Below are 72,089 nucleotides of genomic sequence, written 5' to 3' on the forward strand. Positions count from 1 at the left end.
TGTTTCCCAACTTAGTTTATTTTGGCATCTTCTGGAGGAATAGAAAAAAGTGCACGGCAAAATCCTGGTAAGTTTTCTTTTTCTAAAACATAAAACATACTTAAAATTCATTTATCTAGGGCATGCTATGCCTAAATTTTTTTACAGATGCGCAGGTTTGTCTGTACTCAGAGTAAATTTTGAGGTGAAAATACGGCCATTTTAGCCATAGGGTCCACATGAACCTTAACATATCGTAAATAAGTATTCAGCCGCCATGTTAATTTGCTGAAATCCATAAATATGCAAATAGAAAATAAAACTTCACTTACCTGAGTGCTTTATTTAATGCAATATCAACCGACCGAACAGTTATGTCAGAGCTTGTTCTGTTTTTGAAACAGCTTTAAAACAGCAAAATCGAGAGATAGTGTTTGCATATAGGGTACGCTACATGTGGATTTACGTGGCAAGTAAATTTGTAAACGACATGAACGTGTATATCTCGTATATTGTGTATAGATATATCGATAATTGTATCACACGGTTGTTTACAAAGCGAAAGAAGCACGTCATATTAAAACATTTAATTCATCATAAAACAAAATTCGTTATGGGAATCAAATCCAATTTGATTAATTTAAAACTACGAAACGATGGTAACTGGGGGTAAGTCGATACAGCATTGTACAATGTTGATGACATCGTAAATGTCAGTCTACTGCAACAACTTGCTCCGCTTACACTAAAGACATTTCAACAATTCAAATTCGTTTGAAGGTCTTGATAGGAAGCTGCATTCTACTTACACGAAAAGCTATATTCAACAAATATAACGCATTTTGGTACTGTCTAGAATCGAATACTTTAAAAGCTTTAATACTATCAAACCAGTTTTGATCTCAAACTGTTATTCTGATTTAAACAGCCTTTGAAAGACTGATAAACACATCATTTAGTAATCTCTAGTTAGTCGGTCAATTTTCTGACTTATGCACTGAAGTAAATTCTGTCCTGTTCAAATAATTAGCTTGCAGTCAATTAATATCCGTAATTGTTTATCAAGAACATTTTGAAATGTCTGAAAAGCTACTCAACAGTGCTGTGAATTGACTGCCAGCAACAGTCTGAACAGTACTTAACTTACCGGAGTAGATAAGTTTGAAAATTTAATTAAAGTCTGAACATGACTTCATCCCTCATTATAAAGGCTTTGTAGATATTTAGATGATGGTAAGATCAAAATGACAGTTAAAGACTGATATTCCTTTGCTAGTTTATAAACCAAGTAAACATATTAAAACATATCTGCATTAGATTTTGAATGTTTTTAACTATGTTTCACTCAAAAACCATTATAAAGTTTTAGGAATGCCATACTTCTTATCCTGCTTCGACTAATAAAACTTTAAAAGACACAGATACGGCTACATATTCATCTTTGAGAAACACTTCAGACCCTTGAAATTAATACAGTGGTATCTTTCATTTGGACAGAAAATAATACGTCCAGCAAACAAGAAGCTTGTGTATCGTTCTGAGACTCAAACGTCACCGAAATGATAAACTACATTTGGTGATTCGCGAATACATTGTTTGCTCCTATTACTAGTAGAATTTAATAACCTAAGGATCAGGGCTCTTAGTCATTACTTCAAGAACAATACTTGTGCTCGAAATTCAGTATTTCGATTGGTTGAATTCTAAAGATGAGCACGATAATCACACTTGAAAATGTCATTACCGAGAACATGGTAAAACATTTATGAGAGAACTTCTCTTTATATTCAGATTTTCAAAGATTGGTCGGCTCGTAGTCGAAGTAGTGAGTTCAATTAGGGGAATCGACATGTCTTTGTTTTGCAGACTGTTTCGTTGTACACTAGCCACTGAAAATCTGGTTTAACTTTTAGGTTTAGTACACAGCATGATTAATAATCTTTTAACACACTGAATACAGAGTTCCTAATGTATGAGCCTTCACCTTATCATTATTCGATATTAAAAATTTTATAGATTATCGTTGGTTATCTCAACGAGAAAAGCAATCGAGTTCAGATAACCAATTATAATCTGTTTATCGCTATTTTACCTGTGACGACGTTGTTAATTTCATGTCAATTTCATTCGCAACGCCTCGTGGTTTCTTAGTTTCTAGCGACAATTTTCCATTTAACTATTTGATTTTTCCTGTGGTACAAGTTCCCAATATTGATATCTATGCATTATGAAAATCGGTTCTTTGTTGTTTGTTTTATCTTGCAGGAGAAAAGTTTTAAATCAGGGTAGCGTTGAGGATTTACACGCATAATAAGTTAGATTCAACTATTTGAGTTTGATGACCTGAAAGAAACTTGGAATACAGAAAAGATTATGTGAGTAAAAATAATGTTTGTCTGCCTATTCCTTAACAATGAAATGGACAAGCACCTAATTTTAAAAATAATTATGCCATAGGTAAAGTATTGCTATTTAACACCGTGGGTAATATTACTTGCTAGCCTTTAATTTTGTCAATTTAGGCTAGACCTCACCTTTTTCAATTTGCCTTGGACATTCGTATTTTTCTTCTAATTATTTAATTTTTCAACACAAAGTGTTTTTTAAAAGAAAAAGATGTTAGAATATATGTATATACATGTATACTATGTTTGCTTTTTTCATGAGGCTTTTGAATTGAGTACAAAACTTAGACCAAGTTTAAACGTCAGCTTAAAGACTTTCACTTTATTCAGTTATAAAGATCTTAAACTATAGAGGATTGTTTGTGAGACAACTGATTATAGACTAAGATTGAAAAGATTGATATAAAAGTCCCCAGTGTGATCGAAATTTAAATCAATTTAAAAGAGAAAACATTTATCCCCATTAACACTTCAACACTAGAAATAAAACATATGACAGAAAGCAAGCAGCCACAACCACTGTATTACAAAATAATGGTGTGGAAAACCTTTGTATACGGAGGAACTATGTATCAAACTAAATGATAAATTGAATCGGCTTGTATCATCAATTTGGTGCCTCATGAAATATAAACTTACAACGACACGAAGAACTGAACTCAGAGTACAAAAGCAAAGTAAGTACCATTTCATCTTCAGAACGATATGCAATTATTATTCATATCTAGAACAATTTTAATTGTATATAATTGTTGGTGAACCATACACATGAAAGCTGTATACTGTCTGAAAATCATCAGAAAGTATCTTTATAAACGTCTGCACATGATCTGAAAATCATTTTAACCTCTTATGAAATTGTTTGAGTATTATTTGAACATGATGGAAACTCTTTTTCTGAAGAATAGCTGACTCTTGATTGGAAACTACTAGAAATGTAAAAAAATGCTTAAAATAATTATGAAACATTCTAAATCATGTCTGAAAAATGTCAGAGCTTAACTTGAACATGTAATGAACCTTTTCGTAACAATTTTCTAGCTATACCACGAGAAAATCTGACCGTTTCAACAATATTGCTTGAACAGAATCATAGTTTTGTTGAACTTTTGTTAAATTTCTGGATTGTGCTATTTGTTACGAAAAAGTCCAAAGAGTGCTCAAGAAAATTTCAGTAGTGTGTTTTTGAATTTAACATCATGTTCAAATAAGTTTTAGGTAAATATTTTCTTGAAAAAACGCATGGAAAGTAATTTAAGCATTCCCCAAAAGGCAAACGAAATTATAGTTTGTGTATTGGCAGACGTCCCGAAATACATATATTTATACGCTGTTAGACATTTATATCTATATACATATATAAATACCATCAGTTTACAGGTAAGTGAAATTTTCTTATACTGCTTTTCAATAGAATTTATAGTACACACGTATCCTACATATCTTACAAGTTCAGATTTATTCTAATTTTATATTCATTTGAAAGCAACTAAAATAGAACTGACGGACTAAACAAAACAGGGAACTTCAATTAACATGATTAATGTTCGTTCGTTGCCATTTTTATCAACACATAACTTCTTCTAAGTTCTATATGCTGACATATATGCTATAATTAATTTAACTGCACGATGGATTCACGTTACAAACCATATTCATCACAAACAAAGCTGTTTTGTCGTTTAATCATAATTGTTTTGCTTCGTCTTTCCACTGAGAACGATTTTAATTTCGTCATCATATCTATCGTATGATCTTGTAGCGCATGTGTCTATGCGTTAAGTGTTATATATGGATCATATAAACTGCTCCAATATACATAACAAAATGTAAGAATGATTGAATTGAATGCCAGTACTGCAAAAGTCAAAAAGTCTGAAAAGACCAGGGTTTTTTTTTCTGAATTTGCATGAATTTTTACTCGACATTCTTTATTTGTCTGATTTAAAAAAACATCTTATCATAGATTGAATTTGTCTGATAAGTTTCTTGATCTTTTGACAAGTGTCTTGACAGTATGAACATGGTCTCAAATTTTGCCGAAACTTCCTGTAGCATCTGCTAAGAGTCTGGATTAGTCTCGACTAATTCTTGACTGTCTTAGATTTGTCTTGGTCAGTTTTGACATATTCCTGACATTCTTAATAATGTATGAATATGTCCGGACATATTCTTGACAGTCTTAAATATGTCTTGACACTATCTCAACAGTATAAATGTCGCCTAAAATGTGTAGAGACTCATTCTGCACTGTTTATGACTTTCTATTGCTGTTATATACTCCTTTTTATTATGGCTAAACTAAACTTCGAAGAATCAAGGATTAATTCTGATAGTAAGATATCTTTTAGGTGCAACTAAAAATGAAATACCCTGAATAACTCCCATGTAGTTTAATTTTGATTTTTTTTTAAACGCTTAATTAATTGTTTTCAATTGGATTATACGTCAAACAGAATTTAGATTTTTGCGGTTCGTAAAACTGCCAGTCATTTGCTTTCCTAAAATAGGTGACTTGAGGCAGTTCTTAAATGTAACCCTACAATTCATATTTTGCGTTTGTGTGGTTTAAAAAAGGGGGCTTTCGTTTAGGTCAAAGAATAATTTATTTGTTCCCATCTTGAATTAAAAAAACCTTATTCATTTTTTAGAACAACCAAAAACATTTTTATTCAAAAATTGAGTGTTGAATTTCATAATTTTGTTATCAAAAATAAATATTTGCGATAACGCCCTCCTGAAAAGTGAAGATGTTTAGAATTTCTATAGAAATCATTGATGGGACCCATTATAAATACAGTTTTTTTTATTATTCCAAGGGTAGATAATAATTTTCTTTTAATCTTTGGGAAATTATTCTGTTAAAATAATAAACTTCATAACCTTGATGAAGAAAATCTATTTTATTTCATTTAAGGATGTATTCTTCTGACTTTTCAGTCTCGTTCAGTCTCGTTGAAATCTCGTTCTTGAATTATTTCCAAAACATGTGATATAAGTGGAAAATATCAATGAATTTAAAAAAACTAACTATAATCAAACATAACTTTGTGAAGAAATTGTGTATTTACAATGAATGGTTTTGAGTAATCCAGTTTTCAAATTTTACGACCAATCAAGTCAGTATTTTTAGCCAAAATTTTGAGAAAATGGGTTAGGGATACAAAAAATGATTTTACAAGAATCATGTACATCCCATATCATTTTGGTCTTTTCAAATTTCCTAGATATGTATTTTTTCAATCATTTATTACAAAAAAAAAATTGAAATAATATTCATTTTGTTCTAAAAACTGAGAAAAATCACAAAATTCAAAATTGACAGCATGGTAAATTTTACACAAAAAAGCATCAAAATATGATGAAACTTTCTTATATTAACACCTACATTTTTTTTTAAAGTAAAATTTATTCAGATTGATCCACTATATATTTATAGAAAGTAGAAAAAAGTACAAAATATAGGTACAAATCGATGAAAAATGGGGCAATCATCAAAATTCGGTATTTTCAAAGGGCCGTAGCAAAAAAAGAAGTGCACCACCATATGACTTTTCTTCACCAATTACTTTGTTACAGTCATCAATCCTATTCCTATCTTATTTTTTAGACATAATTTTGCAAATATGACGTCATATTTGTGCTGTTTCAGAAATTCAAATGTCTGCATGACGTAATATTGTGCCTTTTCACCATTTCGTTCGTATGTGACGTCATTGTTTACTTTTTGCGTTCAGGCCTGGTTTGTCACTAAGTCGGGCGTGTCTTTTTTCTGTGTTGGTCTTCAATGTATTATGTATTCGGGTTTTATTTTCTATAATTAGTTAAGACGTCAGTTTTATCATGTATATCTTTTATATTCATTTGATAAAATTGACTGTTTGCAATAGCATAAATTGTTCCATGTAATAAGGATATTCTTATCACAAGCAGAAAACCCTAGCCGTATTTGGCACAACCTTTTTCAACTTTTGATCCTCAGAGGTTTACAACTTTGTACCCCAACCTTTTTTTGACTTTCCAACTTTTATATCTGGGCGTCACTTGATAATTCTTGTTTGGACGAGGCGCGTTTTTGACGTTATGAATTTTAAACCTGATGCCTTTTGTTATCTATTATTCATGTGTTTCTTTGCCTAATACGTTCTCCTATTTATTTGTATTGTATATTTAATGTTATATTTATATTTAACAATGCCATCAAAGTGCCAGGTTTGGCATGCCACAAAACCAGGTTCAACCAACCATTTCTTTAAAAATGTCCTGAACCAAGTCAGGAAAATGGCCATTGTTATATCATAGTTTGTTTCTGTGTGTGTAACATTTTTACGTTGTGTTTCCGTTGTGTCGTTTGTTTTCCCCTATATTCTAGTGTGAATTCACATTACTATAAGACGTGTCACGGTACTTTTCTATCCCAAATTCATGTATTTGGTTTTGATGTTGTATTGGTTATTCTCATCGGATTTTGTTTAATGCTTAGTCCGTTGCTGTGTGTGTTACATTTTAATGTTGTGTTTCACTCAGTTTTAGTTTGTTACACCGATTTTTTTTGTCCATAGATTTATGAGTTTTGAACAGCGGTATACTACTGTTGCCTTTATTTATAAACCCCAAAATCAGGTTAAGAAAAAAGTTTAATTCTAGAAATTTTTGGCTCTTCAGAGGTGTACATCCTAAAAATTTGAAATGATGATTTTCATCTATCAACTAACTTTTTAAATTGTAGTGGCATGGTCGGTCAACTGATAATATAAAAAAGAAGATGTGATATTATTGCCAATGAGACAACTATCCACAAAAGACCAAAATGACACAGACATTAACAACTATAGGTCACCGTACGGCCTTCAACAATGAACAAAGCCCATACCACATAGTCAGCTATAAAAGGCCCCGATAAGACAATGATTAGTTGTATGGCTGATTACAGGTAAAGCAGTAATTTTCCATATGACAGTTGCGTGTACCCTGGGGTGTAGAATACCTTAATTTTATGGGGAACATCCTGTCCACGTGTAATACTTAATATATATTCCAACAGATAACATTACACAAATTGTTAAATCAAGGATTTGTATAGTATATACCATTCTACAAATCATTGGACGAATTACGATACTATCAGACTTTGCTATTTATAAAAACTTCATTTTGGTACAATAATTATTTATCAAATTAACATTGAATATTATGAATGTAGAATGAAATAAGTCTACAGTAAGACTGATTTGAATCATTTAGTAATTATTTATAAGATTTAGGAATCAATATTTGTAGTTATTTAAAAACCCACATTTAAATTGTTTTATATCACATACCCATATTTGTATTGTTAATACTTTAGATTTCAAAGCCATATGTGTATTTGTAAAAAGATTCATATACCCAAATTTTAGATTATTTTACATGCTCAACTTTTATTTTTGTTGTAAAAGAGGGACAAACGATACTAGAGGGACAGTCAAACTCATAAATTGAAAATGAACTGCCAACGCTATGGCTAAAAATGAAAAAGACAAACAATACGACACATGACACAACATAGAAAACTAAAGAATAAGCAACACGAATCCTACCAAAAACACAGATACTCAGGAAAGGTAAGCAGATTCTGCTTCACATGTGGCACCCGTCGTGTTGCTCATATTATAACAAATCCGGCAGATAGTCTAATTCGGTAAGTCACATTCATCAAAGAGAATGGGATTGTAGCAAGTGTAATTTGCAGAAACAACAATATATTCTATAAAGAGAAATAAAGAATAAAGTTATATCATGAATATTGGTCATGATTTGTAAAACTCAGAAATGTCAAGTAATTTTAAGACATAAATCAAAATGTGGAGAATATGTCAAGCTATACTGAGAATAGATGAGAATGTCGAGAATATGTCGAGAAATTTCAAGACAGTATTCAAATGTCACGAATTTGTCAAGAAATTTTAAGACCATACTCAGAATTTCGAGAATATGATTTTTTACTTATCATCTAATTATGTTCATCTTAACATAAAAAACACATTTGCAAAGTTTTAAATTTATATTCCTTCTAATAACGGAGAAAATCAAGTATTTGTAACTTTTTTGGTTGAATTCTCGAGTGGGTCGTGACGTATTAGCCCGATTTATTGAATTCTGGGAAAAAATAAAATCTGTTTAACTCTTATAGCTTATCGACAATATACGTAATTAAAAGCGCACAGCTGACGAATGGTCGAAGTTATTAACCACAATATAAGAATGAACGAAAATGAATATGCATATACCGTTTTGTATTGATTGAATTAAACTCCTATAAAATTATCTCTAGTAAATGTTTTTGAATAAATTTAATTAATTATTGTTGAGATTTTATTCATAAAATATTTATTGAACATTTTTACTGATATTGAACTGAAAATATTTCAGTTCTATTTACCGTTATTGTTTTGATAATCATTTCAATGCAACTAATGTGTGAGCAGAGTGTGTATATTATTTTGTAAAGGTCACTGTATATTTCTCGGCTTGAGGTCAATTCGTTTACCTTGTAGCTATTTAGCCGCAGGTGTGAGTTCAAGCGTACACAGGTATAAATGTTGTTATTTGGAAAGGATAAACAGAAAGGATTAGAAAGAGTATGCTATCACGATGTTAATACACTAAGATTTAATACACGATGAGAATAAAGATACAATAATTAAATTGTGTAAATTAATTGAAAATAAAATTCAGATTCGTAATTCCGAAAGTGTATAAAAATAAAAGGAAACAATGTTTGATTACTTTCTTGGCGGCAATTGGCGTAAAGATTCAAATATGAAGCAAAAAATAGTAGTTTTAATCTTTTATAAAAACTAAATGCAATATTACCCAATTTGATATACCATTGTACATCTGTTTGATATCATTGACTTTACCGGAATTTCTTAACTTGTATTCAAATCTGGCTGTGTTTAAATGCTAATAAAACTATTGCAATTTTAAAGTTTTTAATTGACAAAAAAATACAACATACAACATGCATGATTTTTTTTTAGTTTCTTTTTAACATTTTATTCTTACATAATTAAATTCATTTGACAATCATTTACACGAACTTTTTGTGAAAAGAATATCAATTATCTAAGCTAAGGCATTATTTCTTTTGAGGATTTTTGAGGATTTTTTTAAAAATTCTATGATAATATTTGTGCAATGTTGAACATGATAGCCGTCATTAATCCAAATAAGTAATACAGTAGTTGTAATAAAAGTTATATTTTAGTCATGCATAACTGATATTGACGAATTTATAATAGTTCGTCCATACATCGTTGTTCTTGAAACAATCATTATTAGTATACATGTAAGTTTCCTGACGTATAAGAGCCATTGAGGATGAGCTCCAGAGAAATCAGACTAGTGACGTTTCGTTCGTTTGTTTGTTGGGAAAGGAGAGGAAATGCAACCGCTTGTACAGATAAACGACAGAATTACCATACAAGCATTTATAGTCAACACAATCAGAAAGAGTTCCCATCGTTAGACGGGGAATATGAAGGCTTCCAAGAATGAACAAGTGACATGTCTAACTCTGAACAGTTAGAAAACAGACTATCGACATCGACCGCTTGTTCTTAATATTTGAAACTGTATGCATATATATACGTATACGTTTATGATATATATATAGTGATGAGTTTTTGCGTCTGACAAAAACTAAATTCCTTCATGGTTATATCTTGCCATACGTTTATATTGGTTTGTAAGGTGATTACTCACAATCGTTATTTGAAAATCCTGTTTGTGAGATGTAGATTCATTTCAATACAGAAATTTCGTCTATATATTTCACAAGTGTATAACACGGAGAAGCTCTGAAGGTCCATTACTCCCATTTTGTTTGGGTGTGAGCCATCGATGTTTACAGCAATATCACAGAATAAGATGATGATGGTAGAAAGAACTATGGGCGTCATGTGGCAAATATTACATGCATATCGGACAATGAGTTGTCAATCTGTATGAAAAGATTTCCAATACAACCATATTATTGAGAAGGAATGTTTACATGCTATACTCTCGTACTAGTATTACAGGGTTCTTGTGGCGTTCACCTTAGACACACAACTTTTTAACGATGTTTAAAAAAAAGACAGAACCAATTTAATGTCATATTTCCCTATTTTTTTTAAATATAACTAAAAGTCTTTTATCTGACAAGAATACCCCTATTTAGCGAACAAGTAATTTATTCTTTTTTCTGTTATTGAATACCAAGAAAGAAAATAAATCCCGAAATTAATTTGAAACTTTGATACTCAAAAGTTTCCCAGCAAAATATTCACATTCCCTGGGGATAATTATAGTGTTCGTCCAGTGGCATATATAACAATTGTGATGACGAATTACTTCCTTTGTTCGAGAACAATCTTATTGAAATATAAATCTGTGATTTTACTAGGTCCACAGCTTCAATGAACCAAAGCAAAAGTTATACATCGACCTGTATTTAAATCAAATTGGTTCTCTTCTTCATCTGATATACAATAGTCTATCGACATTCGATGATTACATACTGTTGGCATACGTGGACTAGTCTATTTACAACACTTTTACCCCTATTTATTCAAAATATATGTTTTTTTCTTATGTTCAATGTATACATGTATATATTTTAAATTGCGCTATAGTTCCGTAACTTTCTATCCAGTCGTATAAACGAATCGTCGGCAAGTGCGTACATTTTTTAAATCAATATTTCTGGTCTGTTCCAATCTGTCCTTCACTATTGACAATGACTATATACATGATATATTACATTTTCCCATATTCACCCTTGAAAAAAATATTTAAATAGATTTTAATTTCATCAAATCTTATTTTTTGGGTATTATTTATATGTTTATGAATTATATTCTTTACACCAGAAATGTTATTTATAAACAAGCATATGAGTTTAGTAATGACAAGTAAGACAGAGTTGTATATTATTCATCTGATAGTTCAAAATGGAAAGTTATAAGTTATAAGTTATCAGCCGTGTACACTGATCAATACCTGCAGAAGTGAAACGATTTCATGAACTTGCAAACCCGACATGAAATCGCTTGAATACCCCGACGTGTCACCTCACACCCCTCACAATACCTTTGGAAGTAATACCTTTAGCCATGCTGGTGATCAGATGAGGGAAGATCAAAATATATTTGTTTATTACTTTAAAGAATTATGAACAAATTAGATTTTCGAAAACAATTTTCACGGAACACTTATTTATGATTTCAACTTTGACTTTTCACCTAATTCCAATATCAACAGTTTAAAAACAACAGACCATGGTAATTTAAAAAAAGTAAGAATATTTTTCGTATCAAGTTAGTTAGTCGGATAAAACAACCGTACGATTGACAAGATATCGACACGCAATTACGACTACATCGGTTACTGTAGTTTTAATATCTATGAATTTGAGCATTTTTATACAGAATGAACATAATATCAATTTTTGATTTTTTGCGAAGTTTCCCTTTAATATATTTATTTAAGAAAAATTAAGAAACAAGTCATACTTTTGGAGAATGTCGAGTAAAAATTTATGCAAATTAAGACAATTTTTTTTTTTTTTTTTTTTTTTTTTTTTTTTTTTTTTTTAGACTTTTAGACTTTTGTAGCGCAGAAATCAATATTTGATGAGAATGAATATACAGTGTAGAGTGCCAAATTGTATATCTTTCGATACAAAATAATCACCTCACCAAACATGTACCCAATTGACGTATAGACAATCGTACACATGTATCCAACATGCCAATTCATTACAAGAAACATAGTACCAATACATAAAGGAAGCATTCAAGCAATCATAACTGTCAAAACAGAAAAAAAACTCGACGGCAATGACGTTCTTATTAAGGAGCTGTAAATGTTGAACCAAAAAGCACTTAGTTGCGATACTTTTATATTTGATTTCTCATCGACAGTCAGATTAATTTTTCTCTAATATATGAGTGTATAAGATATATAAAATACTAAATTCTAGTAGTAACTGGAGTACGAGTGATAATTGTCGTAAAAACATAACAATAAATTTGTATACATATTCATCCACTTAATCGTCTATGACTTAAAGTAAATCAAAACCAAAAGTCCAAACATCACAATTAAATCCAAACTCTTCTATGACGTGCTTCTTTCGCTTTTGTGAATAAACCCTTGCTCTAAATCCAATAAAATTTGTTTGCACATGCGTACATTGACTACTGCACAATAATGTACTTTATCAAATTGGAATGCATTTACATGGGTAGGCATTATATTTCATTAACTTAAAATACTTCCAAACTATTAAATGATGCACATGTTGTTTTTATTCATTTATTATGACTGTAATGTGTTGTAATTCGAAATTGAGATATTGAACCTAGATATGACAACCGTTCATGCTGGCTGTTCAAAACTCCTCCCTTAGAAAAATCACATTGCCAATCGTTTGCTTCTTATTAAGCAAAAAAGTGAAAATCATGGGAGAGCCTACACAAACGCTATACACATTACTATCCATTATCATTTGATTGTGTTCATGTGATCACGTGGTTATTTAAACTTTACAGATTGCACGTACTTTTTGCAATCTGGTCAATAGATTTAGGATATATTTAGTTCTGTAAAAAATGTTTCATTGTATGTATTCTACTCATTTCACTTCCATGTTAATTGTAAATTTATGTGTATTTGTCGCTCCTGTTACGCAGGAAATCTACGTCTGAGTGTATTTTGAATAAACAGTCAAATACACATCGGACATATAAATTACCTTAATTGTCATAATCAGAATCGAATTAATTGATTCAAGTTATACTTTATTGTAGTTTTAACATGGGTATGCATTATATTCGTCTTATTTGAGTCCTCACTATCGCTCGGGCAAAAATAATCACGAATATAATGCCTACCCATGTTAAAACTACAATTAAGTATAGCTTGAATCAATTATTTCTTAAATCAAAATAAAAAATCTATAAGAATTCCAAAGATCAACTTTCAATAAAATTCTTATAAAAAAGAAGACATACATCATATAATTGATGCAACAAACCTGCAATAATCTTAGGCACTTAACTTGACTATACAAAAATACATCACCATATGATATCTTCCATTAGAAATATTTAATTTACACAAATCAGATAGACCACTCAATAAATATAACCAAAGCTATGACAGTGTACGTTGACAATCATAGATAATTTATAGACACAGAAGTAAATGAACTTAAAACTGACTGTGAAACAATTGGTCTTAAACTAACATAGCTGGAATGCATAACTCTTTAAAAGCTGCATTCTGTAGACCAGAACCAGATACAGAAATATCATAACAAACCCTATAACTATGACTCAGTAGAATAAACCAACTGTACCACACTCCTATCATGATAAGCGTCGACTCCAGCATGTCATAAACTATGTATATCAGGAGCACCACATCACAACACACTGCCAGAACCACTATCACACATACATCTACTAGATAATAAATACACAAAATAGAAAAGAAAGAATATAAGACTTATCGTAGTAAATAATCCAGCAACCATCAACGAAACTGATGAGCTACCAAGACGTTGACTAAGTGACAATGCCATTTTCTATACAGACGCAGTCACTTGACTACATAAAGTACACATTGACAAAATTATTAAATATGAAGATGCTTTCTACATGTAGAAAAATATAGACCTGCAAAACAAACTTAGAAAGCTAATAATTATAGTAAACAAAAAGGCCAAAGTACCAGAACAAAAATCCACGAACCCAACAAAGAATAGGGAAATGCTTATTGTACATACATATAAAAAAATTACTTGGCCTAACAACAAACGTTCCTGACAAAAGATATAATAATCAATCTAAACTAAAGAATCTCTTCTATATAAAATCGATATGAACTTGAATGCGAAAATGATATGATAAAAAGGTGAGTCTACATCCAGTTACAACATCACTCACCATTAATTATCGCTTAAAGTAATTTTAATATAATATTAATCCACACAAAGCAAGAGACACATTGTTCTAGTTGTTCATGTCTGACGTTTTATTATACTTTTGAAATGACAGACTATTTTTTTTGTCCACAGGGACAATACATACACAAGTATGATACCAACTAGCAAACATATCCACAATGTTTAGGGGGATTTTCCAGCAGTTCTTGTTTCGGATTCTGGATCTACAATTCGCATGCAGTATGTTATCTTTTAATGTTCACCCTCCCTACTGACATCAATATTGGTACATTTTGAAACTTGTCGGGTACAGAAAATCATCAGTTTGTAAAAAGTATCGAAAAGACGTTTTTCGTTAGTTTAAAAAACTATTTTTTATACAATTTTTATATCTTTGGAAAAAACTTTTTCAAATCGTATTATGTTACGTCACTCTTGATTTTTTAGTGAGCTTTTATCATGTTAACTCGTATCAATTGATATTTTTTATATGGTCATAATTATAAATTAACTGTTTACAAAAATTTACAAATACTAAGGCGTTTCTACCTCAGGAATAGATTGCTTAAGCTGTATTTGGCAAAACGTCATGACATTTTTGGTCCTAAATGCTGCTTAACTTTGTACTGTAGTTGGTCTTTTTAACATTTTTTTATTCGAGTGTTACTGATGGCTATTAAAACATGAGTTCTAAATGGTAAAGTTGAAATGACCCCTTCGAAAAATTTTACGGACGACATAATCAGTTGGTTGACCGTTATGGAATAACCGTTTCACAGATGATTTTGGATATGTTCCTGATGTCGTAACTACAATACCCTTCACTTTTCACGAATATGACCTACATATTTAGATTATTTACCAGATTTGTAATAACATAAGCAACACGGCGGTTGCCACATGTGGAGCAGGATCTGCTTACCCTTCAGGAGCACCTGCGATCACCCCAAGTCATGTTTAAAAATGTGTCTGATGACACTGCCTGCCAACCAACATGCCAGACATAGCTTAAAAAGAACATAAGGGGTAATGAATACAAATTTTCTATAGGCGTGCATGCATGCTGTGGAAAGTTCATGAAATATTACCTCAATTCATGAACATCGGTATCCGAATAGCTGAATCCGTTTTGTGTATACATCTCGCAGAGTTGAATTATTTTGTGTATACTTTACACATATAAAATCAATCTTAGTTTTTGATACGTTTTTCGTGAATAACAAACAACAGGTAAGCCTGAGTCTAATCGTTAGAGATACCAAATTCTTACAAACAGTTTTTCAATGAGCACATAATACTTTATCAACTCATTAGTTCGACCAAACTTTTAGGATAGAATATTAATTTCATTATTGAACAATTGTGATACGGAGTTGGCCTACTGTTGGTTCCTGCTGGCGTTATAAGCTCCTCGACGTTTTCATTAGGTTTTGCACTTCGAGCGTAACTAAAGAGATATCATTGTTCGAAATAAACATAATAAAACTCGTAATTTTTATGTTATCAGATTTATTGATTTATGGAGAAGCACTAGATGTATTGTTAAAATTGATTTTAAGAAAATAACCTTATTAATGTCGTTGTAGGATCTAAGATATAGAAATCAAAATCCTTAGTGGCAGCGACGATGGCATGAACTATTCATAAAAGCTTTATCTATCAGAAGCTAGAAGAGCTCGATTCTTCACACCTTGTATGCAGGTACCTTATGTTACGAAGTTTCCGTTGGTCGTCGGTCGATTAACCCTGACTTAATTTGAATTGGCCAGGGACTGCCCGAAAAACTCGACCTCAATTCAAGGATGACTGATTAATGTTAAAGTTTCTTTAAGTCCGTTTATCATTTACTATAAGCAGTTGGTCAACGTTATATGGTGTATGGAATGATTTTTAGGTGTTCATGTCCGACTGACAGGTTTCATTTGACCATGATCCCAATCTCAAAGTTCATTAGACAATGTTAAGTTTTTGTGGTTTGTTCTATTTCTCTGAATTAGTAATTTTAATGAAATGTTGCTGTTTTTGGTTATTATCTTGAATATTATTATAGATAGAGATAAACTGTAAACAGCATTAATGTTCAGCAAAGTAAGATTTCCAAATAAGTCAACATGTCAAAAAGGGTCAGTTGACCCCTTTAGGAGTAATTGCCCTTTATAGTCAATTTTTAACCATTTTTCGTAAATCTTAGTAATCTTTTAGAAAAATCGTCTTCTCTGAATCTACGGGGTCAAATTAAACCAAACTTTTTCATAATCAGCATTGGGGTATTTAGTTTAAAAAATGTGTCCAGTAACTCGGCCAACCAACCAAAATGGCCGCCATGGCTAAAAATAGAACAAAGGGGTAAAATGCAGTTTTTGGCTTATAACTCAAAAACCAAAGCATTCAGAGCAAATCTGACAGTAGTAAAATTGTTTATCAGGTAAAGATATATCTGCCCTGGAATTTTCAGATGAATTGGATAACCAATTGTTAGGTTGCTGCCCCTGAATTGGTAATTTTAAGGAAATTTTGTTTTTTTTGGTTATAACCTTGAATACTATAATAGATAGAGATAAACTGTAAACAGCAATAATGTACAGCAAAGTAAGATCTAAAAATAAGTCAACATGACCAAAATGGTCAATTGACCCCATAAAGAGTTATTGCCCTTTATAGTCAATTTTTAACAATTTTCATAAAATTTGTAGATTTTCACTAACATTTTCCACTGAAACTACTGGGCCAAGTTCATTATAGATAGAGATAATTGTAAGCAGCAAGAATGTTAAGTAAAGTAAGATCTAAAAACACATCACCATCACCAAAACACAATTTTGTCATGATTCCATCTGTGTCCTTTGTTGACCAAGGTGAGCGACACAGGCGCTTTAGAGCCTCTAGTTTATTAATATGTTACTAATCATACAAACACGTAGGATCATGGGTAGGAAAAAATGTAGAATCACAAACTTGTAACACAAAACCGAATAGAAGTAACAACAATTGGAATTTAAAGATGTGCATTTGATGATTATTGAATGAAAGTAATGCCTGCGTAAGCATAAATATTTAATAGTTGATTTTTTTTAGTTAAACGAAATTAAATGTGGAATTAAACCTCCAGCAATTCTAAATAAAAGAGTACGCTAGCGGTGAAAGGCGTGTTTAAATGTAAATTAACGTTTTGACATTTTTGGGTATGCATTTTATCTCCAGATTTCCGCTAGAAGTAAATGAATAAAAATGATTTAAACAAATACTGTTCAAACATATAAACTAAGCTATGGAGAGGCCCGAAATATAAAGTAATTTTGAAAAATTGTAGCCACTGTTGTATTTTTAAACATTGGACCTTCATACTTCCTATAACTAGATATGGACGTTGAAGTTTCTACTTTCTTTCTTTTTCCCCAGTATAAACCCTTGATTGTCAAAATTACACCTGTACGTAGAACTGGTTGATCAAATGATCACCCCTAGCTTTTGGTGGGGTTCGTGTTGCTTATTCTTTAGTTTTCTATGTTGTATCATGTGTACTATTGTTTATAGATATAGGAAGATGTGGTGTGAGTGCAAATGAGACAACTCTCCATCTAAATAACAATTTATAAAAGTAAACCATCATATTGTTTGTCTGTTTGTCTTTTTCATTTTTAGCCATGGTTTTGTCAGTTTATTTTCGATTTATGAGTTTGATTGTCCCTCTGATATCTTTCGTCCCTCTTTTGTAATACTTTGTTTGCCAATAAACTGCCTTAAGGTAGATACCCACCTAACATATACCATGCCAATTGCTATCCCATATCTGATTATATAGTTCGCAGTAATTTAGTGATAGACAATAACATTTAACATTTAAGGCTGATTTTTTTTTTAAAAAATAGTCTAACTTTTTCTGCACATCAACAACAAGAGAATAAGCCAATTCCTTCTTGCTAAAAAATAACCTCTGTGCAGCAGATATTTCTTTCTGAAATAATTTTTATTAATCTGATACTTGATTATCACTCAGACTCGTCTAATTCTAATCACTCAGTGTTTCTTAATTTCCTTAACCATTTTCAACTTTCCATTTTCCTCTAAGCACCTCTTCCTCAACATTTTAACACGCAGTAGTCACCCAAGGATTGAATGAACTGCTTTTTGTATAGATGTTGCATGTCAAACATACTGGCTTGTAAGGGGATATATTTTGTCCGAAAGAAAAATACGTGCAAACCACCTCGAATAGAGTTTTGTCTGTATATAGTAGTGTGCTTTTACAATGCTAATAATAAGAATATGCTTATATTTAACATAGTTATTATAGTGTATCTTCATTAGGTTTTTTTTACCTATCATTGTAAAGACCTATTGATTTTGTTCTGATTATTTTGCTTTCTTCCGCCGAAGTTATTTCTTGCGCTGTATTTTTAGTTTAAAGAGATGTCGCTTAGTTTCTTCATGATATCATACAGTCTATAAGCTTTTGAAACGGACCCTGTTTAACCGAACTCTTTTCTTTGTAAGAGTTATCTCCCTAAACACTGTTTTTTTCTTGTTATTTGATCTCCTTCGCAACCGCAAAAGAAAGCGATAAAAATTTATTTTTTAAAGTTGCTCGTTATAACCTCAGGATGTTACGTTTTATTTTGACCAAAGCGTTACGAAGAATCCATATGAGAGTTATTTCCCCTTTTGTATTTGATATTAGTGAAATATATTTGAAACTGGAAAACCATAAGTGATAAATGCCTAGGGTTTTTTGATTTGAGGCCCTTGGTCCTTGGTTCATAAAAATGAAAATGAAGTCAAGGTCACATTCAAGTTTTTGATTTTGGCTATTCATCACTAATTTTCTGAAATCTTATAAAATATCGACCAAATACTTTTTTTTAGAATTGTTAGTTGCGACATGTCGTAACATGTAAATTTTATTTGAAAGGGTACGGAGACATTTAATGGGAGATTTCTCCCCTTTTATATTAAAATTACATGTATGGGGATATAACTCATTTATTATATATAATCAAGAGCTATTGTCTTCTGATTTGTTTCGTGACCTTGAAATATGGGCCAAGGTCAAAGGTTGATTAAACGTTCTATATTATGACCTTTTCTTTTACCTCATAATCATTCGTAAATATAGCTCAACATGCAGACTTCTAATACGTTCAGATATTTCACATCCAATTTTTTATCGAAATATTCTTTATAAAGCATAAAGGTGTCAGTATTCACCTCAGAAACTTACAAAACCTTTGAATAGACTTATTAAGAAGGGATATAGTTACGATACTGTTGTCAAGTCATTAAAGATTGCATATTTTGGCGTTGATAGTGAGTCACTAATAAGGTCTTTGCATCGGAACTAAACACATTTATTCTAAAAACAGTTGTTGGCATGACACGGGTTATGTTCTTCTCATATATGTTATGATGGTATGATACTAAACCCCTAACGGGAAGGATTGTGCCTGATGTTCATATGATGGAATCATAATCTTTCAGTCAGTTTAATTGGGGTCTGGAGCTGGCATGTCAGTTAACTGCTAGTAGTCTGTTGTTATTTATGTATTATTGTCATTTTGTTTATTTTCTTTGCTTACATCTTCTGACATCAGACTCGGACTTCTGTTGAACTGAATTTTAATGTGCGTATTGTTATGCGTTTACTTTTCTACATTGGTTAGAGGTATAGGGTGAGGGTTGAGATCTCACAAACATGTTTAACCCCGCCGCATTTTTGCGCCTGTCCCAAGTCAGGAGCCTCTGGCCTTTGTTAGTCTTGTATTATTTTAATTTTAGTTACTTGTGTACAATTTGGAAATTTGTATGGCGTTCATTATCACTGAACTAGTATAAATTTGTTTAAGGGCCAGCTGAAGGATGCCTCCGGGTGCGGAAATTTCTCGCTACATTGAAGACCTGTTGGTGACCTTCTGCTGTTGTTTTTTCTATGGTCGGGTTGTTGTTTCTTTGACACATTCCCCATTTCCATTCCCAATTTTATGATAAAGCCATTGTACTTTTAGCATAAAGTTGCAAGCCATTTCATCTTGAAAAAGCAAACCGGAAGTGACCTTTTGTAAACCGGAGGTAGCCACTTGTTGTACTAAATTAATGTAAAAGAATGTAGAACCATATATTTTAGGAATCGGGGTCAAGTAAACTATCAAACAATAACGGAAGTTACATTTTTCAAACCGGTAAAAATTATCTCATTTTCTATATATATGTTTTTAGAATCAGCGTACAATAAGCTGTCATTTGACGCTGGACTTGACATTTAAGGGGGCTCGCGGGTCTTTTTATTTCTTAATATAGGATTTCGCTATATTTTTCTATAAGTGTTTTTTTTATCTTATACTTAATAGAAAAATAAAATTAAAAAATGGGGTCACCGTGTATTTACCCTCACAATCTGCTTTTGAAAACGACATACATTTTTGTGAAAGTACTTTTTTTTGTTGAATAGGTGAAAAATAGGTAATATCGAAATAAAAAAAGAACTAAATTACAAAAACCATTAAAAACTTACAATAGTTTAGTTTAGGTACAGCTTTTTTGAAAATAATAATAAAAGATATAGGTCACCGATGATTTAAAAAAGATATTTGAATTTTAATGCCAAAAAAAATTGGCATTTTTGCACCAAAACGGAAATAAAATTTGATATGAAAAAATATGTTTATTTTTTTTCTGATTTTTTTTTACCTTTTACCCTCGAGCCTCCTTAAAACCAAATTTTTCATATCAAAATATATCTTTACTGGTGGAGAGACCTTCAATTGTTCTCTGAACAAAGAGTTTTGGAATTTCTCTCTTAATTTAGTTTTTCACAGTACAAGTTTTTTTTTAAAGCAGTATATATTTATCAAAATTTGTTAAACTTGCCGATCAAATGTCTTTTTAGGTGGAGTTATATGGTGTAAACATGTCAAACAATTCGATTTAAAAACTTCAAGTTTTAGATCATTAAATGGTTTTTGTATTGATTAATTTTAAAAATCATAAATATATTTACCTAGTTAAATTCACACAAAGTTAACTACAAAGTTATTTGAAAAAAAAAATCGATGCAAAGTTTTTATGACGTGACCTTTAAAACTCAAAATACATTATGGGTTTCGTTCATTGTTGAAGGCCATGTAGTAACTTAAAGTTGCTTATATTCATGTCATTTGATCTTTAGTTGATACCTGTCTAATCAGTTGATATACAACAAAATCTATTTCTACTATTGATGCTGACATTGTCGTCCAGGAAAACTTTCACATGACGTCTTCCCGTTAAATAAATTGGAATTGGTGAAAACATGATATGCAATCTAAACATAGACTAAGCAAAGCAATATAAAGCTAAAGACCTCCCGTGATTTTCAAGATCATATTTTTTAAAAATAGTTTAAAGCTGAAATTAAAGCGAATTTTATGTGATAAGTCAGTGATTATATATCAAATATCGAAGTGAAATTAAGATTAAGGATACTACCAAAACAATAAGCTTAGTTTCAAATCTCTTTTTTTTCCTTTTTCTTGATTGACATAGATAACGTAGACTCTATTACAAACTTTATGATTTACACTTTTAAATTTCAACATCGAATTTCTAAACAGTATCATATTCTCTCCCCTACCCATCGCATGGCGTTTTATACCACAAAATTAAATGACAAGCTATGCTGTTTTATATTTATACTTTACTAACTTCTAAGCAGGGATGTGTTCCGTACATATGAACTGCTTCTCAAACAGAGTACTGAGGAAGAAAAACTGACATCGACGTAACATAAGTTTAACTGTCACATATTGGTTGAAAGATACGATACGATTGTGTCGCCACTCATTAGCGACATCTTTTCTCAATGAAATAGTTAAATATTAAAGATTTTACCGGTCGTGTTTAAATATTTAACCCATTTTGAACTCGGATGACGATAATACATGCATAGAAGGAAAAAATAGAAACAACACGTTAAATAATTTCTTGCTTCCGAAGTTTGTTTCTAGATTTACTTTCATCAGGAACGCTCAAAGCCAAAGATTTGAAATCTGACGATGTATACGTACCGACATGTCAAAAATACCTCAAATAAATAGCCAAATTCATCTAAAGCCAACTTTGCCTGAAGGAGTTGAAACCTTAGTTTCATAATAATTTATAAATTTATAAACGGACAATTTTGAAACGAGTACCTTGTAGCCGCACCCAATATCGTTTTGTTTTGGGTTTATGTGATTCAATCAGTGTCTGTTTGTACCTCTGATTTGTTTTCCTGATTGATTTATAAAATTTGAACATCGGTAAACATCGGTTAAACTCTGTTGCCTAAATTCAAACAATAACAAGATTATGCGGAAAAAAATATTGTAATTTGCCTGTCTACTTTCAGGTGAAAACCACAGGAGACATTTTCAAATTAGTCCAAAACCCGAAGCCGCTTTTGAAATTAGAACCAAGGATAGTTAGTTTAAACATATTTATTGATAGTGGATTGGGAAACAAGTTTTGCAACTTATATTAATCCCTTTCCACTTTGCATTTTAAGTGAGATGAAAGCCTAATGATTAAATATAAGAGTTGTTATTTTTAGAAAACTCAACCCGTCTATTCATTTAGATTTCATCTAAAACTGATATTATCACATCGGTTATATCATAAAACGTTGCAGATCATTACAACCTGTACGGTAAACACTTACCTAGTAATACTAGACTAAAGTATGCAATTTAAAAAGTCAACTTAGGTTCATCTGTTTAAATATTGAAGTGTGTTATTAAAACCTGTACTAACAAAAAATTAAAAAAAATTTATCCAGTAATGTAATTTAATTTGTCAGTTTAACTTTAATATTGAAAATTAATCATGCAAAATGTTTCGCTGAAGGAATAGTTCTGCAAATAGTTGTACAATTACTACAATATCGCTTGTGCTATTATGAAATTTCGTTTGTATTAAGGAATTCCTACATATTCTTTTCAAGACTGATTATTATAAAGTTTGCGTTAATCGTGAATATCGTATCGCATTCACTTGAAAAAATGTTTTTTTTTCTGAAACGGAAAGTCTCACTCAAATCAAAGATTACCTAACTTATAAATTCAAATGAATCTTTTCAAAAAGTCATAAATAATTCAACATCAAATTGTCCGTTTCTATGTATGTTGGCGTTAGTTTTTGTTACACTTCAGTGTTTCTTTTGTCCTGTTGTTTTCCTCTTATATTTGATATGTTCCCTCAGTTTGAGCTTGTTACCCGGATTTTAGTTCTCTAAATCGATTTATAACTTTTGAACAGCGGTATACTATTGTTGCCTTAATTGATAAGTTAGTAGTGTATATACACAATTTCACATGTTTATATGAGTTAAAAAAATAGTGATCATTAGGCTTGTTTCTTCGAAGGGACCGTGCTGTATTTTCATTTGTCTAATGGTATGTTCTACATACAATGTTTTCTTCGAATCATATCATGAACGTTGTTTAGTTACTGTTGATCGCAGATGACCCAATTTCAAGAGTTATCATCTCAATACTTATGACTAGGTAAAGGTACATAGCAACACCCAATCTCAAGTCACAGTAAATATATGTTTTATTACAATAATCTTGACAGAAGATAGTATAAGAAATAAACATCTGAATTGCTTTTTTTTTGTCATTTCAAATAAACTTGTTAAGAATCACTTGCATATTCTGCCGACGCAGTGTAAAAGAATGGCGAACTATGCCAAGAGGATATTCAAACTTATGAGTTCGTTAAAAACTGACAATGGCATAGCGAAAAACGACCAAAAGACATACGACAGTATCAGATTAAAACAAAGAAAACTAAAGACCTTTTAAAAAATACAAACCCAAACTAAACTCTGGGTGAACATATGTGTATCGGATATGTTCCTACGATCATACTCTACATGTGGTACCTGTCGTGTTGCTGATACAAGTACAACACAAAACGGTGATAAGTCTAATTTGAAAGGCTATAATTACGCTAAGTGTTAATCTGACCGTTATTGTTTTCGTTTAAAATCGTTGCCACTTATAGATTGAGAACGACAAACCCTTTAATAAAAAGGCCCCACGGTAGTAGTAAAGTTGGATATTAAAAGGTGTTCGTTAAAAATATTACAATGCACCATCAATAGGTAGATTAGTTACCTTGTACAGACCGAGCTTAAACAGTATTCCTGCATTGGGAAAGGTATATTCCAGATCTTATCAACTGTCAATTTAAACATAGATATTTAATATTATAGTAACATATCGTGACACGATATATATGGGGTCAGTAAACGTAATATTGGATGAGAGCGAAGCTCCATATATATTGTTTGAGGTCACTAGCACACTATGTATCGAATTTATGTTACCGACTATCTGAACATGTGGTATTTAGACCAGTGGCCTATAAAAAATATCAAGTCTTCAAATATATATATGTATTACCAATATATTATATACTGTATTCGGATATACATATTCTTCATATTTTCATGCTTTAAAAAGAAAAACAATAAAAAAAAAAAAAAAAAAAAACGAAACAAAAAACGAAAAAAAAACCCCAAAAAACAAGTCAAATTGTTGATAAAATCTATCATTTTCATAGGTCACAATATTGTGTTGTATGTAGGATACATTCAACTGGCCCACAGCCCTCATGTGTGTATGCTATGCACATAATAATTTTCTATTAACTTGCATTTCCAGCAGTCTACTGGGTTCTGAAAACTAAGCCTGTTATATTTGGAGAAGATGTCGAACTATTTTGCAACTATAACAAGACAACTAATTATAGCTGTGACGAATGTACGAAAAGGTGGCATTTATATCTGGCCTCTGATTTCAAACTCTTATCGTTTAATGGATTTCCATCTGAAATATCAAAGTATAACACCACCGATGGTCCTGATGGTTTTGGTCTGGTAATTAAAAACTTCAGCAAACAAGACTTAACGGGATCATATAGATGCTCATATGGATTCGAAAATGATAGAAAAAACCTTGACATTGGAAACGATTATGAATGTAAGTAGAAAACATACATAAATCATTATGACATCTATTCATGTCATTGTAAATAAAGGCAACAGTAGTATACCGCTGTTTGAAATTCATCAATTTATTAAGAAAAATATTCCAAGATGCTGACATGAGTGAACAAATTGAAAAAAATATTTATACACTTCTCAGAAAAAAAACCTTTAAAAAATTATCAATATGAACATGATCAAAGCTAAAATTTGTAATCAGCTGATTCAGAAGGACGAAAGGGTTTGCATGCCTTAAATATTTCCTTATTTCGCATATTAAAACTTAAAGTCATTACAGAGAAAATGATTTTTGGATTTACATTAGTTCAAATGGAACACATTTGTTATTATATGCGACATATATGTTCAGCAACAGTCACCGAGGAAATTCAAGTGTTCTTGGACATTTCAAACAGATGAATTCAACAAAACTACGGAAACGTTTGGTTTAATTGCGTCCACGAAAGCTGCAACATTCTATTTAGGGTAGCAAGATTTGTATTATTGTAGGAACTAGGAAACACATTTTTTTCCATAGGAAGGCTTGTATAAAAGATTTGGATGATACCAATGAGACAAATTTATAGAAGTCTATTTCTTCAAACCACCCGCCGTCCATTTCAGCTAGACCTTCCAATCTACAGTATAGGTGTAAACCCATCATTGTTTAGTTGTTTTTTTTAAATTTGCAGTTTATAAATACATTTAATGTGCAGAAATGATCTTTGTTCTAAATAAAGAAATATTTGGCACGAGTAAAGTGTAACCTGCCCAGTACAATAGACAAAATTTCATATAACATTTCATTGTTTGTAAGAAAATAACCATCACTAGAAGATAACCAGTCGAATGTTCACCCTTATGTCCCGTGTACAAGCTTTAGTAACCATATAACCTCAAGTTTCAAAAGTATTATATAGAAACCCCAAATAAAATACAATGGTGCTTTGAAACACACAAGATATATATTAATGACTCAGAAATGATTTACTGCAATGAAATTGTATTTCACCTACTATACGTTATTTCCAGATGAATAAGATAAATAAGATCAAAATAAAGTAAGACCATATGTTTTTCGTCTTTGTTTGTTCGTTTATTTATTTTAATAAAGGGTCTCGTTTGTTGTCCAATATTTCTGTCATCTCTTGATATCTTTTTTGAATTATCCTTTTACAAATTTCGAATCAATTAAAAAAAAATCATAACGTATTACAAAAGGTATAGATTACCTAAGCTGTATTTTGGTTAGATCTTTCGGAAATTTGGTTTCTCAATGCTTTTCAATATCTAATTGTATTTGAATATTTAAAATTTTGTTTGGAGGGTCTTTTAAAAGTCTTGTGTAAAAGAATCGCGCGTCTGGCATACAAAATGTTAAGTCTCGTATCTTTGATGACTGTTATTTTGGATACTATTCAGAAACAGCAATAACAAATGTTTATATTTGAACGCTTAAGAATTTACTATACAATAACTCATTCGTAAATCAGTTAAAGAGATTATGTTTCGACAATGTCTGCATGTCATCAAGAATACATATAGAACTTGTCCTCAATAAATAAAAATATCAAACCAGAGTAAAATGCATTGGAAAGTGAAGGCATTTAATTTAAACGATAACACTTAAATATTTAAGAAGTTTAATAGGATCTTCCTTCAATTCATTAAAATTAAATTTGCATGCAATTTAAAGATTCCGACTTGCTAAGTATGCTAGCGTGTTTTTTTTATATTCATAAATTTCAGATGAATTGAATCGGCTGCTTGTGTTTCTTTCATAGAATTTTCATAATTTTAAAACATTTAATTCTTTCTATTTTACATCTAGGTTATCCTATTAATAATTATACACTACACAGACGATTTTCTTTTAACGACCATACCATTTTGTCTATGGGAGTTGATTTCAAAGAAGTCCATCCATTTCCAAACTGCACTACTTCTGTTAACGTAAGTATATTAAAATAAAATTACATAAAAAAAATGTCTTCAAATTCGACTTCCATGTTATCAAAGACGCGAGTCATTTGAAATGATTATATAATGTTAAAGCGTAATGGCATTAACCATATGCAGATTCGAAAAAAAAGATAATGTAAAGAACGACTTGATAATTCTAAATCTCGATCTTTCTCTAAATTTAATTGTATAACAACTTGATTTTTAAAGCTTGTATATTACTATTCCCAATGTGAAATTTAAAAATCGTATAAAAGAAATAATCCACAAAGCTTTTAATATACAAATTGCAGCATGGTTATAACACTGTAAATTTATTTCTTTGGTATACAATGCTTCGTATTGTGTTAATCGTGAAACAAAGGTTAAACATGATACACAGAGAAACAAGCTATCTGTTTGCTGGAGATTCTCATTGACAGCATTTTTGTTGAACTTAGAGGTAGCCTTTTACAACAAGTTGTCGGCATTCATATTGGAACGAACTGTGCGTCTCTCTTTGTTCATTTTATGATACAAAGACCTTGTTGATAAATATTTCGTATCAACTTCACATAATATTTATCAACGGACCAATCATCAACCTAACAGTCTGCATTGTTAATTCTCAATAAAATGAATGTGTAGTGTTTTTTCCTAACCTGTTATATCCTATTATTTTCATTTTCACTGTGTCTATACCGGTGCTGGTGGATTATCAGTCCACGAAGGTATCGTCAGCTCAGTAAGTTAGTGCTTCGATACTGACACGATTTATAAGAATCCTTTCTGAATTATCTGTTTTTAAGGAACTAAGTTTTCTACTCTCTATGAGGTAAAGTTGACATGAAATGACTTTGGCCATTATTGTTAGGTTCATTTGGTCAGTAGCCCCTATTTTGATTAGGTTCTGAAATATCTTTGCCTGTCAATTATTCGGCTTTGGGTATTCCTGATATATGTAAATTCAGAAAACAATTTCGGACGTAAGAAGTTTTTGTTATTTTTTTAATGTTGTAATTTTCATTTTAAACGCGGACATTTTTTGAAGTACGTTCAAAGTTAAAGCCTCGGTCATACCTTAAGGGATAGCGCGAACAGACACCGAACGAATAACTTTTTTTTCAATCCGTTCATGTCCGTTAGACGTCCGTTCTTATCTGTTCGACGTCCGTTTATTTCCGTTTTATTTCTGTTCAGCGTCCGTTTTATGCATCGATGAACGTTCTGGCCGATGGAAATCTTTGAGCATGTTCAAAATGTTGAACGGACTTTCAACGGATAAAGTGTATGTTGTATATCCGGTAGGCATCCGCTTTTTTTTTAATGTAATCGTCCGTTCGGTTTCCGTTTTGTATCCATTTCATGTTCGTTATTCATCCGTTAGGGGACCGGTAGACAAATTCAACAACGGACTGCTACCGGACGTATAACGGATAAAACGGATGCTGAACGGATGTGAAAGGGACTTCTACTGGACTTATAACTGATAAAACGAATGATGAACGGATCTGAAACGGATAAATGCCAATTATTGGTATGTCATATTTCGTGAGTGTCATGAATGCGTATTATTCATAATTGATTTTAGAGTTAGAGCACGTCTTCATTATCAAGCAGCTCTTATTTAGGCCAGACATTAGCCTTTGGTGGCATTTTTTGAAGAACAAACCAAAACCAAGTACACGTAAACTTTTTGAATATTTAAGCGATTTACATGTATAATTATTGCGCCTTTAATTTTTCCACATATCTTGTTCATACGTTTTATTCGGCACGCTTCCGTTAGGTGTCCATTTTATGCGGTACGTACGTTTGAAATCCGTTCTGTCCGGTACGTGTTCGTTTCTCGTACGTTGCATGGCCTGTGTGTGCTCGGTATACATTCGTTACGCGTCAGATTTATTTGGTCAGTACATCAACGGACTGCCAACGGATAACAATTTAATCAACGGAAAACTTTTTATTTCATCCGTTAGACGTCCATTCGTGCTATCTGGTAAGGCGTGACCACAGCTTTAAATCATGTTTTTCTCGTATTTAAAATAAGCAACACACATTAGGCAATGTAAGGCTATGTTCACATCAAACGCCGTGTACAGTAAATATGTTTACATTTGGTTTAATGTGATGTACACTAGTTTCACATTAAATTTGTACACATCTATACACCTTGTTTAGTTACCTGTACTTAAGATTTGTTCACACTTGTAAACTATATATCATTTAAATGTTTATTACGTAGAACCGAATTCAAATTTTGGAACAGCTTTTCTAGCAGTTAGGAAACGACCATTTATTTGACTTTAAAAAAAAGAGGGAGGGGGGTTCAACAATTTGATTTAAAGAAAAATTGGGCCATTCAGATGATTATAGAATGAACAAATATTATGAATCCAAAGTATTCTCATACATTATAGTGTTAAATATTGAATTGGTACCATCGGAAAAAAATAATTATAAACTTTCGTGTGAGAAAAAAATCTGACTCAGAACCTCCCTCCCCCTTTTGTTTTTAAGTAAAATGGTTGCTCCTTTAAGAAAGTCATTTTGGATGATTTGCAGTAGTTTAAAGATGTCTCGATTACGCATTAAAAACGTAGGATCGCCATCAGTATGCTAAGATCTACGAAGAAAAAGAATTGCTATGTTAAGGATCATTACATTTCTATCTCTTCTGTTTGTTTAAAATGCTATTTTTTCTCCAAGGAGTATTTGGCAAAAGGAGGGGGGGGGGGGGGTAATGTTTTTTTTTAAATTTTATTTCTAATTGTATTTTAATGGGTCTCAGATACTACACAAACAAACAATTAACCTCATCCTTTTTCAGTAATGCATTTATAAGTAAATCATTGTTTGAGTATAAAGACCAGTGGCAAATATTTCTGTCAGTGTGTACGTCTAATCGATTCGGGAAGACCTTTTCAAATGAAATATGTGTTCGGCAATGATGATGGATGAGTCTTGATTAGGGTTAATAAGGCTACGTAAAGTGTTTTATATCAAATAAATATATCAAATTTAGACAAATATTTCTGTAAAGAACTTTATTAACAATTGTTATAAGTATCAATTTTATATAAAATATGTTTCTTTTTTTAAATATACATGGGAAAATTAAAGTTCTGAATGCCTAGTTTTGTGTACACTTAACCTAAACATGATTTAAACTACACTTATAACATACTCGCCCCTTTTCGTCCAATGAAAAGTAAGGTTTTTCCCCTCTAATTTTCATAGTACATGGTTTTCCAAGCACTATGAAATGCTATACATGAATGACTTTTCATTGGCAGTTTATTATGAAAGTGAACTCTTAATAACTGCACTTATGAAGTGTACAATCCCCTGAGGCATTTTCCCTGGGAAAAGAGCCTACTGGTTAAAGATGAAAGAGCAAAGATAAAAACAAAACATTTTGAATTTCACAAATTTTTATAAATTTTCTAAAGGTACACATATACATGTATAGAGTAAACAAAAACAATATGGGGTTAAGGATGTAAGTAAAATAATATTTATTTATTATATAACGGGAATATGAGGGATTATCATTCTTTCAAGAAAACAATTCCAGACTGCTGATATAGAAAGCAAAGGATTTTTTTCGGAGACACAATACATATAAAATTATCAATAAAAAGTAAGCATTTAACGCTGCACGGTCTGAATTTAATTGCTTATACAGAGTTTTATATTTATAAAAAAAAATCTAAAAAGGGATTTATATAACATTGTGTTGCTTTTTAAAATAAAAAAATCTCAAGATATATAAGTATTAAATTTTACCTGAAGCAGAAGAAAAACAATTTATTCATTCGGTCCTCACAAACTATGTCAGTGCTATTTCATTCCATCCATTGAAATGATAATTACTTTATCTATGTTTTACATTTGGTTAATTATAAAAAGTGCAATCTTATTCAGGTTTGACAATTACAATGGGATTAGCTAATTTTGTAAGGTCACTCGAAAGTGTGAGTATGTTCTAAATTGGTCAAACAATACTTGGTCATGTTTTATGAAGATTTTAGCCCTCGGCTTCGCCTTGGGCTTAAATCTTCATAAAACATGACCAAGTATTGTCTAACCTATAAGTAAACACTGAGTTTTATCAATGTTACATCCCAGCTCCTTCGTTCTAACAGGGGTGATATGAGCCGGATCGCCCCAGTTTGAGTTTCTTTGTTATGCATGCTTTCCTTTGTTCTGTAACATTTAGGCGGGAATGTCAAATCCACTATAAAACTTATAATTAATTATACGGAAATGACTATCTATCAAAATTCACGTAGAAAAAAATCCAGTGTATATGCTGGGATTCGAACTCAAGACCTTTAGCATATCAAGCCACGACACAATCACTACACCAGGACGACTGGATACGAACTATCAGTAATTTAACATACTTGAAGGAAGCAAGATATTTTTATAAGTGGGGCGAGTTGGCAGACCTTTATTCAGTGGGGTTTGAACCCTTTTCGTTAATAAGTGAGTTGTCAGTGATTGTTCAGTTTGATTGTACACTTCTTCAAAAGTGGGGCGAGTCGGTAAACAAGAGTGGGGCGATTTTTTTCATAAATTGGCGATATAGGTTGGGCCGATTGGCCAGTGGGGCGAGTTGACATTGTTTGATATCTACTCATCGTGTTCGGGGGTCAAAAAGAATATAAATCATACAGTAATGTATAAAGTATATTATAATGGTTGTGTGGCGTTCTAAACTAGATTTTATGACTTGTAAATGGTTTTTCGTCTAATCTAAAACAGCTGGTATGTAAAATAGTTATCCCACCTCCGGCCATCGGGGTGATCTTACACTGACACACCGCGTCATCGTTGGATAACTATTAATGAACGCAATTATGTTTAGTTTATGTGTGAGTTACACTAACACAACACCGAGTTTAGGTCAATGTGTACACAGACTAACTTGTAAAAGTTGTTTCTATAACTTTTTGTGACGTCTTTTGCATGAACTTACAATTTATTCATTTTGCTTAGCACAACATTAACAACGGATTCATGATTCCAAAAATTAATAGTTAACAATTGTATTTCATCGCAGTCTTATTTTTGTAAAATAATATATAGCATGCAACTAACTGCAAAATATCATTCAAATGATTTAACAAAATGGTTTTAGGGGCACGAAAAATGAAAACTACATTAATAATGCAGAAAACAATATTATCGCTTTTTTCAATTGAACTTTTACTTCTTAACTAATATCTTTATGCAGAGTGAAGACGTAACTTCCAAAGTGATAACAAAGTCTGAGCTTATCCAGCTTTTTTACAAAGTAACGCTCCATTTGACATTAAACATAAAATATTATGGCTTCTGCAAAGGCAACTTACATGTGACGTGTTTGATAGGATCCAAGCAGCTCAATCCAATTAAGGAAACTTTCGATGAATGTTTGGGTAGGTATACGTTTTAAACAATGACAAGTCACATCGTCGGAAAGAGAATATAGACGATTAAGAGAATGATTTAACTTAGTTTTATTAAAAGAATGTCCAACGTAGATAACATTATCTTGATTTAGGAAGAGATAGTTCATACGTTGTAAAAATCACTCTAATTCAAAAACAAAATCTTTGAAACTGACATCATATATATGATTAATTTGATTTTGGCAACATATTTGTAATATTTAGATGACATGTATTTCGTATCGACTTGATCCTTTATTCATATGAGACTGAATACAGGATCTTCTCAGCATGAATGAAAAGTAAAGGTATTATTATTTAACCTCACGTTCAGCTATAAGATGATGTACTTTCACTTAATTATTTAAAATTTTGAGAGTATAGTGATGGCATCTATCCAATCGATCTTAGATAGAGGACCCCACATATATAAATATACAATGAGAAACGGTCAAGAAAATCAAACCTTAACGACAAAAGTGATAATTTTAACTTTCCAATTGAAAACGTTTCACTTCTGTGTATCAACATTACAGCAGCGCCTGCATATCGAATATATATATCTGCCAATAGAAACGGTATTCTAAAAAAAAACTAAGGATTTTCATATCCCAGGAAAAGATAACCTAAGCGGTATTTGGAACAACTTTTTTGGAATTTTGGGTCCTCAATGCTCTTCAACTTTGTACTTATTTGGCTTTATAACTATTTTGATCTGAGCGTCACTGACAAGTCGTATGTAGACGAAACGCGCGTCTGGCGTATTAATTTAGAATCCTGGTACCTTAGATAACTATTTACACCACTGGGTTGATGCCATTGATAGTGGACGTTTCGTCCCAGAGGGTACCACAATCCCAGTAGTTAGCACTTCGGTGTTGACATTAATATCAATTATATGGTCATTTTTATAAATTTCCTGTTACCAAAACTATGAATTAAAAAAAATAACTAAGGTTTTTCATATCCCAGGAATAGATAACATTAGCTGTATTTGGCACATCTTTTTTTGGAATTTTGGGTCCTCAATGCTCTTCAACTTTGTACTTGTTTGGCTTTATAACTATTTTGATCTGAGCGTCACTGACAAGTCTTATGTAGACGAAACGCGCGTCTGGCGTATTAAATTAGAATCCTGGTACCTTAGATAACTATTTACACCACTGGGTTGATGCCATTGATAGTGGACGTTTCGTCCCCGAGGGTACCACAATCCCAGTAGTTAGCACTTCGGTGTTGACATTAATATCAATTATATGGTCATTTTTATACATTTCCTGTTACCAAAACTATGAATTAAAAAAAATAACTAAGGTTTTTCATATCCCAGGAATAGATAACCTTAGCTGTATTTGGCACATCTTTTTTTTGGAATTTTGGGTCCTCAATGCTCTTCAACTTTGTACTTGTTTGGCTTTATAACTATTTTGATATGAGCGTCACTGATGAGTTTTATGTAGACGAAACGCGCGTCTGACGTATTAAATTAGAATTCTGGTACCTTTGATAACTATTCCGAAGCTTCTGTTTTTATTATGATTGTCTTGATATCTATTTCTGCTTACAAGGAAGCTATTAAATCAAAGGATCTAAGGAGAAAGGTTGATGGCATCATTTCAAAAGTTTTAAAAACGCCATCAGGAGTAAGTTGATCGTCATGCAATATCTGTGTCACAGATGACCACGGATATTGTCCTAGTTGTCGTTATCGAAATCCCGCTATCTTGTGCTCGATGGTGACATCACCGAAAAAAGACATTACGGATTTTGTACTTACCATGAGGTTCATAAGGTACAACTAAGGAGCCGGATATACTTTCCCTTCCAAGGCACCTTGGATAGCATTTAGTTTTAGAGAGGTTCGTATTGCTTAACATCTGTATTTTCTTATGAAAAGTATGTTTATGTATTGCCTTTTCGTTATCTGTCTTCTTTTGTTAAGACTTTATCAGTGACTATTTTTACTTACTAGCATTGAATGTCCCCTTGGAATCTTCCGCCCTTTTTATTACAAAAAAAAAAAAAAAAAAACACAAAGTAAGATCACAATTGTATATATTGTTGTGTTTATCAGTAATGTTGTTCTCATGATATAGTGTTAATTTAAATAAAACTAGTACTGAACTCCTAGGGAAATTCAAAAAGGAAAGTCAAACACTTTAACGAATGGATAACAACTGTCATATTCCTGACTTGGTGCATGCATTTTCTCTTGTAGAAAATGGTGGATTAGACCTGGTTTAAACTTTTAAAGCTATCGTATCTTCTCACTTGTACGACAGTCCCATAAAATTCCATTATATTGACAACGATATGTTAACATATCAAACAGACATAATAGGCATTAATTAAAAAAAATTACAACTATATGTGTTCTCACATTAAAAAATAGTCACATCTTCACTACGTTTTTATCTTGACCATTAAGTTGTTTTTAGAAAAACCAGACATATTCTTTAATATGTTAAGACAAACATAGTGTTTACACATACACTGAAGAACCAAAAAAACAATGCATATTGTAGTGTTCATTTGGAGAAAAACAGTCAACGTAAAACAGAGCAATATTATTATAAAAAATAAAATGCCGGGGTAAGAAGTGAGAAAATTTTTGGAATAATTCATTAAAACGTTTTGAGAAGATGAAAGCAAAAGATCTAATCAGAACAACGAAAACCATACGATATCGTTTTACGGTCTTGTAAAATCAAATATAATGAAACAATTTCCTTCTTTAATATCTACTGTTTTTATACTATTCTTGAGTTAGTATTAAAGTCATCATGTGATAATTTTTTTTATATATCTTTTTAGATAATAAGAACCAGTGGATAATAATTGGAAGCATAATAGCATGTGTATCTATTCTAGCAATTATATGTATTGTAATATGCTGGAATAAGCGTTGTAGAAACAGGTTGAAAGATGCTTTACCATGCACAAGAATTACAAGAGAAGCAGATTTGAATGAAATGTATAACTTACCAGTTTCTAGAACTGATTTGGCTGGTACAACAAATAAAGGTGAACAAAAGTTTCTTTGTGAGAAATCAGACCAAGAGGAAGACTAAAGCAACGATAGTGACTAACGTACAGAAAATTATCGTGGCGTGTGGGGCATCCGTGTAGTATGGACACATTCTGGTTTCAATTGTTTCATGTGCATTCTTTCGGATGTCTATACAAACACCCAAGAAGAGAACTTAATTCTTACTATCCGGGTAAATTTATAAACCCTTTAAATACTCTTATTCTAAAGGTTGCCAATTCAACAAATGTAATTTGATCTTTTAGTATTTTTACAACTTTTATATTCTTTTCAATATTTTTGCAACTTTTATATTCTTGTCTTTCATTTTTGCTGATGTGCTTTGTCTATATAAAATTGAGAAAGGAAATGGGGAATGTGTCAAAGCGACAACAACATATATGCCTCTTTGTGTTTCTTTGATACATATGACATGGCTATGTACTTATCCCGTCATTACGTTATTGCTCTGTGATAGTTTTTGTATTCTTATAAAAAAAGAAGATGTGGTATGATTGTCAATGAGACAATTCTCCACAAGAGACCAAAATAACTCAGAAATTGACAACTATAGGTCACCGTACGGCCTTCAACAATGCCCATACCGCATAGTCAGATATAAAAGGCCCCAAAAAGACAATGAAAAACAATTCAAACTAGAAAACTAACGTTTTAATTTTTTCTTGTCTATCATTTTTTTAATGTGCTTTTTTTAAAGCCTTTCTGTGTTTCTGTGAAACATATGACGTAACTCTGTACTTATACATCCTGTCATAATGTTATAGTAAATTTCTGTATTCTTGTCTTTCGTTTTACTGATGTTGTTTGTCTATATGACCTTTTGTGCTTCTTTGTTACATATTTTTTTTATAGTGATTTAGATTTAAACACAATGTTGACAACTATACCTATATTTTGACATGTTTACCTATTATGTCTGTTTGTTTTGTTTACTCATCGTTGTCAATATAATGGAATTTGATGCAACTATCATACAAGTGAGAGGTTTGGCTAGTTATAAAATCAGGTTTAATCCATCATTTTCTACATGTGAAAATGCATGTACCAAGTCAGGAACATAACAGTTGTTATCCGTTCGTTTGATGTGTTTTGTCATTTGATTTTGCCATTTGATTAGGGACTTTCTGTTTTGACCTTTCTTCGGAGTTCAGTATTTTTGTGATTTTACTTTTTTAATTGGTATGAATATTGATTTTGTTATCAGTAAACTAAAATCAATCTAAATAGTTTTGTTCTACCATTATGTAATTATGCACTTGAACGGTACTACAATCAGTCGGTATTATAATTTGGCATTGCACAATATCAAGTTTTTTCTCCGACTGTTATGACATCTTAACACTAAAGTCATTAAATTGGATAATGTGTACTGATTGATATTAAAGCCAAAGATACATGATTATTTTATAAGTTGTAATGTGCTTTGAACTAGTTGTCAGTAACAGCGAGTACTCTCATGTCTGTACTTAGTACCCTTTTTGTTGTTAAGGATATGGATAAACACCCGGCCACGTTCGGTCTCTACTTTTTTTTTAGGTTTTCCTATTTTTTATCGATCTGATGAGTTTAGCCTATTCAATTGTTTTCATAGTTTGTTCTTATGTTGAACTTGCCGAGGTTAGGGGTGTGGGGTGAGTGCTTACACGCATGTGAACCCCGTTTCATTCTTTATAAATGTGCCTGTCTCAAGTCATGATCCTGTAGTTCAGTGGTTGTTGTTGGTTCACGTCTATCATATTGTTTTTCGTTAATTGTTTTATATAAATTAAGCCGTTGATTTTCTCAAGTGAATTGATTCATATTTTTCAAGTAAATTTTTCATAGCCGACTATATACTGGTTTGTTCATTGTTGAAGGTCATACGGTTGGATATAATTACTTACATCCATTGTATTTGAACTATGGTAGATGGCTGTCTCGTCTCCTAGTTTGTATATTCAAAACAAAAAAGTTTTATATAAAATTTATTCGTATAAAAAAATAAGGAATGGTAAACGTCTACTTGGAATGAATGATGGATATGATATTTACAATGATTTTTCAAATTTACAATCAATCTTATATCTTTGATGTTTGCTTTTCCTATGCATATGTGTACAATTTTATTCCACTAGATTACTCCGTCTTCTCAACATAAACAATTAGTTTTGAGCTCACTTCTGCAAGATTCTACTATATTCATCGACAACAAAAACTATAATCTTTCAGTTTTGTCTTTTTTCTACTACTGGCATTAGCCTTCTTTTTTTTCCTGGAGGGGGGATTAATTCAAGAAATACTGAACATAATTGTTTAATGTTCACTCCCAATCCAGTACAACTTCATTGACTGGTTTTGATTTTCTTCTAAAAAGTTTACTTAAAAGTCCTTTGGGTCCCTTAGACTGTTTTACTCCTGCTTTTGGAACTTCAAATGTGGATTTGTCAACAACTTCTGGACTTAGTTTGAGTTTAATCTGTTTCAGAACACCGACAAGTAGTTCATCAACTTGGTGATTGAATGTTGCTGATGTCTCGGTGTATTTACAGTTGTATTTGATGGCAAGTTGTTTTGCTTCTGAAATATAAAGGGTTATAATGAAATAGAATATGCTCACACTTATGCGTTCTGTAATACAAATGTAATGGCATTTTCGTCAATTTACATAATAATAGAAATTTTTTGGTTGGTTACACTTCTTTTTACTTGTTATTCCCGTTATATTCTAGTGTAATAGTTGTCGCTGGTGTGATGTATTTATTTACGTTATATTATAGGCATGCTGTGACCGATTCTAAAAACTAACACAGCATTAGTTGTTGTTTATTTTTGAGTTTTTATATCTCAAGATTAGGGGTTAACAGACAATACCAACTGAAGCATAATCCTTATTTTTGCAGCCAACAAGGTCACCGTGGCATTTTGTGAAATAGATGTAGCTGATGTATATAATAATGAAATTGTTTTAAGTGCATTGATCGAATTCAAATTTCGAAACCGCAAAATAAAAAAAAACGTCGTCCTTTCTAAAACCAAATTAAAGAAAGTAGAAGAAGTACATAATCATTAAAAACAATCAACTGGTAGCCTTACTTTCGACACGGGGGGTCTCAACATGGGATTTTGGGTACAGGTGTGCAGCTGGGATTTTAAAAACACCCCCCATTCATATATTGAATAATTGTGAAATCCCTACCTATACATATATTTCACAGCGAAATCATAATCCATTCATATATTTATCACCCATTGATATATCACAATCGGTCAATTACTACCTATTGATATATTTCCTCGGTAAAATTGCACCCCATTGATATATTTGACGGATCAAAAAAGGGACCCATTCCAGCGGCACATATGTATATACCTTTATATAGGAAGAGACCCCCCCGTGACTTTCGATAACAACTGTAATACTCAAAACTGTTTGCTTTGGTAAGACTGACTGAATTATCCAATATGCATGAAATTAATTTTGCTATATATATCAACATATCCTTACCTTCGGAAGCGATCTGTCTTTTACGGACTAAATCCACCTTGTTTGCCACTAGAATAATAGCTCTGTCTATAAATAGTTCATTTCTAAGGTAAGTGAGGTACTTTGTAGCCACATCAAATGATGGCCGCTCGTGGACAGAAAAGACAACAATAAAGGCGTCACAAGCGTCACAGGTATTTCTCTCAATGTCCTCCTAAAAAAATATAATTTGAAAAGAAAATATAAAATTAAAACACCCAATAAAAGTTTTCTAGACATTTATGAATAGTGAAAGGCATAATCGTTTACAGTAAGTTGATAAATACAAAGTTGCCCCCCCCCCCCCCCCAAAAAAAATAAAAAAATAAATAAAAATAAACAAACTTTTTCTCTTAGATGATTGTGTTACTATCATGACTATATTACATACATTTCTTTGTTGTATTTCATTGTATACAAACTACCAATATCTAGTCATTAACTGTCAAAGATTATAAATTAATTGCACCTTTGTTGCATGAATCATTATACTGAATTAGCTTTCTTATCACGCAAGATCAGAAAACATCTAAGAGATACAATGAGTCAAGGTGTATAATCATTCATTATAATTGACATCAATACGAAGGTGAAGCTATCACAATTATAATTTGTTTATGGTGAATAATAGTGAGACGGTTGATGATACAATATAGTATTCTCCATCTTTACTAATTAGTAACTGGCCCAAGACCACAATTAATGACCCGAATATAGTTCCTTTTAATTAGAGTGTATTTTTCCTTAATTTTTTTTCTTTCCTTTCCTCACTCATTCCTTAAATCTTTTTGGGTGGAAATGAAAGAAGAGAGGTCAAATAAATTTTTGGAGGTTGTATTTTAACTGATTTTGATATGGAATGAGTGATTAGGTCAAGTGCAAAAAGGTGATATTTACAGTTTTCGGAACATCTCTTGACTTGTCAATAGGGGTATGGATGTGTATTGGCTAAATTTGTAAAAGTGATTGCTTCAATCTTTCTGAATTTTGGATATAATATTTGGACTAGGACAATACATTACACACACAAAAAATTGGACAAAAGTGCATGGTGCAATTTTTTTAATGATGCAAAAGGTTATAAAGAACTGATAGAGGAATTAATTGTGGTCTGTGGCCAACTATTCAATCAAAATTTGACTTCCGGAAAAAACCCTGAAAACTTATAAATAGTAACCTACCTTGTGCTTTGAGAAATCAATGAATTCTAAAGTCGACTCTTCGTTATCTATAAGCACTGTTAATGTCTGTTCGTCTATTTCGTCTGAAAAGAAGAAAAGGAGATTTGTCTTCAGTTTATATCTCAACAAAATGATGCATTGTCTTGATTTTGACATAAATTAAGGCAAATCATCCAAATTAAATTTTTTTAACCTTCAAAAATTTTAAGCAATTATTTTTCAAAGCAGATTTAATTGATTGGTTGGTTATTGCTTTACGCCACATCAGCACAATAAACTATTTCGTGGCGAGAGCTTTAAAAAAGCAGATATAACATACATCGTAATCATTGAAGGTAAATTATTCATATTTAGTTTTTTGCTTTCTATTTTTTCTTTTCACACATGCTAAAACAATAATACAAATCTATAAAATATAAAATATAAGAAAAATATTATTAAAGTTCCTGGGAATAATATATATAGATATAAGAAGATGTGGTATGAGTACCAATGAGACAACTCTCAATCCGAGTCATACTTTGTAACAAATTTTAAATATACATGTATATCGTACCATTTTCAATGTCAAATGAACACAATAGATCTGACGTCATGAACTGGTTGGTCAACGCTGTTTTACCAACAGCGTCAGCTCCCATCACACATACACGATAGTATCCAGTAGACGAAGTAGACGAACATCCACAACAGATGGCGCTATCATCGGATACTTCACTTGATAGACGTTTTCGAAAAAGTTCTTTCTGTGAAACTGCTGAATAAATACTGGCATTACTTTGTCGGCGTTCATTTTCTATGTCGTTTTTAATACCCTTCGATGTCATTCTGAACGATCTTACTTTCTTGACTCTTTGTCTCTTATGCACAAGATGGTCTGTAAACGATCCAGACAGTGCCATTTCGGCTGTAATTGGAAGACTGTTTCGTCTTTTATCGTCGTCAAAGTCTGCAAGTAGTGTTGGTCGCTTCTTGTATTTTATGGATGATGTGCGTGAATTCGGTTCGGATCGCATTTTAAATTCCTCATCCAAAAACTGTTCACAAGAAAGTGTTCCATCTTCATAATAGTTGTCAACAGATTCCATTATATCCTGTTTAATTATATAAAACGAAAGTCACTTTATTTATTTTCTGATATCTTGATATGGCTCGCTATAGTTCAGTTTTGAGCTTAGACGAATCACCCATGCTTTTATACTGCAAGAATCATACCCGAGCAAACACCACTGACTCATTTTAAACTGTCAATCATTGTACTTTTGACGTCATCGTACAATAACATTGCTTGATGGGATAATTAATTCTTGAAGATGCAATGCCAGCAGTTAGTGCATTGTTATGACATAAGATAAGTCGAGGAAATATCTGATATAAATGTATAAAAACAACATCCCAGGTAGATCATTATATCTCAATTATTATGCTATCTTTTGTATTAACCCTGCCCTATCGGTTATAAAGAAGTAATGAGATGAGAGATATTAACTGAAGGCACACTCGAGGGTATTTTTTGGTGGGCTGTATTTGAAGTTTTATATTTTTGAAAACTATTCAAAATTTCGCATGTATGATGAGAAATTGGCTGTTAGTGTTTAAATAAATCTTAAAACAAATCTTTTACTAGAACAATATGACAATTTGAAATTGTTTGTATGCATTTTTGAAGAAAAGAGTGGGTTATAAGTTTCCTGTATGTATTGTTAGGGCCTCAAATATGCAAAACTAAATATCTAGCAGATTAGCTGCACTATAATTGTCCGGAAGAATAATGATAATTATATCTTTTCTCTTTATGTCAGTAAGGACAAAGCGGTATGATCAAACTAAGCTGCCAAGTACTTAAACAAATGTCATTAAGAACATTTACCTACTGATATAGGTACATAGACTGGCGAACAACGTTAGTGCAATACCCTATCATTTTATCGATAAATGTTAGCTTTATAATAGCAGATTAAGTTCAATACATTACATATTGCACTTCAATTTAATAAATTGAATCTTATCTAGTTTTACTAAGTACGAAACAAAGTGTGCACCTTCTTAAAAACTATTTCTAAAATCTTCATGTTTCATTGCGACATAATGTTTTTTGCTAATTACATAGTATACATAATAAATAAAAAAATATATATATATATATACAAGTTATAATAACTTAGATACGGTAAATTCAGAAACGATTGCGTTGTTTTTGTTATAGCTAAAAATGTGACACGATTATAGTCGGAATAATTCTAACTCGCATTCTAAAATATTCAATATGAATTAAACATGAGTTTTTTTTTAATATCGCAAAAATTAAAATCGCAATTTAGTCTCAAATGACAAAATAAATATGACCTGAATGAACGCAAAAAATTTCTAAATTTACAGTAATCCTTTCCTAAATATAATTTGTTGATAAAAGTATTATGCACTTTTGCAAAGGTAATATAAGTAATTCATAAGTTGAAAAGCCATGTAAAACTACTGATTTTTTTCAAGATATTTAAGATGAGTGAAATCTCAAATTTTGAAGACGCAAACTTGAAATTATTTGAGACTTTTCATCTAGATACGATAATTGTATGAGTAATATGTCTAATTGTGGTAAATAAGTTTTTTTTACAACCAGCAATTATTTTCATTGAATAAAAAATTCAAACTTTGATTAAAAAACTTTTAAGGGAATTATACATAAAATTTAATTTGTATCTCGATTGCGACAAAGTTGCGGAACCAACTCATTTACGGTCTATTTCCAACTTCGTCTCTGTCAGCAACTTACATTTAAATTATTAAAATATAACTAACACTTCAATGAAGAATACAAAAACGGTGAAGTATTTTATGTTCGAAAAAATAATCGACAAATTATAACAAATCTTATTATTTTTTGTTTATAACATCAAATTTCCCTAAAACATGTACATGTAAGAGAGAAATAACTTCATGTCGCCTTAATCAACATTTAAGAATATATGTATCGTGTAAACTTTGTAGCATTTTTTCTAAACTGTTTAATAAAGGGATAAACCATTGATATCCCGATTTGCTGTACAACGTAATTTTGTTGTTTTATTGAAGTTCCCTCATTCTATCTAGATTACAAAGTCAGTGCTGTCTTTGCCCGAAAGCCGACTATACGATTTAGGTATACATTTGTATCTAGTATAGGAGTTCTCTGCTTCCTTGGCTCGCAATTGACCGAGAATGACAATTTTTGGACTGAAATTACCAATTTTTGAAGCATACCATGATACATTTTTCCTTTAAAATATTTTGCTTTATAAGGAGAGGTAACTCAATTTAAAATGTGCAAACCAGTATGACTGAACCTTTCTTCTTACTTCCCGAAAGCATTTAATAATAATAATAATAGCTATGTTATCATATTATATTTTAAGATCCGTGCGACTTTATTTTCTTTCAAATACGTGAATGCTGCACACAATATAGCTTGAAAGAAAGCTTGATATCTTTTACGTTTTATATGTTTCTAAAAAAAGAGAGAATTGAACTAAATTTTGGTTTTAGAAAGTATAAAGCAATCAGATTTTGTTTAAAGTCTTATGCTAACTTTTAATCAAAACAATATTTCCCAGTCCGCGCGTGCAGTAATCGTGAAATAAGATCATCATTTTTGGCTACGGTTTAGTTAAGAACGATAAATTTAAATGGAGAGTTAAATTTGGCACAGATATTTGAATGAATTATATTTAAACTGTTGAATGAATCTTGATTGGAATATTGCCATCACAATTCCTCAGATGAAACATATACAATTAATTGTCAAAAGTTTGTTTTGGTGTGCACAGTGCATGTTAAGTACTCTTTTAACATACATGTATGAATTCCGCAGTTAACCTCAAACCAGATGTGTTGCGGTTGTATTTTTAGACTGTGGTGCTACAAATAGTCTTTTAAGTATATACAAATCCAGGGTATCTTTTGGTACATTCAGTTGAATTAGAATAGTATATACTGTACATACAAAGAGTTAATGTATTGGTCTCAATATATGTGTTTGCTATTTACAATATTTGAACATGATAGGATTTTAACATTTAATCAAAAGGGTATAAGAACATTTGTATGCAATAAATAAGTCGGCAATTCATTTTGTAACTACGATTTCGCGCATAAGAGATCCTCCGGGGAAAAAAGCATTGAAAAGAGGGTTGTATAGAAATTAACCATGCTGATACCAAACAATAAAATGTAACAGATCATTTTAAATTATAAGACATTTAGATGAATTAATGTTAAAATTATTCAACAAATTATGCATATAGGAAAAAGACAAAAATAGAGAACAATCCTTATGGAAAAAAATATAAGATTGTAGGTTAAATGGACAAAACGAATATAAAATTAGGAATAATGGGGTGTAAAATTTAAAGAATAGCTGCAAAAATTAAAAATTAGGGTAAAAATACGGATCACAGAAAAGAAAGATATACAGAAAAAATAAAAAAAATAACGTGAAAAGAAATTAAACAATATTGGGCGAAGAAATTAAAGATTTCAGAAATTGGTATATTAATGCATGGAAGTCTAAAGAATCTGATGTTCAGTAGTTGTCGTTTGTCGATGTGGTTCATAGGGTTTCTCGTTTTTTTTTTTAAATTTAGATTAGGCCGTTGGTTTTCCCTTTGAATGGTTTTACATTAGTAATTAATAGCTTGCTGTTTTCGGTGCGAGCCAAGGCTCAGTGTTGAAGACCGTACCTTGACCTATAATGATTTTTACTTTTAAAAATCGTGATTTGGATGGAGAGTTGTGTCATTGGCACTCATACCACATCTTCCTATATCTATGTAGACTTTATAATTAATTACAGCACAATATATACTAATTGAAACATACATATAGTATCCGTTGTTTTTGTTTTGTTTTGTTAAGTTCAATCGCCGGCTTATTTGCTGCTCAGACTGTTTACTAGGTGTTACATAATAAAACACTTTGTATTGTATACTATTATACAGATGATTTATAAGATCAACATGCTCATACATCTTATTCTAGTAAGTAAATAACGAGAACATGTATATTTACATGTAAACAAGTGGAATATTGAATAATTTATATTGTTCTGTCTGAGACTTATGCAACAATCACCTGTAATTTTGTCTCGTGCTATCATTATTGTTATTACAGTAAAACGTAAAGAAAATTAAAGGATCCGGACGTTTCATTCAATTGTTTAACAATATCAAGTACAATTAAAAACCAATTGTTCAGAGAACAATTGAAGGTCTTTCAACCAAAAAGGATCTATTTTGATATGAAAATATTAAAATTCAGTTGAAAATGTCAGTTCCTATGGCTTTATGATGTAGAAATATGAATTTCGAGCAAAGGTCAAAATCTAGAACGTCCAATTAACCTATGACCTTGACCTCAATTTCAAGGTCATAGACTAAACATCTCAAATAAAAAGACACTAGTTCCTTAATATGTATGGTTCATGAGTAAAATCACTTTACGCATAATTCTTAATATAAGAGGGGCGAAAACTCCCTTTTTTGGTTTACGCACCCTCGCAACCAAAATTTATAAGTTACGACATGTCGCAACTAACAATTAAGTAAAAAAAAAATGTCGATATCTTATAAGGTAAATGAAAAAAGGTGAAAATAAGCCAAAATCAAAATTTAGAATTTGACCTTGACCTTTGACCTTGACCTAATTTTCATTTTTTTGGACCAAGGATCTTAAATCAAAAGACCCTAGGTCTCTATCACTTATAGTTTACCAGTTAGAAATGCATATCACTGATATCATATATAAAAGGGGGGATTACTCTCATATGGAGTCTCCGGATAGCTTCGGTTGAAATGAAACAGAACATCCTAAGGATATAACGAGCAATTTGGAAAAATAAATTTGTCAGTTTCTTATACGGTTGCGAAGGAGTAGTGGCCACAAGAAAAACAGTGTTCGGGGAGATAACTCTTACAAGGTACAGTTTTTTGTTACGCGGTGTCAGTTTCAGAAGCGTATTAACTGGTCGATATCATTTACCTTATATCTAAGAGATATCTTGTGAAACAAAAAAACAGCGAAGGAAAAAAAAGTTGGCGGAAGAAAAAAAAAAAAAATAATAATAATAATAATCAGAACAAACCCTATAGGTCTTTCAACTGAAAGGTTGAAAGACCTAATAAAGCTGCATTTGCTCGCAAATAATTTATGACATAAAGCCGTAGTGTTTGCACTGTGTATCAAATTCCTCATTATCATGTATGTATGGTGAAGAAGCAAAAACTTTTCACCAATTTAAAAAGCGAGTTCTTTTACCTGTTACACGAAAGGACATTTGCGCTCGGAAGCCTCCAAACTTAAACTTGTAACCATTTGTATCAAATTGACAGGACCTTTGAACTTTTACCTATACAATCTTAATGAGTCTGTTTAAAATCAACTGATATTTGTACCATTCATCGATTTAAAAACGGAAACTACACTTCTCTTCTGTTCATTCTATTGCCTGGAAATTCCGAGGAAATCTATCATTTTTTTTATATAGCTTATTTTATTTTGTGGAGATAAAAAAAATCATCTTTAAACCAACGACTGTTTCTACTAGTTAGCGTATCCCTATCTTTCAATTGTTGTTTTGGTTTGATTGAACTTTCCCGATTAAGGTAAATCCAGTAAAAGGCTTACGACACACGAAATTCATAAAGTGTATTCTTTTTTGTGTACAGTTCATGTTGAGGGAAGATTAATCGTTGTTATTATGTATTTATTCTTATCCTAACAATTGAAGCGCAAATGTCCATTCTCAAAAGCGTAAATGTCATATAAAAAAGCGGAAACGTCCCACGTCGGATGGGAGATGGAAATCGCTTCATACTAGCATCTATCGACTCGAATAGCATACATGTAAAAGCTGCGATAAATATACCATAGGTCATTTCCATCTTTGAAACAGGTTCTTGATTTTTTTATTTTACCATCAAATATTGAAAATAATTTGGAACATTAAATTACTAAAATATAAATTCTAATCTGTTGAACCTTTACTTATCCGTTGTTTAATATCCAACAGCTAATTAACCAGTCTGAGGTGGGATTAGGCATGATCATTCACATTTGTGAAAAAAAACTCATGAAAACTCGTGTCTTTTAACTGATTCAGTAGTGTAATTTATTGGTGTTGTGAAGTTTTTCGGTTTCTATGTAGTGTTTTGTATACACACTGTTCTGTTGTTTGTCTTATGATCGTTTTCGCAATGGGACTGACAGTTTTTTCGGCTAATGAGTTTAAATATCTCTTGAGTATCGTTTGCATATCTTTTAGACCAGTTTTATGATAAATGATTTTTTTTACCAATGCGGCGTAAAACAAACAGCAATCACTCTATCAATCTCTGTAAAGTTCGTGTGATGATAAATTCCCTGAGGAAATAAATGAGGTAGAAATTCATAGATTTTACCCCCCCCCTCCTTTCATTTCAAATAGAAAGATAAAACAAAAATGAAACTAAATTTTTCATTTTGATTTATTTACATGAGAAATGTTTATTCGTTTCTGAAATTCTAAGTTCAGGGCAGTTATCTTTTGTCTTGTATAAAATTAATATGTGAGCAACGTGGGAAAAATATACCCAATATAATAAGCCACAGGAGAAAACAACCCTAATATAGACACTTTAAACACGTTTTTATTTACGTCTGTATATATGAAAAACAACAATTCATTGTATGTTTGCATTAACTTGTCATCTTTTGTCATAACATACTATGATAGTGATTATCATTGTGTTATTCTAATTTATTTCGGTATTTGGACATCGCTGAAATTGTCACATGTTTCTAAAGAATTGGGAATATAAGGAAGACCGTGTGAACCATTCGTGTCATAATTATCAATTGTTGGTAGTTCTTGTAACTCTTTCTTGTGGTTAACCAGATGGTAACACCAGCATGTTATAGTACATCCATTGGATACGACATTAATTTCACGTCTGTCAAGAATTTCTGCTTTTCTCTCTAAGATATCTCAACGGTTTAGCATGCTGTCATCCACTTCATAAATTTCACCGACAACATTCTGAATAATAAAAATAAAATTTGTTAGATTTAACCTTCTATTTTAACAAATTTAATGTCAATGTAATCTATATATTTTATAAGCATATATAAGTATTATATCCAAATACCGGCGGATATCTCAGGTGCTCTAGATCACGAAGGATAAGTAATCCTAACCTTATAGAAAACAAACCTTAACATTTGATCACAGGGACAAGACGTCCATACAATACAAAGTTATATGATTTAAAATTAAAATTAAAACTATTTTAGTGCAGCTATACAATATGTAATCTAGTAAGCATTACATACTATGAACAAGAAATAACTCTGTATGGAACGTTTAAAAATTCCGAGTACTCGAGGAATATTACAAAGGGAAGTGAGAAATTTGGCCCGTATAAAAGGCAATTATCAATATTTGGACTTTTAACTTGAGATTTCCTTGCTAACGATATAAAAAAGTTCGCTTCTGTATGAAAAACATAATATTTTTTTCTGTATAATACAGGTAAAAACGAATACTAGTGTTCAAAAACCATTCGTCATTATGTATGTGTTTTATGGTACTGTTAAATTTGTTCTGTGGCATATACATTTATTGTAAAAGCTGCCGGAATGAACATTTTGCCTTAAAATGCATAAAATACAGGTATATGCAAAAGTACAGAGATGCAAACAAATATTTATTCAAAAGTAAGCAAGCATGTTTTTTTTTGTCTCCGCTTTATCTTCCGTGTACTTCTTAAGAGCAATATACACACACAAATTTCGTTGATATGAATATTACCTTGCCTTTACCTGCCACAGGTAACATGAATGGAATATTGCAGCTGCTCGCTATAACAACGGGAAACTTTTCTTCCGTAACTCCATCAGCCAGGTATACTGCCAAACCGTTACCTGCATCCTCCAGTAAGTAAAAGTTTGGTTGACCTCTTTTGAGAGTACCAAAAACAAACACGTTGTGTGTCATTGCTGGACATTAGTAAGTACTAAATATTCACAGATAACAGCTTGTCGTGTCATGCATTAAATTATTAAATTAACTCTTATCAACCGATGTTAGAAACGTGTACAGGCCGTTTGTTTTCTCGTTTGAATTGTTTTACATTGTCATATCGGGGCCTTTTATAGCTGACTATGCGGTATGGGCTTTGCTCATTGTTGAAGGCCGTACGGTGACCTATAGTTGTTAATGTCTGTGTCATTTTGGTCTCTTGTGGACAGTTGTATCATTGGCAATCATACCACATCTTCTTTTTTATACACACCAGATAAATTGTGCGGACTCGGACTTCTCTTAAACTAAGTTTATATATGCGTATTGTTGTGCGTTTGTTTTTTCTACATTGGCTAGAGGTATAGGGGGAGGATTGAGATCGTAAAAAACATGTTTAACCCCGCCGCATTTTTTGCGCCTGTCCCAAGTCAGGAGCCTCTAGTCTTTGTTAGTCTTGTATGATTTTTAGTTTTAGTTTCTTGTGTATAATTCGGAGTTTAGTATGACGTCCATTATCACTGAAGCCAGCTGAAGGACTCCTCCGGGTGCGGGAGTTTCACGCTTCATTGAAGACCCATTGGTAGCCATCGGCTGTTGTCTGCTCTATGGTCAGGTTATGGTCTGCTCTATGGTCGGGTTGTTGTCTCTTTTACACATTCCCAATTTCCATTCCCAATTTTATTAAGGTTCACAATGAAAGAACAACATAGGATCCGCAAGAAAAAAGATAATGTAAAAATTACTTTCTGAGTGAATTATACATTTATCACTTTTGGTACTTACTTTTTGTGTTTGTTTAGATACATCATAAAAAAGGACTGCTAAAACAAATCACAAATTGTATCGGCTAGCTTGATTGGCTGCAAAAGTGGTTTTTATATTAAGTGTAGTTTTATGGTCATTGTTCTCCCATATGTCAGTATTGAAATGTTTTCTTTAAGAAAAAGAAAATGGTTGCATAATGGTAAAAAAAACTAAGTAAACGTTTAACCGCGAGATATTTCGAAAATAAATAAGTTTCAAAGTTTCTGGAAAACAGAAAAAAAGACAATAATTTTTTTAAATTTTTATATAACGGAAAGCAAGCCTTATAACATGTTAAGCTTAGGTTTAACCGCGAGATATTTTAAAAAATAAAAGATTCCGGTAAACACAAAAAAAAACCAAACAAAAAACAATCAAATTCTTAAATCATAACAAAATGAAAGCCAGGAATAGAAAGTATAAAGACGGCTTTCTATAAAATAGATGCCTAATTTTTTGACAAAGTTCTGTACTTCATTAGTGCACGTACTCCTTGATTACCATGACAATTTGTGCATAATATATGTACTACACATCTTACATCTCAGTACAAATTAATGTTTGCACTCGAGATGTACCGCACAATATTGTAATAAATGACTAATAATTGTTTAATTGACCTTTTCTCTGAACCAAAGTTTAGAGATGTACTTCTATCAAAGTTTGAAATGCATTGTCCATGCTGTGTTACTTGTCTTTAGTTTTTTTTTCTATTTTAGTCTTTGAAATTAATATTTTTGATACTTATATGAAACATGAAGGTGATGTATGTATACTATAAGTAAAAAATAGTTGTTTTTTCAAAAGTTGAAGGCGTCACTTTTTACTCAATAATTGAGAGGAAAGAAAATATATAGTTAGTTACCCAAGTTTCAAACTAGCCTTTAAAATATTTTTTTTTGACTTATAGTATACATACATCACCTGTTATTCATGTTTCATATACGTATAGAAAATAGAAATATTTTAAGCAATATATTTTCAATTTTATGCAGGTATTTTTGGGGCACTTTATAGCTTGCTGTTCGGTGTTAACCAAGACTATATGTTGAAGGCCGTACTTTGACGTATAATGGTCGACTTTTATATATATTGTGACTTTGATGGAGAGTTTTCTCATTGGCACTCGTACCACATCTTTTTGTATCTATATAGTATCCTTTATTGCTACTTTGAATATTGTAGTGAGAGGACATCATCTATATAGATGAACGCGAAGTATTTTATAAGAAACTTCTATCAGTCAGAATCGTGTGAATAAAGGATCAAGTCTGCATATTTTACAATAGTTTATATTGTAATTCGGGGCGGCCTTCATCAGACTTCGTATTATTTATTTGAGTCCAATCCATTTTACTTTAAGTAAATACAATATTTTTGAACAAATTTACAAGTCGTCAAGATGTGTAGCGCAGTTTGTTCCATTTTGCGTTATTGCTTATTATCTTGAAAATCATAAGATTGAAAAAAAAAATTGAGATACAGATATGAAAAAAAACCCATGATAAGCAGCAACAGATGTAAATGTTGTCTATCTATCTGAAATAGTTGGTGGTTTATGCCCGAAAACGTCGATTTTTACCATTTTGATCAGAAATATAGAAGACAAAAAAAATTTGCAAGAACAAAGTTATCGACAACACAAGATGAACAAATACAATATATTTGAGAAATTTATAAAGTTTGGTATGAAAGATTTAAACTATCCTTACACTAGCTATTTTGAAACCTCGTTAAATGTTTCTTTACTGAAAAATGTATTTTTTCACGCGGAAAATATTTATTGAAATATATCTGTTAGTGACCAGTGCCGTTTCAACATACACATACACATCATTTAACTTTAAAAAAAATGACGACTTTTTTGATTCAGCAATCTGACATTCTTTAAAGATAATATATTTAGAGAATATGTTTATCGCACATACACAAATCCCCAGGAAGCAAAAACAGCTTTCAACTGTGGCAGGTGTACATGTGTATATGAAATTGTGTCTTTTCTAAATCGTGTCAGTAAATATACCATACATTTATTAAAAATAACTGTAAAAAATACATTTTCAAAAGATAAAACATCATTAAACTTTGTCAAATAATAAACTGATTACGTCTTTAGTTGATATTTAAAAGTAATCTAATATGAATATATATGTATATATATAGGAGGTCAATCACACACATATAAACACATGGGCAGATGACACTAACCCCTCGGAGAAAAAGTTTCAACTTTAAAAATTTGTAGATGTAAAAAAATGTTTATGGAGCCCTGTTGGTCTCACACAGATTATAAAGTGTCTTTTAAAGTCCTGCGCTGAAGATGTGTAAAGTCTAGCGCTGGAGATGTAAAGTCTAGCGCTAGAGATGTAAAGTCTAGCGCTGGAGATGTAAAGTCCAGCGCTGAAGATATAAAGTCTAGCGCTGGAGATGTAAAGTCCAGCGCTTGAGATTTAAAGTCTAGCGCTGGAGATGAAAAGTCAAGCGCTGAAGATGTAAAGTCTAGCGCTGGGATGTAAAGTCTAGCGCTGGAGATGTGTAAAATCTAGCGCTGGAGATATGCAAAGTCTAGCGCTGGAGATGTAAAGTCAAGCGCTGGAGATGTAATCTTCTACTTCAAAATTGCTTGGTCAATTGGAACCAAATTTTGCAGGAATGTGTATGGAGGGTCCTCTAAACAGATTCCTCATTTTGTGCCGATTGATTTTCAAACATAGCCACAACGGGCAATACTTGTTTCTGATTTGTCGAAATAAACATTTTTTTCCCTCTGAAACTACAAGGCCTATTGAACTGTTACTTGGTAGGAATGAAATATGGGAGGTTCTCTACAAAGATTTCACATTTTGTGCAATCAAACATGGCAGCCAATAATGCCATGGGCAATTATTTTTTCGAAATTTGAAATCATCTCCTGTCAAAGTATATTCAGTAACTGTAACTAAAATGGAAGGAATGATGTATAAAGATTTCGTGTTGATTCAACCTCAAACATAGCCACCATTACCGTGACCATGGGCAGTACCTGTCTCTGATTGGTCGAAATCAAAAAAATGTTTTCCTTTGAAACTACAATTCCCATTAAACTGTAACTTGGTGGGAATGGTGTATGGGAGGTCCTATACAAATATTCCTCATTTTATGCAGATTTGATTTAAAAAATGGTCGCCATGGGAAGTTCTTGCTTCTGATTGGTAGAAATAAAACTAAAGTATTGTCCTCTGAAACTACAAGGCCTAGTGTTTAAACCTTGAAAATACAGTCGACTCTCGTTATATCGAACACATGTACCGTATTCCTCATATTAAGCACCCCTGCCACTATAAGCACCCCCTACCTAGTTTTCCAACAAAAAATTAATAAGAGCCCTCTAAAATAACCGAAAAGTATCGTTTTTTTGCGTAGAAACGTCAGTATGTTTCTGTTTGTGGCATGAGTTTCAAACTGGAAACACAATTTAAATGGTAATTTTACTCCAGAAACAGTTTCGAAGCGGTAAAAATTCCGGATTTTGTCAATTTCAATAAGCGCTCCCTCTTTGGAATTTTGTTAGCGCCCTGGGCGCTTAATACGAGGAATATGGTAAGTCGAATTGTCGGATAACTCGAACAGAATGTTTGGACCATTTACTCCTGATTACTCGAATTTTTGGTTAAGTAGAAATAAATTCATCGGTCCCTTCGAGTTCCACATAACGAGAATCAACTGTATCATAATAGGAATGATGAATAAAGGGTCATCTACAATATCTCCTCGTATCCAATATGGCTTTCATGTGCTATGCCTTGGGACCAGGATCGGGTTACAGGAATAGCGACACAGGCTGAGATTCAAATTAGACCAAACCGTCAAATAAATTTGCCAAAACACACATTTTATTTTGTTCAAACTTTGCAATCTGTACTGACTCATTACAAAAAAAATTTATGATTGTGGTGCCAATTTTTAGAAATCAAAGATAGCTTCCGCAGCCAAACATAGTTTTGCGTAAAAATACTAATAAGTTCATTTAAACCAGGTGAACGATTACAGACTCTAGAGCTTTTGGTTAATCATACTTGGATACATTTATATATAGGTCACAGTATAATAATAGCTGAAGTGAATTCAAAGATGAGTTTTGTAAATAAATTTTTGTAGGAATTATGCATCTTGATAACTTTGAAAGCACTGGGTACTGTTTCACTAAAGGTCGTAAGAGTTACGACTGGCTGTAACTCTTACGACCTTTAGTGAAACGGTACCCTGGATTCCTGGTTTGTATATCTTCAACACTTGACTTTACATCTCCAGCGCAGGACTTTACATCTCCAGCGCTGGACTTTGCATCTCCAGAGTAGTACTTTACATCTCCAGCGCAGGACTTTGAATCTCCAGCGCTGGACTTTGAATCTCCAGCGCTTGACTTTACATCTTCAGCGCTAGACTTTACATCTCCAGCGCTTGACCTTACATTTCCAGCGCTTGACTTTACATCTTCAGCGCTTGACTTTACATCTCCAGCGCTTGACTTTACATCTCCAGCGCTTGACTTTACATATCCAGCGCCAGACTTTACATCTCCAGCGCTTGATTTTACATCTCCAGTGCTTGACTTTAGATCTGCAGCGCTGGTCTTTACATCTCCAGCGCTAGACTTTACATCTCCAACGCTGGACTTTACATCTCCAGCGCTAGACTTTACATCTTCAGCGCTGGACTTTACATCTCCAGCGCTAGACTTTATATCTCTAGCGCTAGACTTTACATCTCCAGCGCTAGACTTTACACATCTTCAGCGCAGGACCTTAAAAGACACTTTATCATCTGTGTGAGACCAACAGGACTCCGTACATCTTTTTTTTAATAAAGTGACACAAAAATAATCTTATCTTATCAACACTTTGCTATTGCTATGAAAGATGATAATGAAATTTTCATTGCATCTATGAAGATCTTTTAATATCTCAACCCTGTAATCGATGTCCAATGTGATGTAATGAATCACAAAAAACGACGAATGTCTAATTTCATTAAATCATCTATTTTTAAATTGATCTTTGTTTATATTATCTTTATCGTTTTGTCTTTTTGTGAAGTAGCTTGCCGAAACTATAACTGTTTTCTGATATTGTTATCAAAATTAAAGGACAAACACCAGATAAAGACAATAAGACAATTACAAACATCATATATAAAAATGCAAGTTTTGATCAATATTGGGCTATTATATATTCTTTAAAAAGAAAAAAACAGTCTAACCATTGAATTGCAAATCTGTCTTCAAATTTTCAGATTTAGGCAAATAACTAGACCGATTTTGTACTGTGATGGTACAATCCAAGATGGCGGTTTACCATGAATCTACCTTAAGGGGTAAATTCAGTAAATAAATATACGTCATCAGGGACCGCCCATTTAGGGGAGAGCTTTCTGTATAACACTGAAGTCATATGCTCTTCTGATTGGTAGATAATGTTTGTAATAAATATTTTTTGGCGGATGGATCAAAACTAGAGTTGAAAAAAAAAAAATGCTGAATGTAGTATTTTATTTTTCTACAGTGTTGAAAAGTAATGGGGGTCAGTATAGGAATTCAGTGGCGAATCTACATTGTTTGTAAACAAGGTCATGTGAATGCCCAAAAATGACGCATGGCACTATGTTTTTATTGTTGCAAAAGATAGGGCTACATTTGTACTTTCATGAATGTTATATGAAAGTTTCTAATTTCTAAAGGTAAATCAGGTATAAATTTAATTCCATGCATAGATTAGCATTAAAGTCAATGAGAGATTTTTTTTACTGAATTTACCCCTATAGTAAAATATGCACTCTTTCACGGTACTTATCCAAGGCCACACAATAATCAACAAACTCATTTCCTGTAAATGTTAATGTAATGGAAGGATTTTGGAACCATTTGAAGTTGTATTTTACACAAATTTCTATCTTAGCTGCGGCTATCAAGAATGCACTGAGTGTACTGTGAGAGGAAGCATTGGGTAGATGGTAAATATCAGATTTTGTGTGCAGATTGAAAGAAACAATAGAAATTACACTTTAGAGTTATGATATCAATGAAAGGCATACATATTCTCCCTATTACATCACATTTTGCACATATTTCTCTTCATAAAGTATATGAAATCATATGAAAAAAAACGGATTACCTCCCTTTGACATAGTAAATGTTTTTTTAGCTGTGTTCCCCATGTTAAGTTGTAGAACAAGTGGTAAATAAGCACTTTTGTAGTATTTTAACACTCGAATAATCTGACCGCATGAAGGTATTCATTTATTTTTACATAGGGCATTGAGTTTTTTTTATTTAAAAACTATACTAGACAACTTTTCATGATTACATGTCCTTCATCTAGGAAACTAGTGTTGAATAGTTTGTAATTGGATTTTTATGTTAAATAAATGCTTTTAAATATTCTAAATTGCTACTTTAATCTTCCAAATGCAAAGTTTGGTTATACTTAGTCTTATTTATTCATATTTGGCACTTTTTTCTACTTTAGTTCTGGCTCTCTAGTTTTGGCGAAGAATCCATCCTGATGTTGGGGTTACAGATATTTCTGCCGAGTGATTGTCAATGACATTTTATGAACTTTACAAGTAATTAAAACACAGATTTAGTATAATGAAACATAATTGTTGTTTTAGTTGGTATCAAACTGCTTAAAAAAGCCTTTGAAAAGTCTTGTTGTGGTCTTTTCAGGGTATTTAATCAAACACTTCCATATAATGAAAAATTTAACTAAGAGAACACCAAGTCTTTAGTTTCTAGGTGTACTTGCAATACTGACTAAAGTAAACACAGAAAACAATTCATATTTATTAAACCTAGTATTTTACACCATTCTTTTAAAAACAGTCAATGTGCAACTTTATATACCAAATATACATTGGCCGCAGTATGGGCTGTAGTATGAATTTTGCTTTATCTTTACAAATTCAGCATTTATGAATGTTGTATTGAAACTGGAACTTGAAAATTGGATACCTTACATGTTTATTACAAAAAAAGTGGGAAAAGAAGTAAAAAAGTCCCTTATAAGGAACGGACGACTATTAGAGATCGGGCTTCGATTTGAGTATTACATATATATTTGAGAAAATTTATGAAGTTTGATTTTAAAGATTTAAACGTACATAAAATAACCATCGTTACACAAGCTAATTAGAAACCTCGATAATAATAATAAACGTTTCTTTGTTGAAAAATTTGGGTTTTTTTTTTCACGCGGAAAACGTCCATTGAAAATAACTGTAAGATGCCAATGACATTTCGACTAATAAACACATATACACCATTAAATGATTTGTTTAAAAAAACTAATGACGGCTTTTGTTGATATTTAGCAATTTGATATTCTTTATAGATAATTTATATTTAGACAAAGTTTATCACACAAACACAGATCTCCAGGAAGCAAAAAAGATTTTAGCTGTGGCAGGTGTATACATACAATTTTGTCAATTCTAATACATGTTTGCGCGCAGTAAATTTACAATATATTTATTAAAATAACTGTTAGGAATGACATTTTCAAATGATAAAACATCATTATACTTTGCTCAATACTATTTTTGTATTAATGAATGGGTGTTTTTATAATGGCCCTGTTATATGTCCAAGGTCTGTAATAATGGTCGAGGAAGTCAGTAATGGCCCGAGGCAACGCCGAGGGCTATTAAAGATATCCGAGGCTATTATTACTGACCGAGGACATATAACAGGGCCATTATAAAAACACCCATTTCTTAATACATTTATCAACCAACTGAACAAAAGCGTATGTGTTGCTGCTAATTTGATGTACTGTCTTACTCTTTTAATGACAGTTTAGTTTGAACAAAATAGTTTGTACTTCACCATTATAAAGCTTTAAATATACCAAATATCCAGGATATTAAGTTGAAAGAGATATGTGTTAAAAACAGGATGAACAGTGATCCCTTTATATGGTTCTTTAATGTTTGTTGCTGGTTACTAAATTAAATAAAATACAAAAAGGTATTATTCTCTTTACAACTTAGTTTTATTAACTTTATTAAAAACCCTAGCAGGGCTTAATACAGACAAACTGGGCATTAATACAGGGCCAATTCAGAAAAACAGGGCCATTACAGAAAACACAGGACCATTACAGAAAAACAGGGCCATTACAGAAAATATGTAATTTTTAATAAACAGTCACTTTTGGCAATAATGCACTTAGGTAAATAATAGTTGATTACGTCTTTTGTTGATATTACGCAATCTGATACTCTTCGTAGATATATATTTAAAGGAAGTCATTCACACACGTACATGTGTATAAACACATATACACTTTATATATGCAGTAAGCAGATGGCGCTAACCCCTCAGAGGCAAAATAGTTTAAACTTTTGCAGATGTAAAAAATGAACATTTATTTAATAGAGTAACACAAAAATAATCCCAAGGGGGACTGGGGAAACGAAATATGATCACTTTATCTTCTCCCTACTGGTAGTAAAACGCTAGTCGATTGGCTGTGCGGGATGTATGAAGTTTGTAGCCACTTCAGGTGAGAATGGGGACGTTACATCCGATGCCTCGTGTGGAGAGAGTGCCTTGCGTTTTTTACGTTAAGAACCGTTGCAACAACGTTTTTTTTTGTTTTTGAGGGGTCCGTAGGTGGCCTGTTGCAAGGCAAAATTTCTGATCCAATAAACCATCATTTTCCACTGACAGTCCAAATTTCTCTTACCATCATCCTGGATGGCCTCTATTATAAGACCTACCTATTGTTGTTATTGTTAACTTGTTCTGGTCCTGAACATGCATGAAATATTTGCCACGGGACATTAAGCAACCAACCAACAATCAATCAATCAATCAAAATAATACTTTTCTATTGCTATGTAAGATGATCATGAAATTTTCCTGGCGTCTATGAAGATCTTACAATATCTTAACGCTGTAATCGATGTCCAATGTGATGTAATGCATCACAAAAACGACGTCCGATCGATGAAGAGATTCTCATCGCAACGTCTAATTTATTAAATCATCTATTTTTAAATTGATCATTGGTTATATTATCTGTATCGTTTTGTCTTTTTGTGAAGTATCGTACCAAAACAGTTTTTTGATATTGATTTCAAAATTAAAGGACAAAAAACAGATAAAAACAATAAGACAATTACAAACATCATTAAAATAGATATAGGAAGATGTGGTGTGAGTGCCAATGAGACAACTCTCCATACAAATAACAATTTAAAAAGTAAACCATTATAGGTTAAAGTACGGCCTTCAACACGGAGCTTTGGCTCACACCGAACAACAAGCTATAAAGGGCCCCAAAATTACTATTGTAAAACTATTCAAACGGGAAAACCAACGGTCTAATCTATATAAACAAAACGAGAAACGAGAAACACGTATATATTACATAAACAAACGACAACTACTGTACATCAGATTCCTGACTTAGGACAGGTGCAAACATTTGCAGCGGGATTAAACGTTTTAATGGATCCAAACCTTCTCCCTTTTTCTGAAACAATAGCATAACATCACAACAAAGAAAAACATACGATAAAATATCAATTGGCAGAATTAACTCAATCAAAAAACGTATAATTAAACAATGAACGAATAAATTTGATCTGCGATATCTGAATACAAATGCACAGTTAATTAAATATTAGAGACAAACATTCATGACCAAAAAGCTAACAAACAAATTCAAACGCAGGACATGACTGAGAAATATTTAACCAATCAATGTTAACTTTAGAAAAAAACCGTTTTTTTTATAATCTTGAAGTTTATACAAATGTTGTAAGAATAAGTGAAAAATTGAAGATATTACAAATAATCAAAGCTGGTGTACAGACAAGATCCATATAAATAAAAAATAACAAAAAAGCATTATAAACAGTATCATCAGGTCGAATTAACAAGAAAATACGATTTGAGAGTACTCGCAGTTACTGACAGCTAGTTCAAAGCCAAAACCAATTAATAATAAAAAATCATGCATCAGAGACTAAAATCGACTAAAACACATCACAGGGATTTAGTATTTTAACGTCATTAATAGTCAAAGAAGACATGACTTGTGCAATGCCAAAAATAAATGTATCGACAGGTAGTAGTATAGTGAAGAGCGACTTCTATAGAAATAAAAGTTAACGTGTCTGTGTCTCTATACATCTCGCCTCAAAAGATAATGAAATTTAGTTATGTTTTAATTTGCTAATGACAATAGCAATATTAGTGCCAATGTGAACTATATTCAGAGATCTTATTACAATATTGGTACGATAACCCTTACTGATAAGTTTGTTTAAAGGTTCGATGAGTTTACAAGGATCACATAGTGATTTCCTCGCTTTAAGTACAATATTACCATAAAATTTAGGATGTGAAATACCATTTTTAATAAGCTTTCTACAGGTATAGCCAAATTTACTAATCAAATCTTTGTATCTATGAAAGAATTTAGTAAAAGTAATTTATGGTATCGAAATCCCTGACACAACAATTTACCAGTGATGCATTGATTACGTTCGTTAAAATCTATGACATCAGAACACACACGGGCAAACCGGACGAGTTGCGATATATAAACACCGTATGATGGAGCCAAAGGCACATCGCCGTCTAAAAAAGGAAAATTAACAATAGGAAATGAAGAATCGTCTCTTTTGTCGTAAATTTTAGTGTGAAGTTTCCCGTTTGAAATTGAAATGTCTAAATCTAGAAAAGGACAACTGCTGCTGTTTATGTTAGATTTAGTTAAAGTAAGTTCGTTTGGTATATACATGTACATGTATTTTAATCAATTTATGGGTATATTTGGGTGTATTTTGTACGACAAATGGACAACAAATCAAACTTTAACAAAATTAAGTGACATCTAGTGGACAGTATATAGACTCAAACAATAGACAAAATAAAAACGTACAGTCAATGTTTAAACAGTATTATGATTTGGTCTTATATTTTTTTACATGCTGTTTGAGTTTTAGGTTGAAAAAAACAACTGTCATATTCCTGACTTGGTACAGGCATTTTTAAATTTGGAAAAATGGTGGATTGAAACTGGTGCTATAGCGCTAAACCTCACACTTGTATGACAGTCTCATCAAACAATTTTTAAATTAATCTTTTGTTATATTATCTGTATCGTTGTGAAGTATCGTACCAAAACTGTTTTCTGATATTGTTATCAAAATTAAAGGACAAACACTAGATTAAACAATAAGACAATCACAAATATGATATGTACATTCAACCCACCCTTTCATAAAGTTATGATTTCACTGTGTAAAGTCCATAAAACGAACGTCGTATAGTGTAGCAAATATTGGATGTCGATTCGAGAACACCAAAAAGACGTCGATTAGAGGGGCATACAATGCTATTTTGTAGACTATAATCGTGACGCCAGATTTGGGCGTCGATTTCAGGAACAGATGTCGGTTAGAGACCGCGCGTCGATATGAGTCTTGCATATATATTTGAGAAATTTATTAAGTTTGATATGAAAGATTTAAATTTACACAAAATAACAAAAGTAACACTAGCTAATTAGATGTTTTTATAAATCCGATGACGGCTTTTGTTGATATTAAGCAACCTGACACGCTGTATAGATAATATATATTTAGAGAAGATTAATCACACAAACAAAAATCTACAGGAAGCAAAACAGATGTCAACTGTGACAGGTGTAAACATATAATTCTGTAAATTGTAAGACATGTTTGCGAGCAGTAATTTTACCATACATTTATTAAAAATAATTTTTAGGACTGACATTTTTAAATGATAAAATATCATTAAACTCAAAATAATTAACTGATAACGTCTTTTGTTGATATTAAGCAATCTGACACTCCTTATTAATACATATATTTAAAAGAAATCAATCACACACATATGAACACGTGTACATGTAGGCAGTGGACAAATGGCACTAACCCCTTGAGGCAAAACTCTTAACTTTTACAGATGTAAAAATAAGGAAATTTGTTTAATAAAGCTTTTTTTAGCCCTTTAATATAGCTATGAAATATGATCTTAAGATTTTCAAGGCATCTATGAAGATCTCTCAGCAGCTGTCAAGAAAATAAACACATCATAGATACCAGAATTGAATTTTTTATTTACGCCCGTCTTGCGTTTCATCTACAAAAGACTCACCAGTGATGCTCGTATTTTTTTTTTAAACCAAATAAAGTACAAAGTTGAAGAGCATTGAGGACTACAAATTCTTAAAAGTTTTGCAAAATACAGCTAAGGTAATTTATTTCTGAGGTAGAAAAGCCTTAGTATTTCAAAAATTCAAAGTTTTGTTAACAGTTAATTTATAATTATAAACATACCAATGATAACTCAAGTCAACACAAAAGTGCATCACTAATCAGAACACTTTTCACCAGAGAACCAAGGACCCGATTGAAAGCAACTTAATATCACTGTGCAGTACAGTACATTAACGAATCACTATAATACATTAAAAAAAATGTAACAGGCCCCAGCATGACAAAACAGGAATCAATTTAAACGATAAAAAACAACAGCCTGATGTATGCTTAAACAACAAACGTTACTAGTATCTATGAAAGTTCTTTAACTGACTTTTTTGTGTAAATAGAGTGATTCACGAAGCACGAACATTAGATGATAAATCCCTTATCCTGATATCACACTTCAAAACATGAAACTAGTAGTTAACAACAACAGCAACAGCAACTGATTACTAGTAGTAAACAACTTCAACAACAACAAAATACAAAATACTAGTAGTGAACAACAACAACTACAACAAAATATTAGAAATAAACAATATAGCAACATAAACAAAATACTAGTGGTAAACAACATTAGCAACGAAAAAAAAACCAAACAAAAAACTAGTAGTGAACATCTCCGCTTACCTAATTTTGATATGAAGTCGGTAATTTACCTATTCTTTAAAAATAACTGATAGAAATGACACTTTAAGATATTGGTTTACTGAACCTCCCAAGTAAACTAATCTTCTAATATGTTGGTTTTACACAGCAAAAACAAAAAAAAACCAAAACAGAAACAAACAAATACAAACAAAAGAATCTAAAATAACCACCAACAAAACAAACAAAATATCTTGACATACTTGGTGAACTAAGCTATCACCTGTTGATTGTCAAACTTCAATGACTTAAAAAAAGGGAAAGAATGTATCAAGGTAGATGAAATTTAGAAATATTTCTATCCAGTATGCCAGCTATAGACTAATTTAATTTAACTTCGAAAGGTTGGTGCGATTATGTAATTGCCAAGTTCTATCGACAACGTAAATTTTCTTGTTGCAGACATCAAAATTCATCCCGAAAATTTGATGATCATGTGTGTGTAACTTTAAATGAAAACTACGACAACCTTATTCTGACACTGGTGTAAACAAGGTCCAAAATATTCGAATTTTCATCAGGACATATTTCAATATAATTAGAACGCTTTACACTTTATTGATCGAACCTTTATAAAGATGCATTGACTGACATATCTCCATACATATCATATTATAAAATCGCATGTAGCTTTCACTCAAATGCAACAAAGATGATTGTACACCTGGTCCTAGAAATATTACATCTACACATTCTGAGATATTTATACAGGACATAACAAGTACAACTGATTCCACAGATATGAAATTTGGATAGATGCAAATTTAGAAATTCACCTTTTACAAACTAAGGAATGAGTTTGTATTTATTTCAAATATCTCATTGAGTTTCGAAGTTCCAACGTAACCTACAAAAATGAAGAAGATAAGCAGAAACATTGGACAGACAGCAAATCGGTTAAAAAGCAATTGACGTAAAGCAATAGTGTCGGACAAAAATCAACGGACAGAAAAAAAAAGTTTCAGATAAAAGCAAAACGGACCACAAGAAACGGACAAAAAGCAAAAGTGTCGGACAAAAGCAAAATTATTTGACAAAAAGCAAAACGGAACAAAAGCAACAAACAAAAAGCAAAAGTGTTGGACAAATATCCAAATTTTCGGACAAAAACCAAAGCGGAAAAAAAGCGAATGTCTGAACAAAAGCACATATGTATCACGTCTTCATTTTCAATTTTGTTATATTTCCTTAATGATTTATTGGTTCGTAAACTAGTAAACAAAATTGTTGCAGACAATACAATAATGCAATTTATGAATATGTTGATTCAGAACAGTAGAAACCCATTCAAATGACAAAAAGATATAAATCTTTCTTCCTACAATCCACGAATTATGAAAAAAAATGCATTAATTTTCGAAAACAATCAGGAAATCCCACACACAAATCACCATTCTTCGACTACTTTATCACTTTCTTTGTTTTCATTAAAACAAAATTCATCAATTTCAATCTTTCACATTTCACATTTGAATACAACGAAACATAATATTGATATTGTTATTAGTTAATCATAATGTTAACCACTGTGATTTCACTTCATTTTCTATTTCGTTATCCTAATCTTTTTTCATCTAAAGAAAACTACAGGAAACATTTTTCAGTAAAATGAAGATAATATGACTAATATCTTTATTCATTTCATCCGCTCAAAGCTTTTACAACACAAATATCTATATGACCATTGCAAGAGCGCAGATTAAGTTACCCTATCACGTGTAATTGTTTTAAACTTGTTTGATATAAATTAAGTCAAACGGTACTCAAATTGTGACATTATGAGCTGTCATTTCTTGAAAAACGATTATTCTGAAGGTTTTTTTAAGATCTTAAATTATTATTTCCCAAACGATTAACTCTTAAAGCTCATTAATCAAAATTAAGTTTGTTTAAATAGAAATAATGGAATTTGAGGCGTGATCATATTCTCATTTTTAAGTTAAAAGATTAAGAAAAGAGTGTCAAACACGCCGGAATGTAAAATTTGTACAGGACTTGCCTCTTTTTTTAATTTTTTTAGCATACTTCTACAAATAATTTAAGATACTTTCGTTGAAGGTAAAAATTCAGACTATTGATGCATCTGTGTCCTGGCCCCCCCCTTTTTTTTTCTTTTTTTTTTTTTTTATTAAAAAGAGTTTACGAGGACGTATTTGCAGGAAAAATATGATTACACTTTCCGAATCAGTAATTTTTTAAAATCTGGTCTTTAATTATTATGATGCCTGGATTCTAGGAAGAGCCCATACAAACGTGGGTGAAATATAACGTCAATGTTCTGAAATTGTTTTTCCTAAAATATTTAGCTTTTAATTATACAAATTCATATGAAAAACAGACATGTACACCAGTAACATTTCAAAGATGATCAAGGGAATAGAAATATGGTCACTATTGGTCTTGTTCCGATCGGCAGTTAAAGCATTGCCAAAGTGGGGAAACCGTTTAGATGTGCGGGATGTACAAGTACGCAGTCCTGTCCGGTCAGAGTGGAACGTTTAATCCTATGCCTCTTTTAGATGTAATGTCGCACTCACTACACGTAAATTATGCATGACATATTTGGCACTGGACGTTTAGCAAACAACTGTAAATCAAGCGAAAAGAGAGTAACTTGAACTTTATTTCTGATGAGGTAAATGAGTTGAATCCTGGCAGTTAAAGCCTCGCCTTTGTTTAAAGACGTCAATGTTAGAAGGGATTGATGGGTTAATTGAAAATATGACTCGTAAAATAGGTGAAGGTGATCACACCCTTGATAGGTCCTACAATGGCAAAAAGATAGGTCTATGAAAAATTAAAATTTGTGGAATTTGATCATTAAATATTTTTTCTGGTGCGCACTTTATCAATTTATTTCAATTAAACTTCTGGTTTAAGGCCTACTTCTCAATATTCGGTTAGGTATTCGAATTCATATAGGTTCCTGATAAATGAAAAAGACAGAATTACATGTATGACCTCCTCTAAAGTGAACGGCTTCTTTACAGATATGTTGATACTAAGTTTAAGATACACTATGTATCCTAGCTTTATACTATTAATTTTTTCAACATGTATGGATGATAATAACTGTGATTTACGTATTGCTTATACTAAAAAATTAAAAGAGTACTGCATAAAATGTAGGAATGCCAAGTGTCTGTTGAAAACCTTGCCCACCAAAAGTAACAAGTTCGTTGTCAAAAAAAAACAACACCCAAGGATCATATCAGTTTCACAGTTTGGCTAAGTTTTTAGCTAATAATAGGAAGATGTGGTATGAGTGCAAATAAGACAACTCTCCATTTATAATTTGTCTGTTGCTTAAAAAAAGATATCTGTATCTACCTTGTTTATGTTATGTTGTTCATTCGGTGACCCCTTTTTAGTTATTTATCAATGTTCGTCGCTTTATGAAAAGCATCATCGATCCTTATATGACATGATGTATTTGTCACAAGCTACGTTGTAAATGAGGAATGTAAAATCATTTAAAACAAAAAGAAACTCCTTATTCGTTCACCTTGTATTAACTGTTTAATTTTGCACTCACTCACAAAACATAAATTCCAGCAGAGTACGCAATAGGATTGGGTTATATCTTTCTAATGTCATTAGCTCAGGTATCATTAGTTACACAATATAAATAAAACCTATCAATAGCTTTAATTAGGCTTCATATAATATGAATATTTAATTAAATTTTCTTCTCGAGCAGAAAACGTTTATTGAAAATAACTGTTAGCGGTGACGTTTCAGCTACTATACAAATGTACATTATTGAGTTTTGTTTTTATAAAACTGATGACGGCTTTTGTCGAAATTGAGCAATCTGACATGCTTTAAAGACAATATATATATATATATTTAGAGAAAATTTATCACACACACACACAAATTCGCCGGAAGTACACGAGCTTTTCACTGTGACAGGTGTAAACATAAAATTGTTTCTATTCTCAAACGTGTTTCCAAACATTTGTTAAAAAAAGCTTTTGGTCGGCGATGACATTTCTGAATGATAAACATCATTGAACTTTGGTCAAGTTAGTGAACTGATAACGGCTTGTTGTAAATAAGCAATCGTATACTCTTTATAAATGTATCTTTAGAGGATGTTAATCACACACACACATATACACAAACACATTATATATGCTGGGCAGGTGGCTCAAAAAACCCGGTGGCTAAATTGCTTTTAACTTTTGCAGATGCAAAAATGAGGAAATGTGAAATCATAAAATCTGAACAATTTTTTAATATTTAATTTTTTTTAACACTTTGCTTTTGCCATGCATGAAATGTGATCATGATATTTTCATGGCATCCAGGGGATCTTTCAGCAAGTTTTAAGACAAAAAATATTAAAAAGGATATATCTTTTGTACTTGCATTTTTCATAGTATAAATGATTTATTTGTTTCATTTGCATGTATCCCATATTCACGCTTTTCTTTATATGTCGTTATACCGTTCAGTTTTACTTATATCGAGAAAAAAAACCCAGTTTCGGCTTCAATTCTTTGCGAGCAAAGACCTAAACAATTAAGTTTTTCATATAAGTTGGCTTCACCATGATGTAGAGGTTATTTGTGACAACGTCTCATGCACAAGGAAATTTATAAGCTATAGATATATTGTCGTAGTTACATCGATGTACATAATCACGTACCATTGTACTTTGGTTTATGAGAATAAAGATATATATACTCGTACATTCAAGATCGAGGGACCTAGAGCATAGTTTAGTTTTGGTATAACCAAACAATTACTATTATTCAAAAGAGTATTTTTAATGATATATTTATACGTGATACAAGTGTGGACACAGATCAGTGTGGATAGTATGTTTGGATGTTTGACAGTGTTTTGTATGACAAAAGAAGTTCTATGGTTTTCCCATATTATTAACAGTGTTGCACAATATGACAACCAACCGGAGCATTTGGAGAGTTGTTTATTGAATATTTAATTTTTTATGTTCAAAACCGGCATGGAAGAGACACCATTTGCATTAATTGCCAAATGATTATGATAGAATATGTTCCACATCTCTGATTTTGGATACATTTTGAAGCTAGGAGAGGAACATAACAGGTTCATTTTTTCATGATGTGATTTTTTTATTATGGGAGATGGTATCTGAGAACATGCATTTGCTTACTATTTGTAAGGTTCTATTTATATTACTTAAATAGTGTTTGTGGAGGATTATCATGATCATAAGTAAAAAATTTCGTTTTAATGTCGAAATTGTTTCTCAGATTAGAAGACATTTAATTGTTTTAGGAATTAATTTACTAAATTTAGAAGACATTAGTAATGACAATGCCTGACATGATGCTTGGGGCTAGATGAGCTAGAGAGTAAACTTCTGTGTTATTTTATATTAATTATTTGAAAATATTTCCTCCAAAGCAGGTCAAAGCAAAAAACAAAATTAGCCAGTATGAAAATGATATCATGAAAAGAACCTTTGTGAGCATGCTTCAGAGACACATCAAAAAATTTAACTGCTACAGAAGTCATCTGATAAAATTTTTAAGTGGATATGAACATCTACTAAAGGTAGCACAATACAAAGATTTTATAACTCCAACTCCGAAGTTTTAAAATGCTGTAACTTTCTTCATAAAACTTGAAAATTTATTAAAGTGGTAGTTTTGGATAGCTAACAGATTACTCTTTCAAATAAATGCAATGTTAGTATTATGCAACAATTATGTAACCAATTATAATGTTTACTGTGTCTAAAATATTTTTCACCAAATTTCCAATTTAAATGAAATTAGCTTCTGCATAGGTATCCCTAGAGGATTTTACTATATGTTGTTCCTATGGCCATTATCTACAAAAGAGTGTCTCAAATTTCAGATAGAATGTATAAAACAAATTTTACACCTAATTAATCGTTATCTTCTTTTATATGGTTAAGATGTTTACACTAATTAGAGATTTATGAGAGAATGGAATACAATAGAGACATTCTGAGACACCTTTTGAAGCCCATGATGTGTTGATTAAAATTTCGTTAAAATTTTCTGTATAGTTAAAGAGATGATAGAGCTAAATTCATTCAAGTGATCTTACCCAGCTGTTGGCCCGTATTACATAATAATTGATTACATAATGATTGCATAACGAAAATATTGCATTCATTTAAAAGACTAATCTTTTATCTATCTATATATACCTCTTTTATTATTTTCTATGCATTCATAAGAAAGTTACAGCATATCAAAGGTTAGTGATTGGAAGTAAAAAAATCTTTGTATTGTGCTGCCTTAATATGTCTTAAGATCCAAAAAGTTAATGTATTCAATATAAAAAAAAGTATTGCAAAAATATTCTCTTTTCAATTCATTTTGTGATATGGATACACATATAGATAATACCAATACAGTAAGGCAGTTTTGTTGTGGTATGAAAGTGTATTGTAGTAATTAATGATTGCTGTTAATTCACAAACATTAAGAAATAAGCAAATGAATGATAAATGTTGAACATGTACAATGAAATATAGTTTTAGAATTCAATTAGGCCAAATAGGCTTTATGATTTTTTTTTAACATACTGGATGACCATTTACATTCAGGACTAAGGTGTCATGTAGGCAGTATAGATGCATATATGTAAAAAAGAGTGTAACATAACAATCGGGCATCATATTGCTAGTAGCTAGAGTTTGGTAAATTTGTTCTTTTGTTTTATAAATTTGCCTATTGGACAGAAATGTTTGATTCAAATCTAAATAAAATGCTATTATCTCCCTATTACTTACATTGTACATAAAATGGATACAACTTTGATAATTCCTTGTACATGAGAGTTGTCTGTCAAATCTTTATTTTCCAAAGAATGAATTGCATAACAATGAACTGAGCTCAAAGCAAAACACTTTCATAATACACTTGGACAAAGAGCTTAATCCAGTGATATACTCTGTACTACGTATATACAGGTCCTTCATAAACATCCATCGACCAAAACCGTATCTCAATAACATGCCATACTACGTATACATGGTTGGATCAGAAGTCCTGAAGTGAAAAACATGAATTTTATTATTGTATTTTAAGTATAGATACCGGTTAAAACTTTCACAAATTTGTGGTAAAAACATTCAGTATCTATTAACTATCTATCACTTCATGCACACATTTATATAGGGTGAGTGCCCCTCTGTTGGAAATAAGATCATATCTCCACCTAATTTTAGAAACATTCAAAACTATAAACTTTTATCTCAGACTTGTGAGTTTCTATTTACCATCATAATCAATAATATGTGTAAACATACATGTATATAAGAGTAAAATTGACAAACATATATAAGACTAAAACTGACACTCAGGCTTTACTCCACCTTCATTTCTCAAGTCCATGTTCAAATCTGGCTTCATGATAAAATAAGATTCCATATCGATGAAATATCCCTCTGATAGACTAGCCGCAACGAAATACCAGTTTTAAAATGATAGGTGGAACCTAAATTTTAAACGATATATTCTAAATATTGCTAATACATTTCATAATAATTTTTCTCAAAACTTTGCTAAATTTTTCATTATCTTGTCTTTTGTTTAAAACTGTGTATTGACCTCTAGATGTCTTTGTTACATCCAGGTTGGCTTAGGTTGATGTCTGATTATTGTACATGTTATACATCAATGTGGGATTTGTTTACATAAATACAGACATGTAACAACTATTCCTTTAAATTCAAATAAAATGGATGCAAGACATTTAAAGTCATCCATAGGCATTCTACTTTCAATAACCAGCTGGGCCATGAGCGCTTGATAGGCTTGTCACATGTACTAGGAATGAAGTTAAATTACTTCTCAATGTCATATTAGAAATTTATGAAAATCAATCAGGGAGTTTACATCAATAGATATAAACAATGCACCAAAGTGTAATGAGAATTGTTGATAACATTATTAGAAACTTGAAAATTCCCCCTTTTTATTATATAAAACCACCATAACTTGGAAATGTAAAATTTGTAAGATTCTATCTAAAGGCAGCAGCTTACATCACTAGATATAAACAATTCACCAATGTTTAATGAGAACTGCTGAAAGCATTTTTGAGTTAAAGTTTGAAAACTGGAATATCCCCCTTTTTATGGCCTCGGAAACATACATTCTAAAATTAGTCAAAAAAAAAAAGAAGGGGAGCTCACGTCAATAGATATAAAAAATTCACCAAAGTTTTATGCAATTTTATTAATGCCTTTTAAAGTTAATGTCTGACATGTTGACAACGGACGGACAGACAGACAGACAACAGTATTCCATTATACATCCTGTAAACAGGCCTATACAAATGAGAAAACCTTATACTGTATATTCTGCTGTAGAAGAGCCCAACATGTTCATATTGGGATACAGTTAATATATTGATATAACAATTAGAGATTTATAAAAAAACAACTTTCATGGCATCAAACTATAAGTATTAACTATTTGCATTTGTTCTGTTGATTATTAGCTATAGTGGCACATGTACATGAGGACTGGGATGAAATCAATTATAAATGTATATATGTATAGTTCAATTCTGATCAATTGTTTCATGGTTATTAAGTTGTAGTAGGCTGTTTGAAGTTTGCAGCATATTCAACTTTGAACATCTTTTTCAGGTCTGCAATCCATATAAAACAAAATATATGTTGTATGATTTTTTGCCAATGAAACGACTATCCACAGACATGCAACCGAGGTTCAAATAACAAAGTAAATGTAGGCAACTACACATGTACAGCCTTCAAAAAAGAGAAAGAAAACAGTCCAGACATGTTAAATACGCAACAATTGAATTGAGAAAAAGTAATGGCCTGATTTACAACTTATTAACAACAGGTTCAACCCG

At 31.7% G+C, this 72,089-nt stretch overlaps 2 protein-coding genes across 3 annotated transcripts; one reads left to right on the top strand and one right to left on the bottom strand.

The window, feature by feature from the left end:
- The first annotated feature begins 2,238 nt into the window (after window positions 1-2,238).
- Window positions 2,239-36,076, top strand: LOC139523102 (uncharacterized). Of its 2 annotated transcripts, XM_071316868.1 has the most exons (6): window positions 2,239-2,354; window positions 14,491-14,598; window positions 25,035-25,352; window positions 27,189-27,310; window positions 32,541-32,724; window positions 35,551-36,076. In XM_071316868.1, exons 2-6 carry the CDS (start codon window positions 14,538-14,540, stop codon window positions 35,805-35,807), a joined length of 942 nt encoding a protein of 313 aa, XP_071172969.1. In that variant the 5' UTR covers window positions 2,239-2,354; window positions 14,491-14,537; the 3' UTR covers window positions 35,808-36,076. The 2 variants fall into 2 exon arrangements, with proteins under 2 accessions (XP_071172969.1, XP_071172968.1); XM_071316867.1 differs by lacking the exons at window positions 2,239-2,354; window positions 14,491-14,598 and adding an exon at window positions 23,460-24,285.
- Window positions 36,077-37,733: 1,657 nt separating this feature from the next.
- LOC139523101 (ras-related protein O-RAL-like) lies at window positions 37,734-41,772 on the bottom strand. Its single transcript, XM_071316866.1, has 4 exons — window positions 41,025-41,772; window positions 40,469-40,551; window positions 39,270-39,462; window positions 37,734-38,341 (listed from the first exon to the last, which is right to left on the bottom strand). Exons 1-4 carry the CDS (start codon window positions 41,554-41,556, stop codon window positions 38,085-38,087), a joined length of 1,065 nt encoding a protein of 354 aa, XP_071172967.1. The 5' UTR covers window positions 41,557-41,772; the 3' UTR covers window positions 37,734-38,084.
- Between the last annotated feature and the right edge of the window lie 30,317 nt (window positions 41,773-72,089).

Source organism: Mytilus edulis, chromosome 5, assembly GCF_963676685.1.
Source record: "Mytilus edulis chromosome 5, xbMytEdul2.2, whole genome shotgun sequence".
NCBI classification, from domain to species: domain Eukaryota; kingdom Metazoa; phylum Mollusca; class Bivalvia; order Mytilida; family Mytilidae; genus Mytilus; species Mytilus edulis.

Excerpts from the sequence above, each read along its gene's own strand:
- LOC139523102 (XM_071316867.1), top strand. The coding sequence starts at position 24,219 with ATGTTCCTACGATCATACTCTACATGTGGTACCTGTCGTGTTGCTGAT. Across the intron at positions 24,286-25,034 it reads TACAAGTACAACACAAAACG|CAGTCTACTGGGTTCTGAAA; the intron begins GTGATAAGTCTA and ends TTGCATTTCCAG. Across the intron at positions 25,353-27,188 it reads CATTGGAAACGATTATGAAT|GTTATCCTATTAATAATTAT; the intron begins GTAAGTAGAAAA and ends TTTTACATCTAG.
- LOC139523101 (XM_071316866.1), bottom strand. The coding sequence starts at position 41,556 with ATGGAATCTGTTGACAACTATTATGAAGATGGAACACTTTCTTGTGAA. Across the intron at positions 40,552-41,024 it reads TTCATTTGACATTGAAAATG|ACGAAATAGACGAACAGACA; the intron begins GTACGATATACA and ends TCTTCTTTTCAG. Across the intron at positions 38,342-39,269 it reads AAGACAGATCGCTTCCGAAG|AAGCAAAACAACTTGCCATC; the intron begins GTAAGGATATGT and ends TTTATATTTCAG.